The sequence below is a fragment of the Phyllostomus hastatus genome, unplaced genomic scaffold (genome assembly GCF_019186645.2).
Source record: "Phyllostomus hastatus isolate PE091 unplaced genomic scaffold, TTU_PhHast_1.1 phas_scaffold_46, whole genome shotgun sequence".
NCBI lineage: Eukaryota > Metazoa > Chordata > Mammalia > Chiroptera > Phyllostomidae > Phyllostomus > Phyllostomus hastatus.
The window spans coordinates 17,610,879-17,682,967 of record NW_025334032.1 but is presented as its reverse complement, the minus strand read 5'-3'; the positions used below and the strand labels follow the sequence as shown (position 1 = coordinate 17,682,967).

General features: G+C 43.6%; 1 protein-coding gene and 1 long non-coding RNA gene across 2 annotated transcripts; both read right to left on the bottom strand.

Annotated features, from left to right (window-relative positions):
• Nucleotides 1–7,897: 7,897 nt before the first annotated feature.
• On the bottom strand, nt 7,898–10,166 carry LOC123807549. Its single transcript, XR_006783664.1, has 3 exons — nt 9,939–10,166; nt 9,259–9,351; nt 7,898–9,073 (listed from the first exon to the last, which is right to left on the bottom strand). It is a non-coding gene; the product is annotated as an uncharacterized LOC123807549 (long non-coding RNA).
• Nucleotides 10,167–43,706: 33,540 nt separating this feature from the next.
• SOX1 (SRY-box transcription factor 1) lies at nt 43,707–46,621 on the bottom strand. Its single transcript, XM_045821491.1, has one exon. It carries the CDS (start codon nt 46,227–46,229, stop codon nt 45,069–45,071), a length of 1,161 nt encoding a protein of 386 aa, XP_045677447.1. The 5' UTR covers nt 46,230–46,621; the 3' UTR covers nt 43,707–45,068.
• Between the last annotated feature and the right edge of the window lie 25,468 nt (nt 46,622–72,089).

Here is a 72,089-nt window from a genome sequence, read left to right as displayed (position 1 = left end):
TTACAGTTTATTGCATGCCTGAGCCAGTATGTTTACATGACAAATGCAGTTCAAACCTGAAGATAAAGGCTGTCCTAGTTATTGCCCCTCAGAAATATTTTCTGCATCTAATAATTTTTAAATTACTAATTGCTGTCCTGGTCTCTGTCTGGTGTTTTTAAAGATTTTATTTACTTATTTTCAGAGAGAGGAGAAGGGAGGAAGAGAGAGAGGAAACATCCATGTAGGAGAGAAACATCGATCAGTTGCCTCATCTGTGCCTGATGAGGGACCCACAGCCTAGGCCTGTGCCCCGGCCAGAACGGAACTTTGCGGGATCACGCCCAACCAAGCCACACTGGTCAGGGTTCTGTCTATTTTTGAAATATGTCCTAACAGTCATTCTGTTAATTATATTAAATGGTCCGTGTATTAAATATTTTCTGTGTTAGTAAGTAGATCACAATAGTAATGAAAAAGCAATCCAGTGAACTTTGACCGGAAGGAGAGCGATGTTCAGGAGAATCAGACAAATGAAACATTCATGTGCTCAACTGTGAAATGGCCAGAGAGGCTAGCTGGTGAAAATAAACCGAGTTATTCTGCCGACTTCAGTAAATATATAAATGTCCTAAGAACCTTTTTTTTGAACCCCTGGTGTTTTGGTCCTGTTATAAGGAGTTTCAAAAGTATTAAGAGCAGTTTTCAGGAAGAAAGAAACAATCGTGAAGTTAGATATGAACAGTAACTGGATAAGCAGGAAGGTGTCCTCACACAATGATGTTCAAGCATCAGTCTGTTGGGTTTATCCATCCTAGAATGTGTTAAACGGTCCAGATAACGCACACGGAATCTGGTCCTATTTCAGCCATTCTGTGAAATGTATCTTGAAGAAAAGCACAAAGGCCTCCACCATCAGCGGATGGATATGTAAACTGTAGCAACTAGCTTAGATTTCTAGAATCTTTAGAAATGCCTGCTTTCCCACACAAGTTGCCTAACTTGCAAAAACATTTACAAATTTGCTTACGGCCATATTAAAATCTAGATAAGGTCTCTTATTTGCCAGAGGTCTTCTTTGCTTTCTTATCTGCTTTTGAGAAATCTTGTAATAAGACCTTTTTTTTTTTTTTTTTGGTCTACAGTGCTTTTTTCAATCAATGGAGCTGACACCAGATAATTTCACCACAAGAGACATATCACATTGGCCTTGTATGAACATTGAGCTAATTTAGTTGATCTTAGATTATTTATCCAGAATATCTTGTCTGTGAATATTTGAAAGTATGTGACTGTTACAGTCTTTCAGGAAAAAAAGAAAAACAGCCAGCGAGTGTCTCTCCAGTTTTACAAGATGATGAAGCTGATGGGGCCGTACACACCCATGAACAAATTGACTGGGACGTGTTCTAGCATGTACACTTTCCATATTGCTGGTCTGGGTGCCATGTGCCTGGGTTTCCTCTTCTCAATTCTGTCTTAACATTTTTTTGTTCTTTTACCCCTAGGTAATTCTAAAAAGGTGGAAGAGCAGAATTGATAGTAAGTGGCTTACTTCTTGTATTTTTCGCCTTTAGTCACCTCAATAAATTTAATGAGAGCAAATGTGAGTCACAACAATAAACAACCTTGTCATACTACTACATACACCATCCTGTGCACCCGAAGTGAGATTACTTGAGTTTCTACTGGGATATTGGTGTCTCTTCAGCAAGACACATGCTAAATTTTTACTTATTCCCTTGGAAACGCTTTAAAAAATAGGCAGTTTGATTACACTATAAAAATTTCTATTCTTTTTACTAATTAAACAGAAGCCTCAAATGACAATAGTGATATTTTCTAAGGAGTTAATACAAAGAATAAAACATTTCAGTTATCTTACTCACAAAATCTTGATCATTTCTCTTATTCTACAATATTTCATTTTCCCCTTAAATTTAATTTAGCTAAAAATTGAACATTAAGTGTACATACTAGCAATGAATAACAGGAGAGTTCCTTTTATGATAGAAATAAATGTTTTTATTAAAAGATTTTATTTATTTATTTTTATAGAGAGGGAAGGGAGGGAGAAAGAGAGAGAAACATCAATGTGTGGGTGCCTCTTGCACATACACCCCAACTGGGGACCTTGCCTGCAACCCAGGCATATGCCCTGACTGGGAATTGAACTGGCAACCCTTTGGCTCGCAGACCAGCACTCAATCCACTGAGCCACACCAGCCAGAGCTGATAGAAATAAATTTTAAATTTCATCAAAAGTTATGTATATTTCCAATTTATTGCTGAAATAGACTCACTTCATATTTTTGCTGATTTTTTCATTAATTAAATAACCCTCCATGTGAGCATATAAAAATACCAGGTGTGTATATCAAGTAAATATTCATGCAGAATTTTAGTGTTGCAGTTATACTAAATTTATTAAAAACAATATTCTTAGAGCAATCTCTCCTTTCTTGCTATCATCAAAAGGTGAAATATAATTTCTAAGTTTTGTAATTTTACTGCTAGAAATCTTACCTCTAAAATGTTAATTTAGACTATTTCAAAATATTTTTTAAAACACAAAAAGTTTACAAATATGTTTTATTGTAATTTTTTGATGAAGGTATGACTTCATAGATTTCTAAAATTATGAGTTGATTATAGGGGAAATATGGAAGAAATTCCATTCTTGCTTGGTAGAAAGCATTTTGACAGAATGTAAATTCTTCTTCAAGCTTTTGTTTTGTTTAGGGTTGCAGTAGTGGTGGGTGTGATGGTAATACCTTTCAGGAGAAAAAAATAAAGCAGAAAATTACCAAAATGCCAACCTGAAATTTGAAAATAACAGGAAAAGGGTTGCTTTAGCCCTGTGTAGACATTATACAATAACCTTTAGTAATTTACATCTTCTCATTATCCAACATTTGTAGCAAGATTCTTCAAAAGTTACTTGAGAGTTCATTTAAGATTGCTGACTGAGATCACAATACAGTAATTAGATGGAATTAAAGTTAAAATGGAAAGAAAATGAATCAAGCAATAAAGTACAATGTGTAATGCCACCCACCCCCCACCATGCATTCTCATGAAAGAAAAGAAGCTTTGATAATATACTATGTTACAAAAGCAACTTTAACATGGGGTGGGTCTGTATCCTTTCCTGCTAAACCACAAACTCAGCATTTTCCACCATTTTTGCTTTTCCTCTTCCATTTCCTGAGAGATCAGTAGGAAAGTCAGACAATGTAAGACACAAATAGTAGCCACACAGGTCAGTTTAAATTCCCAACAGCTACATTTTTAAAACACAAAAAGAAGGAAGTTAAATTCATTTCAGGAATGTATTTTATTTTTCCAATATATCAAAAATATAATCATTTCAATCTGAAATCAATATGTTTAAATGATTAGTCGGGTATTTTACATGCTTTCTTTCACACTACATCTTTGAAATCAGACATGGGTTGTGCACGCCCAGCACCTCTCCATTCAGACCTGCCAGATTCAAAGTGCTCAGTAGTCACACATGGGTTGTGGCTACCATATTGGATAACAGAAGTCTAAGCGGGCAGCCAACGAAAATGCACTGGGAGAAAGTATAAACCTAAAATCATGTTGCATTGGATACATGATAATTCAATCCATTGGCAAGCTCAACAGGAAGCTTTGAGAGCTAAGAAGGGTTGAGAAATAAATTGCCCTTGTCCTTCAACTACATCACTTTTTTGCTGTATTGAAATCCTACAAGGATTTGCGTATTCACCCCCAAGTATACCTAACAGAGTATTCTTCCCAGCCTTTTGATTTTTACTCCCATGAGGATCAGGTGCCCAGGCACAAGACAGCCCCAGTACTCAGCCAGCCTGCAACTTCTGGATCCCAGAGGAAGCGGGGAGGGCAGGGGGAAGGACACGTGCGAGGGGGAATTTGCATGGCTCTGTGTAGCATGTGTCTGTGCGTGGAGATTCTAGGAATTTGTGTGTGGTAGTGTATACTGTGTGTGTCTTGAGGGTGACTGAGTGCACAAGAGAGTGTGCGGCATGTGTGAGAGAAGAGAAGAGAGGTGAGAGGCAAAGGCAAGACCAGGCTCACCAGCTCCCAGGGCCCTAGCCTAATCTGAGGGTGCACGTGGAGCGCCTCTGAGAGGAAGAGCCCACCTTGGCCGTTGGAACTTTCCCACAGCCGTCAGCTCCATCCTCCGGAGGGTCTCTTCAGTGTTGCAGCACATTTTAAAAACCCACTATTAAGTAGGTGCTGTCTATATCCTACGGCACAGGTGCCAAACACAAGGCCTATGGGCAAATCCAGCCCTCCACCTTGTTTTACCCCACCTAGTGCCTTATTTCTAACAGCGGCAGCACTCAGCTCTCACTTAATTGTTAAGGAGTAATTACATTTATACAGTCCTAAAATTACATTTGGCCCTTTGAAGGCAACCAGGAGGCTGATGTGGCCCCCGGTGAAAATGAGTTTGACACCCCTGCCCTAGAGAGACATTGGTGATTCAATCTGGTAAAACTCCTTCAAGCCTCCCGGTAGTCAAGACCTCCAGAAAGCTCACCTCTGTCTTCTGACTGGCACCAGCCGTTGCTGGCTCTTCCCACACAAGGAGCACCTGGCCAGGCAAGGGCGCTGGAGAGGCTCTGCCGCCCGGGTCCAGCCTGGGGGGGTTGCACACACAGAGAGACTTGCAAGAGCAACCTCAAAGGAACTAGAACATTTCTGGGAGTGTTCTAGTTCAATTCCAAAGGTGTCCATGTTTAGGAGGAGTTTTTCCTGGATGGGCAGCCTGAGCGGCCTCCTTCTTCACCCTCCTCCAGAGACCAACAAGACAGCACTCAATGGGGCCTTTTATCCAATTATTTCTCTTTTCTCCTTGTTGTGTTTACAAAAGCATTATTTGGTGGCAGTCGTTTTCCAAATCCTACTCCACAGTTTGTTAAGGAACCAAGAGGCTGCAGGGCTCCATTGGGTGGCGGGGAGGAGGAGGGGGGGCAGTGGTCACAGGGGAGAACCTGGCCCTTCACTGCCTTCAACGTCTATGCTTATTTTTTCAGCTCTGGGCTAGAAATTGGCTTGGTGGCCTTCTCTGTGTTGACTGCCTTTTCCTGGAAAAAATTTCCAGACCATGGATGAGGTAGGGAGAGAATAGAGGACATGGGATCCTGTAAAGAAGCAGAGAAAGGACAGGTTAACAGATCGGTGGGCCTAGGGAGGACAGAAGCTTGATAAGAGAGGAAAACTGCCTTCTCCCGGAGCCCTGGAGTCTCCAGAAGTCTGGACAGCAAAGCCCCACTGGGCCTTGGCGTCCCTCGGACCTGACTGAGGCGTCTCTTGGACCTGACCACGGCCCGTGCGCCACAAGGGTCCAGCGCCCACCCGTGAGGGTCAGGAGGGACCCAATGCATTCCCTGCCCGCGCCCCAGCGCTCAGCACCGCCGTCACCTCCAGCACCAAGTGCATCCTTCCCGCCTTCCTGTTTGGGGGCTGAAAACCGGAGATCACACTCAAAGTTGGGGGTGGGGCGGGGAGAGGCGATGGAGAGGGGGAAGATTCATAATCTCAGTAATCCGGAGAACAATTACATAAATCACTAAAACTTGTGTCACGGTGGGCACTCTAAATTGGGAGCTGTTTGTAACAACGCCGCTGCCTCGTGTAAGTAACTCGTTTGCTTTGTGGCACACAATTGCTCTAACGTGTATTGTTTTGAGTTCAATCTAAAGAAAATAATTTCAAAATCTCTCTCTGGCGTTATTATGAAAGTAGAAGATGGTGTCTGTTAAATTCACCCCTTGTTACCTCTCAGCGAATTTAAACTTGCAAACAACACTTAAGAGAAAACTCAAAAACCTCCAAACTTCAGAGTTGCCTGGGTCAGAGGTCCGACCTCAGAAACCCCAAGGAAGGGTTTTAACGTTTTCGAACCTGTGAGAAAGAGAAAATTATGGATCATCAGCAGTTGTCACTTGCAAGCCGCCCCCCTTCCCTTTACCCTCCCAGCAGAAGGGGATCTGGAGTTTGAAACTTGTCATGGAGAAGAGAAACCTTTGCTCAGAGGCTGCTAATGAATTCGAATTGTATAGTTTTCAAAACCTGATGTTTTGCAATGATGACATTAGTGTGGCAACCGAGGGTCCGAGGCGACAAGTCTGCGCAGCTGCTCCGCGCTTTGAAATGCCCAAGACAATGGGCGCCAGTGTTCCCGGGCGCTTCGCCTCTCCACTGCATTTGCATAGTCTGTTCTGCCTGATTGACCAGCGGGCCTGTCGCGGGGATCGGCATTGTTCACAGATCACGTCAAGATGGCCGAGATGACAAGATTCAGGTGAGAGATGAAGTGGGATGATTCCAGAATGCCACGACAAAAAGCAGCCCTGGGAAAGGAGGCAAGGGCTGGGGCGAGCTGCCTTCCGAGGGTGGATTTACTTGTGTGCTTTTAAAGACCTCATCAAGTTGCTGGAGGGGAAAATTGAAGACAACGATTTTAACAGGAATTTACAATGTCCTATTTGGTGGGTAATTTGGAGTCCTTCTGTATCTAAAAATCCAGTAATTTCATGGCACTTCATTTCACTGTATTTTTTTCACTCTTATAAGTTCCAGTTATACCGCCAAAAGGGAAACAAGTAGCTCCATTCTATGGGGCCAAAAACTGCCACCAATTGAGACTGAATTTGCTATTTTGGGGAAACATCACTTTTGAGAAGTTGTGGTGGCGGTCCCTTGGCCGGCAAGTCTGAATTGGATAAGTAAATACAATCTAATAATTTGGTTGCAAGTGACCAGCCGCACGCAGTACTTGGTTTCAGCCGTCAACAGCTTCGGACTTCGTGGTGCACAACGGAGTCGCAGGAGCAGAGAACCTCAGCACCACCGCACGGGTTTTCCTCTGACACTCGTGTTTTGACTTCAGTCAGAAAGGCAAACTCTTCGCCATCCAAGTGTCTTTTCCCCAGAGGCCTCAGTTCCATCTGCCATAGTGTTGTACCCCTAATGCAGGAGCACCGCGGGGATTGCGGCACTGGGGCGTATTTCCACACCCAGGGTTTTCTTTCTTGGGGGTTTCAATCACCGGGAGAATAAATATTGCCAATGATTTGCAGAGATTGGAATCCTGGAGATGTGCATCTCGGGGGAGGGACCTAAGGCGGGAACGGGCGGGTGGGGCAGTTTGAAGGTGGAGGGACCCAGCCAGAGGAGGGGGAGCACCTTTACTGCAGAAAAAGGAGGAGGGGGGACATTCTTTCCCTCCGGTCAAAAAGGCTTGATTCTGACACAGACCTGCCTTGGCCGGGTGGACCACAGGCCGCATCACCGTGAGCTGAGGACCTGCTCAGGCTCAGCTAGACCCAGGCTGCGCTCCGCCCTCCTCTTCCTCTTGGCCCCCTCTTCTCCTACCTCCGCTCTCCTCCTCCCCCTCCTCTTCTTCCTGCTTCAGCCTCCTGAACCCCGCACCACCCACCCACCCAGGCAAAAGCCAGCTTTGGAAAAGGTGACCTGCAGCCCCGCCCGCAGGCACCAAACCCCGGGCACGTCTGGTCCGGGGCAATAACCTGGCTGACCCGAAACCCGCCCCGCAAGCGCGGGGTAGGCGTTTCCATGCCTCCACCCGCTTTGGCTGTGAATTGCAACGACGCTCATCTCGGGAATATAACGATTAATCCAGCCGCAGGTTTCCAGATAAGTGATTGTGATGGAGATTGTTGGCGAGAAAATAGACAATTATCCGCTGTTAGCTTTACATAAAGATCGCATTAACTCAAATTAGTTATCAGACAAAAGAGCGTCGGCGTGCGCGCCCGGCCCGCCCGCGCCCTGCCCGAGCCCTGCCCGCCGGGGACCCTGGGAGCAGCCGGGCCCAGCACGCAGCTGGCAGGGCAAGAGGCGAGGGGGCGCACACGAGCGAGACCCAGGGCCTGCCCCACGCAAGCCCTCGAGTGCTGCGCTTGCTTGGAGGCGGCGCGGGGCTCCCTCTGAGACTCCCGGAGCCCCAGGGGCGCCTGCGCGCCAGCTCCGCCCCCACCTCGCCTCTAGTCCCTTCTACACCCACGTTCCCTTCCAGGGCCCCGAGTCCGCGGTTTCCCGCGCGCTACCCGCTGCGCTGCCCCTCTCTTCCCGCCTCCCGCAGGCCCTGGTTTTCTGTCTTTGAGCCGGAGCAGGAACGTCATTCATTTTTTCGGAGTGGACTGGCCCTCCTGCCCCCGTTGGAATTACACACGCAGCGATGGAGTGGGACCTTGGCCACTCCGAGCGAGCTTCGACAGGGAGGCCCTGTGGCCGACTGCCCCCCGCTCCTTGCAGCCAATCACTGTAGCTCCCAAGCGCACCTCGTCTAGTTGCCCCCGCGGCCCCGCTGTCCGTGAGGATGAATGGGAAAGGCGGACTGGGGGAGAAAAGGCACAGTGTGACTCTCGGAGCTGAGTCCGTGGCCTGGGGGACCGATGGGGACCTGCGGCTCCAGGCTGGGGAGGGGGTAGGGCAGTGCCATCTGACTCGGGATGAACAAACGTTGCGCACTGTCCACGCCCATGTTGCCTCTTTCACGGCCTTTCCTCCTCTGTCCCTAGTGGTGTTGACACGGCCTGTCGGATCACGAATATCACGGATGCTGTAGGTCTAAACGCACACACCGCCGTTGGGCGCCCCAGCCTCGCCGCAGGGCTAGGCGAGGTCTCCACTCCCACAGGCGCGTACTGGCACTCCGGCGCAGGCCGGCCTCCGGGGCCCCTAGGGTCCCCGGGCCCCGCTGAATAGGGCGGATAATGACCCCCGGTTCCCAAGGCAGGCTTTCTGCTGCCTGGTGAGCTTGGATTTGTGTGGTCCAAGCCTTTCCCAGCTTGTCCCATTCTGTCACCGGGATAAGGGGCTCCCTCAGCTCGTTTGCACCTGCGTCGCTTTTGGCTCCTTCAGGAATGCGCTGAAGCTTGTAATCAGCTTTGTGAAGCCATTGAGTGCACGGCTGAGTGAAACTTCCAAAGCTCGAGGAAAACTGGCCTGCTGAATAGGAGCCAGCATGGGGCTGCTCTCCAAGCCTCCACGTTGCCAAATTCCAGCAGAGCCCCTCACAATCGCTCCGCGCGGGCTCCACCGCTTCCCCACACTGAGAAAAGTGAGAAAAGAAAAGCGAAAATACCAGTCACCGAGGTTAGCCGTTTGTTCCCAGATTAATGGCAAACGGTTCTCTCTCACCGTCGCCCCCCCGCCCAACGCCCAAACTTAGCTCACTAATTTAGGAAATATGACATAGGGAAGGGGACCACGATTATTAATAACTCCTCATCTTACTTTACATCTTCAGCTTGGAGGTCTTCTGTCTGCATTTCCAAGTCCCAGTCTCCTGGTGAGATTTCTTGCCTGGAGATTCCTTGTCCATCTCACCTTACATGTGTGGAGTCAGATGGAAGCAAACGTAAAAATCCTCCAAATTAGCACTAGGAAGCCCCCAAACACATTTCCTCTAGGAAACAGAACAATAAACCAGTCCTATCGCTTTGCTAGGTCACCCTCACCCCATTCAGCAGAACCTATGTCCCCAGTATCATGTGCCTTGGATTTCAGTGGCTTTGGAAGAGAAGAGGATGCATGGAAAGCAGAACTTCTAAAACATATAAGATGATTTTGTTTTTTTTCTGGACAGATGAGTTTAGAATTTGAGGTGCAAGAAGTGTTAGAGCCGTGGCTGTCCCCCACCTCCATCCCAGGGCTTGTGCTCCTGGCTGCAGTTCTGGGAAGACTGGTGTTCTCTGAGCTACTACTTGCCCATGTAGAATCTAGGACCCTCAGACAAGCACCTCCCAGGGCTTCCTTGCAGGTCCCATGGGTCCTCTCATTCTATCAAGGTAAACGGAGGGAAGGAAGTTCCAGGCTGGCTTTCTCTCCACACAAGGAAATCTCTGGCAGCCAATAGACCAGCCAGCTTGCAAAAGGCAAACTCATCATACTCATCAACATTAGTCAAGACATACCAGCATCCTGTAACTGTCAGCTCCTCTGGGGCGGGGCCATTTCTTCGTGTTGGTACACCCCACCATCTCAGAACAGTGCCTGGCACACAGCTGGCACTTAACACAGATTTGTTGAATGAAGATTCTCTAGTTTTCTTCCTCTGAACTCAGAGCCTGGAAGCAGGTCTGCAATATGGAATCCTTTCTTCAGATTGTGCACAAGGCTCACTCTCCTGTGAATCCTAATAAACATAACTTGTAGGGAAAAAAGCAAAGGCAACATCATGATCCATGCATAAAAACTCGTTACAATTGCTGTGAATTCTTTAGCTAATTAATTCTTCCCACCATGAATTGGAAGTCTTTTCTCTTCTGAGAGCACAAATCTATCATTTTTAAGATTTGATCTGGATTTCCATTCCTTGAGATGATGTTTAGGTGACTAAACATCATCTCATTTCTGCAGGGTTTTCTCCTGCCCCAGCACCTTACTTTTGTGGGTGCAACAAAGTGCCCGACTGCTGCTCTGTGCCAGGAATAGTCCCCTGGTTGGGTGTAAAGGCTTAACAGGCCTCTTTACATACCTGACTTATCATAAAGCCCTGGGGAGGATAACATTACCAGGCAGAAGAAGGAGAGGAGAGCTCCCCTTGTGGATGCCCTGTTACATACAGTGTCTATGAGACCAGGAGTAGGCAAGAATTCTGTTCATTCAAGGAGCTATAATATCTGAAACAGCCTATTTGAGTGAGGAAGAGACTGTATTCAAAGAGGTCAAGTGATATGCCCAGAAGTCATCATGACTGTTGTAAATAACAATAATAAAAAATAAGCGAATGGTTTTCCTGTTTTAAAACACATCATATAGTTCTGTTTAAGAACAAAGTAATTCTCCCATTCATACACTTCTGAACCCCCAAAAATGGCACAATAAGGGAATTTGGGGCTGAAAGAGAAGTTAAATATCACTCTATGCCAGGACTGTGTGCATTCATTCATAGATGCTAAAGTGCTTTAAAAATCCCAAAATCATACCACCCATTTTGACATTCAAAGTTTAATTTTTTATTGCAAAGTTCGATGTGTTGGTTCCGGCAGTGTTTCTCCTGCCAACTACTCTCAGTAACAAGTCAGGAGGATATGCAGCAATTCAGAAATTAGTGAAATTTTCTTCTTGGTGGGGGCATTGGATTAAGAGGCTGGGAGAGTGTGAAACAAATCAACGTGTAATTGTATGATAAGGCTCTCACGAGGAATTTATTGGCCAAGTTGCTATTTCTATTCCTTCCTAATCTCGTTTAGCACATTCATTCTCTGCAATCTGTCTCCATAATCTTCTGTGGCAGAATGGCAGCCAATAGAAGCATGCATGTTTGGAGAGAAGAGAAAATATGCAGAAGCGTGATAAACTGATGCTAATTATCCATATTTAGGACACCGAGTGCAGAAGATCAAGGTTTACAAATAACAAACCAGAGCCAATGATGATGGCTTCCTCGTGTGGAATATGTTGGAGGGGACCAGATAAGGGTTTCACGGGCAAGAGAGATTTACTGGTCAAAGGGTTCACCTTCCACTTTTCCACTTTTATATAGCAGTAAATTATTTAAGCTAAATTCACCAGAACATTACTCTTTTATTTGGCTATGTGCCATGACTTGCTCTTTCTTTGTGTCCTTTCAATGCAAATCCTTGTAGTGTAACATCAGTTGATAAGGGACAAATAATTGAAGTAATAGGTAATTCCTTCTAAATCGTACATATAGGACGGTGAGGTAATGCTACCAGGAGGAATGAGATGAGGTAAAGAGTAGAGGGCTGAAAGTGAAGCAATACCAACCTCAGCTGTTAAATGACTTCTTTGCCAGAAAATAAATGAATATAGATATCTGCTCCATGGATGTATGTGTGTGTCTCTGTGTATTCCACAAACCAGCAAGCTTGTGGTAAAAGGCAGGTATTTGTTTGAGAATTGAGCCAATATGTCCATCTCTTTCTCCTGTCTGGACTTCTTATCTTTAAAACAAATGTAAGTCTGAACATACTGTTTCTCTTCTCTGTACTGTCTCCACACCACCTCAAATCGACCTAATATTTAAAACTGGCTCCCAATCCTTTCCAAGACTTCTAGCTGTGGGAATAGACATAAAAAGAATTCAGGCTGAAATACCATGTGACATGGTTGAAGGGTCTGTGGTGGAGATTTTTCTGCATTACAATAATTGCCTTGAAGAGTTTCCAGGAAACAAGCACAAATGTAGCTCAGTGTTTTGTTGCACATTTGCATGCTCATCTTGAAGTTTAAAATATTGACTAAATCCCATTTAGTGGTACTAACTTTGATTTTGGTGGCGGGGGGGGGGGGCTGGAACTCATCATCAGCTTTGGTACCAGCTGGAAAACTACTCTCATTGCTTCATCCTTTGAGAGTCTTCCAGAGTTTTTATTTGTAACTTTTTCAGTTGGATGGACAAGACAAGAGGAACCCTTTGGAAAATACACATTGCAATAAACTGTGAACTACTTATTATAAATACTAGACTTTAGAATAAAAAGAGCCATGCTGAAGTTTGAAGATATAATTTATAATTCTTACATAAAGAAGTACTAATGAAGAACAGGTGATCCTTGGCACAAACAATTTTTCTTCACCCCAGACTATATGAACAAGAACTATATAGGTTACTACCACATACATTCACTTTTTCTTTTTAACAAGCCTAGGATGCCATTATCGTAGGATGTGTCTTTATTATTGGCACTATAAAAGGAAAAACTCTTCCAATTATAATTGTAAGTTGTCGTTAATGATAATGGTATATTTAGATTCCAGAAATGATAAAATTAAAAATGTGTGTCTTAGAACCAAGGTAATGCAGTATGCACAGTAATGTCATTGAATAATGAATTTGTAACATTTTTGCCAAAAATATTTTCAAAATTACCCATTACTCTATAGAAATCAACTTTGCTGAAAATTAATAGATATAAAATACAGTCACACACAGCAAGGTGATGTTTCAGTTGACAACAGAAGGCATATATGACTATGGTCCCATAAAATTATAATGGAGTTGAAAAATTCCTATTGCCTAGTGACTTTGTAGCTGTGTTAGCCAAAGAATACTCGCATGTTTGTGGTCATGCTCATGTGAACAAACCTACTACACTGCCAGTTGTACAAAAGTACAGCACATGCAGTTGCAATAGTAGACTAGACCATCTAGGTTTGTGTATGATGTTTGCACAATGACAGAATTACCAAACAACTCATCTCTCAGAATGTATCCTCGTCATTAAGAATCACATGACTGTAATATATAGTCAACACATAGAACACATACTCTACACTTATACATAGCTTAAAAGCATAGAATTGAGACAATTATCCATTCAATTCATTTAAAAAAGAAAAAAGACAAATTTTTTCATCAATAATCTAGCAATTGAGGCTAAAGATATAGGTTGCTGACATTTCTAGAAATTACCTAGGCTAGAGAAAGAACCCCAATTCTTCCCTTTATTCAATGCATGCAGATTCCAAAAAACCAATATGTAACATATGTACGTGTGTGTATATATATTTGGTGTCTGTCAAAGTGAAATGAATAACATAGGCTTGTTTCAGTATGGCTTGGTTTTCATACTCCAGACTAGAGATTGCTGATTTGAATAATTTGGTTCCCAGATTCAGTTTTTCTTTCTGAATTACAGGATTTTTACCTATGTGAATAGTGACTAAACTCTTTACCTATATATGCTCTCTTTTCAATTAATCCCTCTTCGCTCACTGACAACCACTGGCCAATCTATGAAAACTAGCCATCATTATGAAAATATGATTAAATTCAGAGAAAGATCAACAACTTCTTTTAAAGTAACCTGGTAAATGCAAAAAAAATAGTTATTGCTTTCCAGTTGAAGCTAATTTTTAAATTTAAACTTTTTTTTTAAATTAAATTCAGTGCTTTTTGCCCTGATTGGTATAGCTCAGTGGATTGAGCATGGGCTGCAAATCAAAGGGTTGCTGGTTCAATTCCCAGTTGGGGCATATGCCTGGGGTGCAGCCCACCCAGTGGGAGCCACGTAAGAGGCCACCACACACTGATGTTTCTCTCCCTCTCTTTCTCCCTCCGTTCCCCTCTCTCTAAAAATAAATAAATACAAATCTTTTTAAAAATAAATAAATTCAGTGCTTTCTTTGAAAATCAGTTTGAGTTCATGTATTTGGACAGAGGCAGATTTTCACCCCATTAGAATTGTGCCTTCACAGAATGTGGAAAAGCAAACAGGTAGGAAAAGTTACCCAACCAACAGATGTAGGGATTCTACATGTGGCTGCTGTCATAGCCATGCACTTTAGGCTGTGCTGTGCTGTGTGTGTGCCTATATGCATGTGTGAATGTACATGTGTGTCCAAACATATGCCCACACTCATGGGTGGTGTCCATATTGTAGCAAGTCAAAGCAGCATGGCACTGCTTTTTTTCTGCAGAGCTCAGTGCTAAGTTGCGTTGAGCAGAAAACATGGATGTGTAGAGATGCGAGGGAGAAGATTAAAGGAAGCTGGATATAGGGCAACTCTGAGTTAGGGTCTTTCTGGAGACCAACTTTGACCTCTCTTGTAGTTCATGATGCCCACATCATGTAAATATGAGTTTTATACTCAATTCCCGCTCTTGGGGCTTTCTCTCTCTATGAAGTGAGTGGTTAGTTTAGTGTGTGGCTATGATCTCTGCTCTTATTCCTCTTTAGAACCTCCCCTCACCACTCCATACAAATTAACATCAAATATTTATTCAGTGCATGCAAACTGAAATACCTAGTAAATACCTACTTTCCACTGAATCTTCAAATAATGCAGAAGGTGGCTTTGTGTACTCATTTTCCTGAGTTTGCACTCCTGGAATACTTTCATGGAGGTGTTTCATTCAGACTCTTTAAAAATGCCTCTGAGCTGCAGTTCTTATCAGTGGGCATATATATTGAGGCATCTGAAATAAACATAGAACTCCAATTATTGTTTGCCTGTGAACTGGTTAGCAAGATGATTACAAGATACAGTAAATATGCTTGGCATGCTGAAATGTACTTTCAGCTCCAATGACTTCAAATAGCTTCTAAGTAAAACAAATAAACAGAATAATAGTGGGATTTATTTGGAATTATTCATTATGAGACTATCCAAGGTATGACATTTCCAATCACATCTTAATTTTCTTTTTAGGAGCAGGAAGGGTTTTCATATCTTGACATATTCATCACTCTGGGCCTGAAGCAGTTATCTCTTTGCTAATTCTATGGCTCTGAGAGCTGATGATATGCTGTGGGGTCTTTTGTGGATCATGCATGGTTTGCCCTGGCTCCTGCATATTCAAAGTGAAATAAATACCGAGGCTGACTGTCCTAGATTATGATCTATGAGTTGATTTGTTAAATGAACCCACTGCTTTAAAAGTTATAAATGACAAGATTTTTACCATTACAAGTAATTTATAGCTATTTCCTATTTGACGTGAGAGATCCTCGTGAGAAGTCCAAATTTGTCTGCTTGACATACATTTATTTTAGCACGTCCCTCTTCTCCAAATTCTAGCATGTATTATTAACTACTGTTTTTCTAGGTGTCAATTTGCACCTGTGGGGTTTACCTCTTGAGGCTTCATTGAGGTCCTTGGCCTCTACTCCAGATGGCTGCTTGCATTTCAGCAGCTAATGTAGGTGATTACTGGCATATTTACTGTAATTTATAAAAATCACAGGAAATGACATTTTTATTAGTCACTGACTCTACCATCACTAACTGCAATGGATGTTATGCATACAAATCCATTTTAAAAAATTGTTCTTCTGAAATCAGAAGCTTTTTCCAGTCTCTAATTCTGTAAAATGATCATGTTTCACTTTTGCATACAATGAATAAGATCACAAAGGAGCTCAGATCTGAGTTGATTTCTTAAGGCCTGGGAATTTTCTTGTGGGGACTAGAATAAGGGTCAGGGGAATGCCTTCCAAGGTGAGAAAAGAATCCACAAATATCTAGACATTAGTTCGAGGGGCAGTGCAGAGGGCTGTTAAGAGCATGAGCTCTGGACCCAGGCTGCAACCCACAGAATCACTTCCGGCCCATAGTGAGGGTTACATACATTTTGGCTGTCGTTATCACAGTAGTGTGTGCCAGTATTTGTGCATCTGTTCCAGTGACAGACTCTGGAATGGTTAGCCAGAGCTGACTTGGTGCAGAAAAGAGAAGAAAGAGGAGGAGGGAAGGGAAAAGAGGAGAGAGAAAGAAATAGGTGGGAGAGAGAAAAGGAAAGAGAGAGAGAGTGTTGAGGAGGGTGGGCCTGTGTTCTGACTTAGGATCCTAAATCATGGGTGTCTCATAATACAATGTTGTCTTTTTACACTACTATTACCAGTACCAAAGATCTAATCAACAAGTCCTCTGCTTTGGGGGAACCATTCCATTTAATGAATATTTATTGAGGACCAATAATGTCTCAAGCTTTCAAGAATGTTTCCCTCTTAGTTCTTAAAATAATTCTTCAAGTTAAGTATCATTTTTCCTATGAAGAAACTGATGCTCCAAGAAATAAAGAATTTGCTTTGGCTTACACAACTAAAAAGTATCATAGTCAACGTTTGAATAAGACTTCAAAGTAGTGCTCTTTCTGTACCAAAGATAGTACTACAGGATTTATATACATGTATCTTTCACAGTAGAATGTAAGGTAGAATTTCACCAAACACAAAAATGCATCAGAGGAAGATTAAGTGCTATGGGAGATGAGAAAATTGGCACTTGCTGTGGTTGGAATGACTCTGGAGAAGTGCTCAAATTAACCTCTCTATCTTCTGGAACAATCTAAAGTAGGAGTTCCTAACTGTTTTGTGACATCAACCCATTTGACAATCTGTTGAAGCCCATGAACCCCTTCTCAGGATAATGTATGAAATAAAACACATAAAAGGAACAAACTCATTATGTGGAAAATTGGTAAATTTAGGGAAAGAACTAAACATGTTTGTTCTGACTTTCTACACTAATTTTTACCACTGAGTAAGCACATAGTTAATGAGGCATATTTTTTCCTTGTAGAAATAATACAGATGATAGATTATAAGAAATGATAATATTAAAAAAACATATTGTAACCCTTGGTTAACTAATGGGTCTAAACACTGAAAATCAGTGGCTGCTCACCATTGACAACCAGAATTAATCTCACCCTCTCTTCTGCCCTCCAAAATCTGATGGCATTAGCCCTCTAGATCCCACTTGCAGCTTCCAGGAGACACAGAGGAAAGACAAACTACACCACAGGGATGCAGTATAGTTTCCTAGACTGTAGGAAACTCTACATGATTTTTTTTTTGTTTCAAAAGATAAATTGCAAGAAGAGAGAGGGAAGAGATGAGGGAAGAATCTATAAATTAAGAGACTATAAGACATAGCAACAATTGAAGGTGCGAGTCTATTTGAATTATTATTTTTAAAAAACTTTAAAAATTATAACACTTATGGGTACTTGAGAATTTGAACACTGTTGGGATATTTGATGATATTTAAGAAATTGTTGATTTTTTCAAGTGTGAGAATGGTATTATGTTTGTACTTCAAGAAAAAGAACTTTTTTACATTTTAGAGCTACACACTGAAATTCTTGAAGATGAAATTATATAATGTCTACTACAAGATAATGCAGCAATGAAAAGAGTGTGGGGGTATAGTTGGGTAATGTACATGTGAAGCTCTATATATCATTGAGTCTATTTTATGTGTGTTCCAAGTTCTCCACAATGACAAATTAAATTTAATATTTCAGATTACCAAGGAAACAACACATTGAAATGAAAATATCAGAATATTTTAAAATATTTTGTGATATAGTAATAATCCCTCCATAATGCACTAAGTAACAAGATCTGTGGCAGATCTAAAATCTAATGCAATTTCAATGTGGTTGTGAGTATAAGTGATATTTTGAAATATTTTCAGCAACTGTGCTATGATGTGAAAATACTGATTATTCAATTGGAGACAAAGATCCAAGAAATGCTAATAGTTGTGTGGTTTGTTAATTATATTCATAGCTGGAGAAAATCCTAAATTTTAGCTGAAGGTTAATAAATATAAAGATGAATATTTTATGTCCAAGTTCAATGGACATTCTGAATTCTGTGGATGGAGTCCTTCCATCCCAGGTTTTCTCAGTGGACCCCAGGTTAACAGCTCCTCTTCTGAAAGTGTAGGAGAGTTCTTAAGTGAATACAGTGTTTTTATTTTATGCTACAGCTATCCATGTTGATATGGGTATTTGAACTGATTTAAAAATCAGTGTTCTTATCTGTTTGAAACACCCATGAATCTGTTTCTGGTTCCCTCTTATCCCTTTGGGGCCCTAGGGACTCTTGCTTCAGAGACAAGTTGGGTTCCTAGCACTTCTTCTCTCTCTGATATCAGAAATGACACAACATACCACATTTATTATATTAAGAACCACTTGTAGTGGTATAGAACCACATATTCTTAAAACATTAGAATACAAAAATATCTTAGAGACAAGTTAATGCAACTCCTGCAATTTGCAGATGGGAAGAGTGATGTTCAGACTAAGTAACTCTCTAATGCAAAAGTCCGTAAACTTTCTCAGTTCATGGCACCCTTATCGTCTCAATAATTTTTCACAGGAACCTCACCAAAAACAAACAAACAACTAGCTCTGTTATAAACTGGCTAGATTCAACTTAAAAATATTCTTAAGTACTAATAACCCTGTAGCCATTTGAAAAAAAATAATACATGTAAACTGAAGGGGAAAGTGACATTTTAACTGCATTCTTAAATAATCATAATTTCTTACTAATGTCATTTGTGTCTGCTATCATAATCAGATTTGGCTACCACCATTTTCATTTCACGTTTTCCATTGATTTATGTGCGGTATTACCTTTTACTTCAGCAAATGCCCAAAACCCAGCTTCACAAAGATAATGATGTTGTTGTAAGAAATGTGCCACAATCTAGTGGAAACTTGTGAACTGCATCAGGCTGGTAATTTAGGCAGTGACCACCATATAACAAGTACCACTGTGTCTCCCTTGAAATTGAAAATATTCTGTGGCACCTCTGTGTGTAATGATGTCTCAGGTTACCTTGACACACAGGTAGAGAACCAAGTTTATACAAGCAGGTGCCATGGATCCAGAAGAACCAAAGTCTCTTGTTTCCTACTCCAACCCAGAACTTGATGAAATCACATGACCAATTACTGGTCTGTTAAATCCTGAAAATTCTCTCAATCCAAGTTATATAACTTATCTGGACTTTGTTCCTCAGGTAAATTTATGTGATTAGTGGAAAGTCCACTGTTTAAATTTTTAAAAAAAGTTCTGACAGTTCTTTCATCTGCATTGACAGTTAATTTTAATTTTCACTGCTACTTTGGGTCATGATGGAAAATTAGGTCTAGGATTGATACTAGACCTTCTACTGTTTAAGAAACTATAAAAGTGGATGAAATATATGACACATCTGTTCTTAACTGTTATACAAAGAGCAATGTAGAACTGTGATACCTAAAAAAATGGAAACAAATGAAGTGAACCCCATGATCTACAGCTTTCTGCCTGGAGGCATTCTCAAAACCACAATGCAAGGATGGGGTGCCAATGTAGATTAAGGCAGTTCTGCTGAGTTGAGGAGTCAGAGATTGGAGAGTAGAACCAAAGAGAGAGCTAGAGGGAAGATATAAGAAATGCACAGAGCTGTGGCTGGTGTGGCTCAGTGGACCGAGTGCCAGCCTGTGAACCAAAAGGCCATCAGTTTGATTTCTAGTCAGGGCACATGCCTGGGTTGCTGGCCAGGTCCCCAGTTGGGGGTATTCAAGAGGCAACCTATTTTAGTTTCGATGTCTCTCTCCCTCTCCTTCTCCTTCCTTTTTCCTCTCTCTAAAAATAAATAAATAAAATCTTTTTTAAAAAAAGGAAGAAAAGAAACACACAGAGAAGGCGTTCCAGATATTTGCATAGGTATCCCCTTGACTGAATAGTTGGCTTTCTATACTAAAGGCAAGGTTCTGACATAGCAGGCAAAGATCAACTACCAAGGAAAAGTGAAAATCAGGAGAAGTGGAAATCCCAGAACTTAATGGGGCTGAGAAACAATGATGTACCAATCAACCAAGCACTCCACTGACATCTCAGAAGGGACATGTCTTAAGAGTACAGCTACTCTAGCCCTGGAGTAAAGATGACTCCAGATGTGTTCTAACAAAGCTTAAAAACAAGCCTTAAAAGATCAAGTTGATCTGGAAGTAAAATAATATTTAGACATTCAGCAATGTGGCATCCACTGTGCCCAGAGTACAGTAAATCACAAAATGTATAAAGATGCAAGCAACTGTGAGAAAAATATGAGTAGAAAAGTATGATATTTCAACTGAAATATCAGTTGAAAGAAATAGATCAATAACAGAAACAATGCACTTTAATACAACCATTACAAATATGTTGAAAGATTTAAATGAAAATACAAACACATTGTGGGAATGAATAGGAAGCATCAATAGAGAAGTAAAAATGATTGAAAAAGAACACATGGATATTCTAGAACTGAAACATACAATCTAAAAGGAAATATTTCCATTCATCTATAAACTTTCCCATCACAATTCATCTTATCTATAAATATAATACAATATATAAAATATATTCTCTCCATAAATAAAATACATGATAAGACTAGTAATACTTTGTTTTACTTTAGCAGCTCTCCTGCAAGGAGGCCAAAGAACTTCATTAACATATCCAGTTACTCTTAAAACCAATCGAGGACCACTGGATCCAATTTATTTACTCTTGAGAACAGTTTAATTGAACTTTCTATGATTATGAAAATGGTCAACATCTGCATTATCCAGCATGGTAGCCACTAGCCACATGCAGCTATTTAAGTTTATTTTAATTCAAAGCATAAGTTCCTTGGTCATAGTAGTCAAAGCCCAAGTGATCATAGCAGTTTTAATGACTTAAGAGGGTATTATTTATGGCCTTAAAGTCAATTTTGTTAAAATCTATTTTTATCTTGAATGAATTGATTCAACTTCTAAAAGTTAAAATAACTCAATGACTCTATAAGGAGTAGTTTTTGCCCTAAAAAATTCAAGTGGAATATTTTTCTCTCACACACATTTTATCATTCAACATGTTCCCAAAGAAGTGGAAGCCTTGTCTAAAAACAATGGTCCTCAGCGTTTCATGGGCAAAAAAGTTAGCTGGAGAGTTTGATAGAAATGAAGATTTCAAAGACACACCCACCCCCAGGCTAAGATGTATCTAATCTGGGTATCTATTCCTTGGTGGGATTTAGGAATATAATTCTAGGAGGTATCCCAAGTAATTGTGGTATATGATTACTCCTTAATAAATGCTAGAAAAATATACTAGTATCCAAACCAAATATTAATATTCATTCAGTATAATTACACATGCATGATGTGGACACAATTGATTTTCTCTTTGTAACTTCCATTAGTACCCATCATCTATGCTCTACTTAAATGTAGACAAATACTATTTTTCCACTTTATTTTACTGAAAGCAAACTACATCTTTTTTATTAAGTATATTTTATTGATTATGCTATTACAGTTGCCCCATTTTTCCCCTTTGCTCCCTTTTGGTACCCCCATTCCCTTCAGCAATCCCCCCTTAGTTCATGTCCATGGGTCATATCTATAAGTTCTTTGGCTTCTGCATTCCCTATAATATTCTTAACCTCTCCTGTGTATTTTGTACCTACCAATTCTGCTTATTTCCTGTACCTTTCCTCCATTCTCCCCCTTCCACCTCCCCACTGATAATCCTCCATGTGATCTCCATTTCTGTGATTCTGTTCCTGTTCTAGTTATTTGCTTTGTTTGTTTGTTTTTTAGATTCAGTTATTGATAGTTGTGAGTTTGTCATCATTTTACTGTTCATGGTTTTGACCTTCTTATTTTTCTTAGGTAAGTCCCTTTAACATTTCATATGATAAGGTCTTGGTGATGATAAACTCCTTTAAATTTACCTTGTCTGGAAGCACTTTATAATCCCTTCCATTCTAAATGATAGCTTTTCTAGATAATCTTGGATATAGGTCCTTCCTTTTCATGACTTTGAATACTTCTTTCCAGCCCCTTATTGCCTGTAAGGTTTCTTCTGAGAAATCAGCTGATTGTCTTCTGGGAACTCCTTTGTAGGTAACTATGTTCTTTTCTCTTTCTGCTTTTAAGATATTCTCTTTATCTTCAACTTTTGACATTCTAATTATGATGTGTCTTGGTATGGACATCTTTGGGTCCAATTTGTTTGGGTCTCTCTGAGCTTCCTGGATTTGTATGTCTATTTCCTTTGCCAAATTTGAGAAGTTTTCTATCATTATTTATTCAAGTAAGTTTTCAATTTCTTGCTTCTTCTCTTGTCTTTCTGGTACCTCTATGATTTGGATGTTAGTATACTTAAAGCTGTCCCAGAGGTTCCTAAGCATCTCCTCATTTTTTTGAATTCTTGTTTTTTAAAAATTTTAAATATACTTTATTGATTATGCTATTACAGTTGTCCCAGTTTTTCCCCTTTATTACCCTCCACCCTCCACCCCTCCTCCCACCCACATTCCTTCCCGCTTAGTTTATGTACATGGGTCATATATGTAAGTTCTTTGGTTTCTCCATATCCTATACTATTCTTAACCCCTTTTCTCTATTTTGTAACTATTATTTATGTTTCTTATTCCCTGTACCGTTTCCCCAATTCTCCTCCCCTCCTCTCCTTGCTGATAACCCTCCATATGATTTCCATTTCTGTGATTCTGTTCCTGTTCTAGTTGTTTGCTTAGTTTTTGTTGTTGTTGTTGTTGTTATTTGTGGGGTTTTTTTGGTTCGGTTGTTGATAGTTGTGAGTTATCATTTTACTGTTCATATTCTTCATCATCTTTGATCATATTGATCATCATCTTTTTCTTGGATAAGTCCCTTTACCATTTCATATAATAAGTCTTGGTGACAATGAACTCCTTTAACTTGGCCTTATTTGGGAAGCACTTTATCTGCCCTTCCATTCTAAATGAAAGCTTTGCTGGATAGAGTAATCTTGGTTGTAGCTCCTTGCTTCTCATGACTTCGGATACTTCTTACCAGTCCCTTCTCCCTGAAAAGTTTCTTTTGAGAAATCAGCTGATATGGGAACTCCTTTGTAGGTAACTCTCTGTCTTTCTCTTGTTGCTTTTAAGATTCTCTCCTTATCTTTCATCTTGGATAATGTAATTAAGATGTGCCTTGGTGTATGCGTCCTTGGGTCCAACTTCTTTGGGACTCTCTGAGTTTTCTGGACTTCCTGGAGATCTATTTCCTTTATCAGATTGGGGAAGTTCTCTTTCATTACTTTTTCAAATAAGTTTTCAATTTCTTACCATTCCTCTTCTCCTTCTGGCACCCCTATGATTTGAATGTTGGAACATTTAAATGTTCCTCCAGTTGTCCTGGAGGTTCCTAAGCCTCTCTTCATTTTTTTTTTTTGTATTCTTTTTTCTTCATTCTATTCTGGTTGAATGTTCATTTCTTCCTTCTGGTCCAAATCATTGATCTGAGTCCTGGTTTCCTTCTTGTCACTGTTGGTTCCCTGTACATTTTTCTTTATTTCACTTTGCATATCTTTCACTTTTTCCTCTATTTTGCAACCATACTCAACCATTTCTGTAAGCATCCTGATTACCAGTGTTTTGAACTCTGCATTTGATAGGTTGGCTATCTCTTCATTGCTTGCTTGTATTTCTTTTCTGGAGCTTTGATATGTTCTTTCATTTGGGCCATTTTTTTTGGTCTTGGTATGCCTATTACATAGTAAGGGGTAGAGCCTAAGGTATGGGCCAGGGCAGGGGCATCCCACGCTGCTGCATTGTGGTGCTTTATGTGGGGGAGGGTCTGAGAGGGAAGAATGACACTTGCTTGGCTCTCGTCCCATTTCCAGTCACTTCTCCCACTTTCCAAAAGCAACTGGCATCGTTCTGGCTGCTGCTCTAGTGCTGATTCCAGAGTTTGTGTACATTCTAGGACGCTGTGGGCCCTTTAAATGGACTGTCCTGAGAGGCCAGCAGTTTCTTCCAATGCCCCAATCCCCACTGGTTTTTACAGCTAGAGGTTATGAGGCTTTATTTTCCTGTCACTGGAACCCTGAGCTGCATGGTCTGGCGAGGGGCTGGGATGGCTTACTCCCCAGTTGTCCCTCCCAGTTTTTATCCACTACATGTGAATGTGAGACTACCCATTCTGCCATCTACTATGCTCCCCTTCTATCTGCCTGGATGAATGTTTCTTCTTTAAATCCTTGGTTGTTGGACTTCCATACAGTTCAGTTTTCTTGCAGTTCTGGTTGTTTTCTTTTTAAGATTGGTTGTTATCCTTCTTATGGTTGTGTGAGGAGGCAAAGCATGTCTACCTATGTCTTCATCTTGCCCAGAAGACCTTGCAAACTACATCTTTTTGATGATTCAAAATGGCATGTTTTTGTATGTTAGAACCTTGCCTGTACTAGGTGCTATTTGTTTAGTGACCAAATCTAGATGATAAGTGTGTTATGGATGCCATCTCTGAAAATACTCACTCCACAAACACTAATAAATTAATGATGTAAAAACAAAGATACTCGATCCCAGCTGAGTATTTTCCTCTTTTTTTTATTGGCAGAATGCATCTCACAAGTAAACTTGTTATTAGAGTTCTGGATCAGTAGTCCTATTTTCCCTTATAAATAATTTATAATAAGAATTGTATTCAAAGGCTCTAAAACATGCATTCTCCTTTGGAGATTATTGAAATTCTCTCAGATAATAATATAGGATAAATACATATTAGCTTACAGAGTTCATTTTATGAAAATTAGATTTGGAGGCATTTAAGAAGGAAACCAAAGAGAAGTGTTTGATGTCAGAAACTTTGTTTAATCTACCTCCTCAGCACTGAATTAGAAAACTAACTCTTAATTGTGAGGAATCTAATTTTTTTTGGATAGCCATTTGCTCATTTAGTTTAAAGTACTACATTTTTTGTACTTCAAACTAAAAGTCTCTGCTCATGTGTGTGAAGAGTCTTTTCATCTCTATGGAAGTTATACTCACTTTCTTTTCCCTGCATCATATGGATAAAATCTTTTCCATTGAAAAAGGAAATGGTGCACTGACTGGTGTGGCTCAGTTGGTTGGGCATTGTCTGGCAAAGTGAAAAGTCACAGGTTTGACTCCTGGGCACATGCCTGGGTTGCAGTTTCAGTCCCTGGTTAGGGCACATGCAATCAACATTTCTCTCCCTTTCTTTCTCCCCCACTCCCTGCTCTCTAAAAATATATAAATAAAATTTAAAAAGGAAGAAAAGGGAAATGGTGAGGTCATAGGTAACTTTAAACCATAATAGCAAATTAAAACCAACCACTACTGGCATTGGGACATTTCATCATTTGAAATAAAAACTTCACCAATCAGAAACTTTCCCATGAGCATTCACTGATATCTGAAACTGTGAATTCAGGGGTAGAGATGAGAAAAAGCAGGGAATCAGTAGATCTAAACCCCTGTTCCATGCCTAAATATCCAACCTCTAACGTACATCTTAGTTAAGCTCAGGAAAATTGATTTCACCTCATGTATTTTGAATTTGCAGAATTCTACTTTTACTTACTATCTCTCCTTATATGTGTTCATTTAACTGTGCTCAAAGTTTAGTGTTCTGCAAAATAGTGCCACTTGATGCTGGCACAAGAAAGGCTGAGAACTAAAGCTAGCTCTGTTTTCGTATAAGGAATAAATATGGGAAGCAAAGCAAAAAGTATTGTTGTGAGACAAAGCAGCAAATATTCAAGACCCCTCAAAAGAGAAAAACTCCAGTATGATTGCAATGAAAAACCTTAAAATGGATTATAAACCAAAGAAAGATATCCACTGAGATATTCTCTAGAGTTCCATATGGGATCCTTATTAGAAGTTATATTGTTGTCTTATTAATCAGAAGTCTTTTGGTATAATAGTATGAGCATAGGGGATTTCTGATTAAACTTGGTGATTTTAACAAATGTATTTTTCCTTCTTGTAGCCCTACTGATATGAGAATTAAGTAATAAGACAGGAGAAGAGATAGCAGTAGCCTGTGAACAACATTAAACTTTTGGAGAAGGGAAATGAAAAGGAGGTGTGAATGGACTTGAGAAGCCAAAAACCAGTGCTTAAAGTGAGTGGTGTCCTAAGAAACAAGCTAATAAGTCTTCCTATAGAATCATCAAATGGCTCATTAACTAAAATTCCAGGTTTTTGTAAAGTTTGGTGACATAATGGGGCTAAAATAGATTGTTTGATGTCCATGTAGAGAGCTGTTGGACTAGGAAGCCCTCTCCCCTATTGCATCACACCCAGTTACTATATCTCCTCCACCATACAGATGTATTTGCAGAAAGATGAACCAAAGAAACACCAGATTGTGGGACACCAAGCATAGAGTACAGGGGAGAAGAGTCATATTGAAAATAGAACAATTAAATGAAAGTTTATACCCTGAATAGTGAATCCCTCAGTCCCCTTCTCCTGTTCCAAGAATGCTTGTAGGCAATTGCAAAATTTGCCTCTAGAGAAACAAAAGGATTCCAGAGAGGAGGACAACTGTAGATAACTGACATTTGGATATTCCCACAATGAAATATTCAAGTTGCAGGAAATAATAAAACCTGATGGGTATCACACAGCCCAATCCAAAAACTTCCAATCAGCTTTTAGATGCCTCTTTTAAATGTTAACAGATAAAAAGGGTTACTAGATATTTGTAGGACCTCCAAAAAGAAAGACACAGTCCAAAACTAACAGATAAGGGGGATTCAGAAAGAACAGAAGCAATCCAAGGTAAGAAGAAAGCATTTTAAAAACTTGGCAAGAAAATGTTAAATCCATGAAATAAAATCAGCACTGTATTTTTTTAAAAAATAAAACAAAACAAATACTCATACAAAGAGAGAAGAATAAGTCATGGAATAAAAAAATGTTAATGTTGAAAAATAATCAGTAAAATAACTGAAAGATACATGAGAAAAACTCTCCAAGAAAGGAGAACCAAAAGACAGAAAGTAAGGGGAAAGATAGAAGTGAAAAGGTATAAAAATCAGAGGGTGAAAGAAATTATGTGGCCTCTAACTAATAAGAACTCCAGAAAATGAGAACAGAAAAAAAATACAGAAAAGGAAACTATAAAGAAATAATTTATGAAATTTTATAGACTTGAAGGATATGACTTACAAGATTGAAAAAGTACACCAGCTTCCTGGTACAATGAACGAAAAATGATTCATGTCAATACACATCACCACTCAATTTCAAAAATCAGGAATAGAGAGAGAAGACAAAAGCAAACAGAAGACAAAATAACTCACATAGAAAGACTATAGAACAAGCTTTTTAAAAAAGAGACAAACAAAAATAGGTCAAATATAAAAGATCAGAAATCAAAGAGCGTGGACTGTCTATAGCTAACATCATACTTAATGAGGAAATGCTGAAAGATTTCCCCTAAGATCCATAATAGGACAAGAATGCCTACTCTCACTGCATCTCTTTACCACTGTACTGGGAGCTCTAGCTAGTACAGTAAAATAAGAAAAAAAAATCCAGATTAAAAAGGAAGAAGTTAAAATGTCCTTATTTGCTGATGATAGGATGGTCTTTGTCAAACATCTTATAGAAGTTACCAAATCAAAAACACTTATCTCAAACTACATACAAAAGTTAATTTGAAATGTATCCCAGACCTAAACATGAGAGCTACAAGTAGAATGTAAGAGCATTATTTAATAGAAATTTCTGTGATGATGGAAATATTCTTTGTACTGCCCAAGATAATACCCACCAGACACATGTGCCAAATGAACGCTTGAAATGTGCTCAGTGTGGTTGAGAAACTCTAAATTTTAATTTGATGTGAATTAATGTTAAATTTAAACAGCCATATGTAGCTAGCACCTATTACATGGGCATCACACTTCTAGAAGGAATCCCAGGAGAAAATCTTAGCAACCTTGAATTTTAGAAAAATTGCAAAAATTTCTTAAATTCAATACAAAGTGCATGAGCTATAGCAGAAAAATGATACCAATAAATCAGACCTTATCAAAATTAAAACTTTTAAAAAGACAGTGTTAAGAAGATGAAAAGGCAAGCCACAGATTGAAAATATTTGCCAAACAACTGACTTGTATATCCAGTATATATCAATAACTCTAAAAACACAATATTACAAAAAATAATAAATATGAACAGACATTTCTCTAAAGAAGATATACAGGTGTATAGCTAATAAGCACATGAAAAGATGCTCGATGTTATTCGTCATTAGGGAAAAGCAAATTAAAACTACAATGAGATACTATTGCACACTCAATAGTATAGCTAGCTAAAATTATAAAGCAAATGTTGGTGTGGATGTGTAGTAACTGGAACTCTCATACACTGCTGGTGGGAATGTAATATAGTATACACACTTTGAAAAACAGTTCTGCAATTTCTGAAATATTTAAACATATACCTACCATATGATATGGCCACTGCACTCCTAGGTATTTAGCCTAGAGAAATGAAAACATATGTGCATACAAGGGCTTGTACATAAAACAATGATAGCCAAAAACTGGAAACAAATGCCAATCAAGAGGTGAATAAACAAATTATAGTATATTCATACAGTGTAACACTACTTAGCAATAAAAGGAGAAACCTACTGATACATGCTATAACATAGATGAATCTTGAAACAATATGCTGAGTGGAAAAAGCTAGATAAAAGATTATATGTTATACATTTCCATTTATATAAAATTATAGAAAATGCAAACAAAACTATAGTGACAAAAAGCAGATTAGTAGTTACCTATGGGCAGAGAGGGCAAGAGAGAGGGTTTGCAAAGAGGATAAGAAAACTTTTGGGGGTGATGGATATGCTTATTATCAGAATCATGGTTATATACATTTGTCAAAGGAATTGAATTGTATACTTTATATATGTATAGTTTGTTGCATATAAAGTATCCCTCAGTAAACTATTTTTTTATAAAAATGTAGTATAGACCACTCAAAAGCAACATAGTGTGTTAGAAGACAAAAATCTCAAAGGTAGGATATTTTTTACCTAGAATCCTATACCTAGCTAAACTACCACTTCAGTGTTGTACAGCCTACTTATCAAAACAAGGGAGTAAAGCAAGCAAGAGGGAAAATACAAGATCCAGAAAATGGGAGAATTGCATGGAATAGAAAGTGAAGAGAGACGATGACTACGTGTAAATCTTCAGAGAAACCCATCCAGTTTGGAGCATGTGGATAGAGGGCTCTAGTAGGAATGGCTCCAGGAAGATACTGAATTCACAAACTACTGATGTGTTCAATATTTCAGCAAATAATATCAGTATTTATAACACTGATATAGACTATGGAAGTATTTGTTATGGGAGCAGGAAAACCTAAGACAGCAAACCACAGTGCTCACTAAACAAGACCATTAATGCCCTCACTGGTGTGGCTCAGTTGGTTGGGTGTCATCCTGCAAACCAAAAGATCACAGCTTCAATTCCCCGTCCAAGGTACATGCCTGGACTGTGGTTTCGGTTCTCTGGAGAGGGTGCATATGAGAGGCAACTGATCAATGTTTCTCTCCCTCTCTTTCTCCCTCCCCTCCTCTCTCTCTAAAAATAAATAAATAAAATCTTTTCAAAAACAAGACTATTAATAACTTCAGGGAAAACAAAGGTTTGCAAAAAGTGATATATACTCATTCATAGGTACCACTAGGCTCAGCCACGAACAGTACTGCCATGTTCAGACTAAGGTGTACACTGAATGTTGATTTAACAAAGAACAGTGATATACCTACTTTGGGAAAGAGGGGAGTCAGGAAGAATGTAAAAGAACATAAAAGCTTTATAGTCCCTGATGAGTAAGGCCTAAACATCTAAAATTAATAAATCAGGAATGAGAAATATGCAATTTTCATTCAGAAATGTGGAAATGAATAGAGAGGAAAATAGACAAAAGGTCATAACAAGTTACTGCTGGGGAATGGGACTGACAGATGAGGATGGATGAAATGAGGGGGGAGGGCACATTTTCCTTATAAACCTTAAATACTGTTTCCTGAAGCAAATATCCAGCAAAACTGTAGAAAGTGTATACAGATCAGTGATTTCCTAGGGGCTAGGAGGGAAGGGAGGATGAATAGGTGGGACACATGGTATATTTAGGGCAATGAAACGACTCTGTGTGATACTATAATAGTGGACACAGGGTATTATGCATTTGTCCAAACTCACAGAACGTATAACACCAAGAGTGAACCCTGATGTAAAGTGTGGATTCTGGGTGAAAATAATGTGTCCGTGCAGGTTCATCGATTGTTATGAATGTTCCACTCTGGAGGGGATGTTCATAGTGAGGGAGTTTGGAGGGATGGATAAGGGCATGAAAGTATAAGGAAATCTCTGTACTTCCTACTCAGTAGTGCTGTGAACTATTGAGTTCACAAAACTGCTCTAAAAATAAAGCTCATTAAAATATTCATATATATTACATTAATTATAAACATTAGAATCTGTCAGTTCTAGATTTTAATCCTGAAGTTTTCACTCATTAATGATATGCCTCTTGGTATATTCCTTAACCTCTCAGTTTCTATAAAAAGGAGGAATCATTATACTTATACTTTGGATGTGCAGTAAAGGTTAAATGAGATCATATATATAAACTATGATCGTGCTCAATCTCTTTATATGCCCTAGTCTTCTCAAAGAGATAAAGATGAATTGCAAAGATGCATTTAATATAGCAAAATAAATTGAATTAAAAATAAGTAAGAAAAATAAAGCCAAGTCTGGCACCCAGGAGTGTTCAGTTTTCCTTTTGCAGTTAATACAAGAAGTTCAGGACAAATTTCATGAGTCATGTGCTCACTGTGTGTTTCCTTAGTGTGGCTGCAATGAGTCTTCTCTGTTTTCCTGCAGCTTCTGTCTGCTGTGCTGTTATACAGATGGTTGGATCAAGGTAGACTCCAAGCCAGTCTGAGGGTCCCGACTAGTTTTATTAAAAAGCCCTATTCACACATTGGTTTAGGGCATAATTGCACATAGAATATTCAAAAGACCACAAGGAACTAAACTATTAATTTTCTAGTAGGGCCCTCAGAATGGGCAGTGTTTATTACTAGGCAAGAGTCTTTATTAGTGTCATACTTTACAAAGCGAATGTTTTGGCTTGAATGCTGTCCCCCAAGAAGATGTTGAAGTCCTAACCCCATTATGCAATTTTTTTTTTTGAAATGGGATCTTTGAAGATGATCAAGTTAAGATGAGGGCAGTAGAGTAGACCCTAATGCAGTATGACTGGTGTCCATATAAAAAGGGTAAATTTGGACATAAACATACACAGGGAAAACACTACATGAAGATGATGGCAGAGACTGGGTGATGCTTCTACAAGCCAAGGACTGTCTACTGCTTGCAAACACCCAAAACCTGGGCAGAGCCTGGAATAGATTTTCCCTCACAGCCTCAGGGGAAACCAGCCCGACGACACCTTGATCTCAGACTTCTGGGATCCAGAACTGTGAGAAAATAAACTTCTCTTGTTTTAAGTCATCCAGTCTGTAGCATTTTGTTATGGAATCTACCAGGAAACTACTACAACAAGGGACTACTTAATATACACAGGCAGGATAAAAAGTCTCCTTAAAAGAATTCTGCACAGACATAGGTAGAAGATGTGATTCTTAATGTTTGTTTCCAGTCTTCGAGCCAGATCTTCACTTTGCAACAATACATAACACACGATACCTCTCTGAAGAAGGGTGGCTTCTCTGCCAAATTCCTTGGCATATAAGTTTACATGTCAGTATTTTCCCAGCTCTAATTCTTTCTGAGTTGCATGCATTCGTATTTCATTATGTCAGTCTGAGTAAGTTATTAATGTAAAAACTTCCTTCTTATTTAAAGATCAGGCATTTATATTAGTCTTGCAAAATGAGAATACTACCAAAAGTGTATTCTCAGTTTTTTAAAAATGTGAAATTTGGGTAACAAGCTAAATTATCAAATTACTAAGGGAAATTATGTTAAACTCTTAAAATAATCAAACACTTACTTTATCATCCAAAAGAAATACATCACCTGTAGTAACTATTTGCAGAAAAATGGGATTATATTTAAAGTCACAGCTTAAATTTAATAATGCTATTGTACTGACATAATATAAACAAAACAGATAATTTTTAAATCAATCTGTAAGCTACAAGTTCAATATCAATTTTAATTATATACATATTACCATACCCTTAGTGTCCCAGTAAACTTTTTACAGTGCTCCAGGTCAAAAGAAATATCTAATAGTTCTGTTTCTTAAGTAGCTATGTCTAAACAACTATATAAATGGGGCAACCCCTCCAATCAGGAATTGTATTCTGGAGAGCAGGCCCCTTTTAATGCAGGCTTCCCCCACTAAGTTGTTCTAGGAACACATCTGTATCCATGTACCAGATGGCATTGTTGTGAGAGGCTGTGTTTGGCTTCAGTGAATTTTTTTGAAGCCTCTTTCAATGTGTTTGCCCATTTCACTATGGGTGGTTTACAAGCACACCTGCCCACACCATACTGAGTGTTCAGCAGTTTTTGACCAAAAATGACAGCACCCCTGTGTCACCTCCCTATTCACCGGATCTTGCCCTGAGTGGCTTTTTTTGGTTTTCCCAGGTGAAAAAAAAAATCCTCAAAAGGGAAATGTTTTGCCAATGTGAAGAGGTGAAATAAAAAACAGCAGAAACACTAAAAGGCATCAAAACTGACAAGTTCAAAAACTGTTTTGAGCAGTGGAAAAAATGTCTCGATAGGTATATTGCATGAAGTGGAGAGCACATTGAAGGTGACTGAGGTTTAAACATGTAAGAATAAACACACAATTGTTTTATAAATAAGTTCCAAATTTGGAATATATATGTCCTAGTAAATGAGCATAATTTAGAAATATAATAGAAATTGAATGGAAAAAGAATTCCTTCACTCCATTCTCAGACCAGCCCACATGCCCAGTCGATGGCTTGTGTGCAGTGTTGAGCACCGCACAGCTTCTGCAGCCATGCACCAAGACTGGACCCCAGCGTCTCAGTTCCTAGTCCACATCACTCCTCCCACAGGAACTGACTTTGACACAGCAACTGCCAAAAAACCAGTTTCACGAAGATACGATGGCATTGAGAGGGACTTAGCTACAAGTGAATGTTGAGATCTCGAACTATGTGTCTTGAAGTACAGCTCACATGGTATCTGAACAAATGTCTATCATTGTGTTTCCCTCAAAATTTCAAAATATCCTAAGCTATCCTTCTGGGTTTTGAGGGGCCCTGGGGTACCTCATCTCACAGTTTTGGAAACTATAGGAACAGGTGACAAAGTTGAAACAGTTCACTTGGCACTGCCCTGTCACCCAAAGTGTCCATTTGCTGTACTTTGCACAGTTCTGACACCCGTCATTCTAATGATAAGAAATAAATTTCCAGTTTTGTACTTTTAAACATATAAGCAAGTTACACAATCTAATTCATGAACAACAAGGAGTATTCCAAAGAAGGATAATAAAGGAGGCATCTGAAGACACCCATAGCTGGGACTAGTTGTCAACCTAGTTCCACATCAAGGTCACTGCCTTAAGATTTATCTCCCATAAGTTCCCTCCTAGACTTCTTGATAGTTCTATGATTACGGTCGGAAGAGGTAAATTCCCACCCTGCAGCTCCTCATACACCCCCCACCCCACGGTTCTAATTTTGTGTCTAAGAGAGTGGCTGCCTTTTCCCTGCCTGGCTTCCTCTTTTCTATGAGGCTTGAACCAGATGTCATTTCCCTTACAGTTTTGAGAGGAAACCTTTTCTTGAAATAAGTGAAACCTCACCGCATGATACAATATGATACAATACACTATGATATGATACAATATAACACAACACAATAGAATAATTGTAGCACTTCACTTGATAAACAAATAAGCATTTCTTGCACCTCACTAACGTGCCAAATTGCGTAGTAGGTCTTGGAGACCTCAGAGTGGAAAAACAAGGCCCCTGGCCTCAACAGTCACTCAGAGTGGAAAAACAAGGCCCCTGGCCTCAACAGTCACTCAGTCTGATGTTTATGTAATACAAACATTGTTCACCCTTACAGAACCTCTGGTATCCAAGTGCCAAGCCGCAAGAGAAACGAGTCCAGTGACCCGCTCCTCAGGACTGGATTTTGCTTTCTGTATCTCCTTAATAACCACAAAAACTACAGCCATGAGAACATTACTGCTCCCACTGTTTTGTGCTGTGCCATGGATTGTACTAAGGCCCTGAGATGTTTTCTCTTCTTGGCACCATTAGGTGAGGTTAACCCAGAAGAGGGGGCGGGGCTACCCTGCACCTAGGAGTGTGGGCGGGGCTTCCAGGGGTGAAGCAATCATCAGCCCTGTCTACCGGTTCCTTGATCTTCAGCCCCTTACCAGTAGGCTAAGGTCCTTGCCTCTGCCCTGCTGTACCGGTTGAATTAGTAAATATTTGGCAGGTGCCTGGAACTGTGTTGATGTTTGATAACGAAATTTTTAAAAAATAAAATCGAGCCAGAGTTTCTGTTCTCCAGGAGGCTTGGGTAAGTGTGTGGAGTTCACATGTGCTGTCTGCCCAGAGGCACATCTACTCCTTTAGAATACTATTTTAGCAAGGGAAAGCTTTCACCTATGTGAAGCTGAGAACAGTCAAGGTTCCCAGCAGGCACTGCAAGAGGAGGCATGACGGCTAACCCTTTGGTGGTTGTTAAGTTTAAAAAAAAATCCTAAAGTGAAGACTTCACCTTAAAATGTTCTTGTAAATCTTCTATTTTCCTCAAACCTAATTTAATAGAATCAAAACTGCTTCAAATTCGGTTAACACTTAAACTGTTCAAATTAGATTGAACTTGTAGCTTATAGGTTGATTTAAAATGACCTATTTTTAATGCAAATGCATGATTAAATTTGAGCTGTGACTTTAAATACAATTTTAGTTTTCTGCAAATAGGTACTACAGGTTATAAATTCATTTTGGGTAATAAAGTATGGTTTAATTATTTTAAGCTTTTTATGTAATTTCCCTTAGTAAGTACATAATTTAGTTTGTTATCCAAATTTTATAGTATTTTAAAATTGAGGATATATTTCTAGCAGTATTCTCAGTTTGAAAGACTAATATAAATGATTTATTTGTATATCTTTAAATAAACAAGAAAGGTTTTACATTAACATCTTACTGAGATTAACATAATCAGATTTAAATCCATGCAACTCAGAGAGAATTGCAGACCGTGAAATACTAACATGCACACTGATATGCCAAGGAACTGCTAAAATGTGTTCATTACCTTTTTGTCTCTCTTGGTTGTAAAGGTTGCCAGCACCAGGATTTCTACCACCTTTCTAAAAAGATGCTTTGCCTATTGGTTTTGACCATGAGTGAGGCAGCTTCAGGACTCACCTTGAATTTTCTGTCTGCATTTCATTTCATTAACACTACTGTAAACAGTTCTGTCCCAATGCATTCTTTCTTTGTTTCTGAGTGCAAGATTTTCTTTTCTCTGTGTAAATCATATAGTGACAAACGCCTATAGTTCTGGATGTTGTGGGCAATATACGAGGGACATGCATGTGATAAATAACAGCAGCAATGGGATTTACAATATATTATAATAATCAAAACAAGAATTTAAGAAACTCTGCCTTTATCACTATTCATGGTACCTGATTATTTGGATTGACATTCTTATCCATTAAAATTATGAATTATTTAGTCGATGTAGACAATGTCATTTTTTTTCCAGAAAGCTTTAGTTAAAATGCATAGATTATCAAATTTCTTGAATGATGCCTTGTGTCCTGAAACTAACTAAAAGCCATATTAGAATTATATTATCAGCTGAATTTGATTCTTTATATAGAACATTTTCTTTCATATCCTATTTAAAACTTATCTTCTCACATGCTACTCAAATAGATACTGCCTTCTTCCATGACCACACCTTAATCTAGATTTGTATCTATAAATATAATGAATGTTGTTTCTATTATGATTGGCAGTAAAAGTAACATCCATAATGTGGAATTGTGTGCTTTCTAGATAGAATATTGCTGGTACATATTAGCTTATTCTTTTTTAAAAGATTTTATTTATTTATTTTTTAGAGAGATGGGAAGGGAGGGAGAAAGAGAGGAAGAGAAACAATGATGTATGATAGATACATCAATCAGCCAGCAACCCAGGCATGTGCCCTGACTGGGAATTGAACCAGTGACCTTCCAGTTTGCAGGCTGGCACTCAATCCACTGAGCCACACCAGGCAGGGCAAAATTAGTTTATTCTGTTTAAAATGGTAGCCACCTGTATTTGCACAACCTCTTCCTCTTAAAGACATTTAAAGTACTTAGAACATCGAGAGTTTTTTTACGAGATACTCCCATTTTACAGATTACAATATTAAGAAACTTGACAGTAAATAATATAGCATTATGATTATAATTATAATCTAGTTGAGTAAACCAATTTACTCCATCTCATGTGCACTATTAAATGCCCTTCTACTTTTCCAGTGCAATTAAAATAACTCTCAACTAATTGATGTGAATGTTTTGGCCCATATTGCATTCACAAGGGCTGTACAGACTTAGTATACATAAATACAAATTAGTTTGATAAAATTAGAAATTGATAAGGTGCAACATGAGACTTTGTTTAGTCCCTGTAATTGTCCACTCTTTACAGCAAAGACGTGTGTGTGGCCTATGTTCCTTGTGTTTCACCTTGACTGCACTTCAGGAGAGGCAAGATGCATTTACAGGTAGCTAGAACAACCAGTCAAAAAATGGAAAATGAAGCCAGTAAATCAGTCAGTCCTTGCTGTTTATGAGATTCTAATAACCCAGCTTCATTTCCTTTCTTCTGAAACTAATTTAATTTTTTCAAAAATCATCTATTGAACAATTAGAGAGCACTTTATACATACTAAATTGTTCAAATTTAAATGATCTAGACACAGTCTTAGCAGCAATTGGGCCCATCTCCTAACGTGAATTTTCCAAGGGTCAAGCATCTTTGGGAAAACTCTGCCTAAGAAAGTGCAAATTTTTGAGTCCCACTGGAACACCAGAGTCAGCATGTCAGGGCACTGGGTCTGAGAAGTGGGTTGGTAACAGGCTTCCCTGGCGTTCTATGTACCTTGAAGGTGAGAAACCACTGTCCCGGTGAATCTCTAAGTCTGTGACAACTCAAAGCCAAACTGGCATAGTTATTCATCAAAAACAAAGCAGTTATGATATGCACTCTGTTCAAATTTATATTATAGTCTTCACTGATGCATAAAAATAGAGTATGCATGCCCCATGAGAAGATTCACCATAGTGTTAGAGCAGTCCTAGGATGTCTCAGCTTCCAGACTAGCTTTCACTTTCTCTGAGAAGCCTTCTCTGACTTCCCCGCATGGAGTGCAAATGATCAGTTAGCACCTGGCATGCATTTCTGTCCCACAACTGTCAACCTCAATATCACACCAATGTGACAGTAAGTTTCACCTACTGGGCAATGAGCCCCATCAGGTTGACCTTTGCATTCTCAGTGTCTGGTAACAGGCCACACACATAACACATGCACATATAATAATGTAAACATACAATGTACTAATAATAAATGCTTGTTGAACAGATGAATGAATGTGATGATGGTCAGGTAACTCTAAAGAGAAATTGTTATTAGTATGGATAAATGGGGATATTGGTTTGTACGATTACCATTATTTCCCATGTAGGTCAAATTTGGCACTTAATGCCATAATTCTCCTTTTTACCCCTGCCTGAGCTGACATAGCCAAATGACCATTTGTTGAGGGCCTACTATTTGCTAGGCACAGCAATCCTGAGATCATTAATCCTGACTATATTCTTATAAAGTTAGTTTTGTTTCTGTTTTGCACATGAAAAAAAATGAACTCTGAGTTGAAAGGACATTTGACCAAGGGCATGGAATCGATCTATGACAAGCCATGATTTTACTGCAGTTCTGTTTTACTCCAGTTCTTATATTCTTCCGCATGTTGCTGTACTACCATTCAACAAAGATTAGAAATAAATACAATATTGACTAACTCTTCACATTGATTCTTCCTTTTCTTTGAGCACAGGTACGTCATTTCTCTGTGAGGTAAAAATGCAAATAAAGCATTTCTTTCAAGAATAAACTTCACTCTTCAGTTCAATTTCTAACACAAAGCACAAAGCTTCTGCTTCTCCATCTACGTGGATGTTCATATTAAATTTACTGTTAAAGTTTGGGCTTTTTTCATTACTGAATGTTCCCCCCAATGGCTTGGATTATTTAAAAGTGTGAGGTTTCTAAATCCTTTCCCAGGTTGAAATATGCTCACCTGGATTTTCATCTATTCTGTTACTTAGAAATAAAAAATAGAATTAAGTTGGCATCTGCTGGAATTTCTTCAGGCGGATCTTGACAATGCTACTAGACTGCTTATAGGTGTTACATACCTGTAAGGCACTTTGCCCTATACATTCCGGTATGCATCATGTGAAATCCTGGGTCAATCCTTTAGATGTCTAAGACTCTTGTTTCCATATCTCATAAGTGTGTAGGACAAACACAGAGTGCTATTGCTGCCACTAGATAGCATCTCTAGTGAGCATTTCGGGGGTGCTCAGAGAGAAAACAATGTCTGGGTGATAACTCTTGTCAGTTTCCCCATTGTCAAACCCAATCTTACATTCCTCCACACTCTCACAATATTTCCCCACTGGGAACATGCCTGACATTGCAATTTCTCAAAACTGCAGCTCTGCAGTGAATGCCTAATTCCTGAAACTGCAAAATCTAACAAAAGCTGATTTTTTCCACTGATTTGACTGGCTGACTATTTCCAGGCTTTGCATGTGATGACCTGCTGTTCTTCACAAACAACATCCTTAATGTACCCACATAGTTGTTCTGAAGTGGCTGGGGCAATTAAATCCTTGGGAGCTGCCTGCGGGGCATTCAGAATTACTCACAATGTCCAGAGTTTCTGCCACAGACAAATTTTCCTCATAGGCTACTTTTAGCAACTTACGGAGTAGCAATCTGTTACTTGCTTTGGAACCCAGAACGCATTTACCACCACAGAGGGCCGGTGTTACCGGGGCAGGCTGTGCGGATGTGTCCGTTCACTTGGAGCTGTTTGTTTTGTGTTTAAAACATTTCTCTCTCTTTCTCTCCCACCCCCATGTTGGTTGGTTTTATATATAAAAAGCCAATTTAGAGGAAAATGTGGCAATCTTGTCTTTTTATTATTAAAATAAATTATCTTTTTCTATCTTTGGATATATCAATTGTTTGGGTTCTTTATCTGTTTTTCATATTTGTTAAAACCCTCGATGGCATTATTTCAGCACAAATTCCCAACCTGACTACTAAGGGAAGACACAGGTATCTGCTTTCCCTCCCTCTTCCCTGACCACTCCCCACAGCCTTCACCACAAACTCCAGTTTCTATCACTTTTCAGATGAGCCCCTGATGAACCACGCCATGCTTTAAAAACCAGGCTAGTGCTCCATCCCTCGCCCCCGACAGAGACTGAAGTCTGGAGACAGCCTTAGTGTGTGTATTTCACGCCCACCCCGCACTGTCCCACACAGGACCCAGTCTGCAGAAACCCAAGTAAGGCAAGGGTTCCCGGAGAGCCCAGTGAAAACGCAAATCGCAGAGCGACCAGGGACCTAGTCCTTTAGTTTTGGCTTCTCAGGGAAATAAGATTGCTTTGGACAAGACAGCATCACTGCAGAAAGCCCACAGTCTCCCCAGGCTCCCTCGGAGGAGCCGCCGGAAGACGGCCCAGGAAACGGGAGACGGAGGCACTCGAGTAAAAGGAATTCTGATGGACAACTCTTCCCGCCCTGTACAGCTCCGAGGCCGCTCCGCGCGGATTCTCACCGCCGCGCCCCCACCCCCCCGCCCCCGCGCTGGCCCCTAGAGTGCAGGCAGGCTTGGCCGGGGCCCCGGCTCTGTCCCTCTCCTCGCCGCCCCCCACTTGCTTAGCCCCGGGGCGCGGGTCTTCCCATCTCTCCCTCGCCCTCGCTCTTCCCAGCCCTGGGGTGCCCTCTCCACCATCCCCGCGCCCCTCCATCCGCTCTGCAGCCTGGACAGCCCAGCCTCCCCGCCCCCTCCTCTCTCCCACTTGTTGCAGCCCGACCAGGAGACTGGCTTGTTCCGCTGGCTGATTGTGAAAGGGTTTGACTCGCAGCTGACCCCGGGTCAGGACTTTCTCTCTACTAATCCTGCCCTCTTTAAACACAAAAACACTTCGCCCTCTTCCCTCGCATCAGTCATCTTAATCCCCCCGAGGCTGACACCCCGCCCGGCCTCTGCGTCCAGGCTGCACCCAAGCGAGTTGGGGGTGGACGCCTGGGCCGCAGGCTCCAAAAAGGTGCCCGGGGAACCCCAGGTCCCTCCCGCGCGGAGCTCCTGGGGACGCAGCCGAGGGAAGGTTGGTGACCGACAGCTCCCTGGTACCTGCGGACCCTGACCCGAAACTCAGAGGGAGTGCCCCTAGGGCTTCCGCGGGGACCACCAGGGGCCGGGTCTCAGACGTTGGGGGAGACTGGAGGCGGCGAGTAGGGACAAAGGGAAGACTGGAACCGCAGAGAAGGGGAAAGAAAGATGCGGGAGTCACTGACGGGAGGAAGGGAGAGGAGAAGGAAATAAAGGAGAGGTGACTGGATAACACGACTGGAAGGGGAAGCCAGGAACGTGGAAAGTAAAATAACTGAGCGGGATGAGAAGCGAAGGGCAGGAAATCGCCCACTGTTCCGGGATTAACTGTGAACAGTGCCAGAGAAGGGCGCAGTTGAGAAGCCGGGAGTGGGTGGGGCTGGGGGGAAGGAGGATGGCGGCTGCCCCCGCTGGGACGAGACCCAGGACGGATCTTGGGCGCAGGACGCCTCCCGCCTTCAAGTCTGTTGGGTTCCCGGGGGCGGACGAAGCGGGGGCCAGGCGGGTGCGCAGCTGGAGAAGAAGGGCCGGGAGGATGGAGGGAGAGAGGGAGGAGAAGGAGGAGCAGGAAGGGAGGCAAGGTCGGGCTGGGGAACAGGGGCCGAGGGCCCGGAGCTGAGGGCGAAGATAAAGGTCCCTGCTCGCCGGCTTGCGGAGCCCGGCTCCCTGCGCGTGCACCCGCCCGCCCTCGCGGGGCCTTCTCGCCCTCTGACCCTTCAGGACTTGGGGGGCGGCGGGAACCAGGGCCCACCTCCTTGGGCTCCTCGCCCCAGGGATCCCGCCCCTCCCTTTCTGGCCAGGCCTTTCAATCCCGCCAAATAGTCACGCAGGAGAAAGCGCTGCGCCAAGGCCAAGTCTGCGTTTCACTTGAAGTTTCCAAGGAATCGAACCTATTATTACATTCTGCTACCGATGTATCTGGAGCCTCTGCCCAGCCAGCCAGGCTGCAGGAGCGGGGGTGGGAGCGCTAGGGTCCACGGGAGACTGCGGCCGGTGCAGGGGCCCAGGCCGTCCTGGAGCGCGCCTTCCAAGGCCGCTGCCGGAGATGGGCTTCTGGAATTAACCAGAATTTTCCAGAGGCAGAAATCTGCGTTGCCCAGTCTTTGTCGGGAAAATGAAATGCGTGAATATGCGTGCTATTCTTCTCCCACATGCATGATTTTAATAGACCTATCAGTCACGCTACCGACACGCATCTGCAGAGCAGGCACGCAGTACCTGCTGCTGGTGTTAAAATTAATTCATTTCACCTAACCACTGGTGGGTGTCTTTGGTAGGGGGTAGTGGGTGGGGGGTGGTTCAAACTCAACAGCAACAGTAACGACAGAGGCCAAAGAGTTTTTTGTTTTTTTTGTTTTTAAGGCGAGGTTGGCGGTGGGTAGAGACACAGGAGAAAAAACCCTCAAGCAAAATCCTGCTACCCACAGCCGAGAGAAGTGAGCTGCGCGCGCAGTTCCCGCAGTCGTTCCCGCAGGAAGTTATGCAAACTTTGCACAAGGCCCCCAAATAGCCCTGGGTGCATTCTCCACACGTTTTCAGACAAAATCTAAACAAGCCACAGAAATGCCACCCCGTGGTTTGGGAAGTGACAGAAGCCATCATATAATAATTAGCATCATATAATATTTCACTTCGTGAATACGATGTGGAGGGACTTGGCAATAACTGAATTCACAGCTCAGTTCTCTGGTGGAATAAATCCACGAATTTAAATTGGAGAAACACTGGTGGAGTGATAGGATCTCATCCCCCTAGAGAGTAATCCTAGCTAATCTCACCTCCCCCCACCCCATATTGTTTTAAAATGGAGTCATTAAAGAATTTGTTTTTATCCTTGTCCATCTAACCAACAAAACAAATTCGCTGGATTTCAGGAATTATTATTTTAAGACCTCCCTGGGTTTTTAGTAAAGTAACTTGGGGCACCTGCATTGACTATTTCAGCTGACTATGTATGAGGCACTTACGGAAAAATGCCAAACTCTAAGTCCTTCTGGGAAATCAGTGGGCAGCTCTGCCTGGCGACCCTAGCATACTCCTAAACTTTTTCTCTCTAAAACATTTCAAGTGTGGCCCACATTACTCATATGTGTGATAAGGTAGACTTAGATGCCAATACTCAAGAATGCATACAAACTTGGGCTTACACTTACTGTGAGATGGACACATATCTGCCTGCCACTGTAGTTAAGTGCAGGGAGAGGTTGAAGCTGGGAGTTAGAAAAAGGCTAGAGATGGTCCATTTAACTCTGCATATTTCAGAGTAAATGTGGTCTGACCCTTCAAAAGGCTGGTGAGTTAACAGAGCATTACAGGAACTCCCAAAGCATCTCTCCCACAGGGGACTGTGTGTGACATTTATTCCCAAACTATCTCGTGGCTGTTCCGCTTTAGCAACCCATATACATCCAAACAGTTTCAGGAAACACTGTTTCACAAAGGATCAGATTGCTAAAGCAGAAAGCGGGGAGCAGGGGGCTTTATTATCTTGTTTGGAAGAAACAGTCAACATCTTCGTTGAAAAATTTGCAATCACTTTAAGGAAATATGTGGTTTAAGCAAAAATATCAGAATGACTCCAAAAACTTACACATGCCAATTGTTAGGTTAGCATTTTACTTAAAACGATGCTTGAACGCAGGCTCCGTTTGGTTCTCATTAACCCACCACCATGGGCCTATTTTTGAATGGATAGTCTACACTCATTCCAGAGCAAGAAAAGATGTTGAGATAATGAGGGGGTTGATGAAATCAACATATTTTGATCTAGGCTAAAGGTTTCTCTTTTCACTTTTATGTTGTGACTAATTTCAAAATGTATTTGCTACAGTATAACTTTTAAATGCAATATTTAATGCTGTCAGATTACTTGAAGACAAAGTTTTACAGAAAACTTTAAATTCCAGAAAAAACCCTGCAATGTACCAATAAACACCTAGAAAAAATATAATTAAAAAATTTAAAGCATCAAACAACCTCAGATCTCATCAGGAATAATAAACACATCATTTTGTGTTCACACAGGTTAGCAACTTGCATCCCAGTTCAAGGCGAGGTTGGGGGAGTTGGCCAATTGTGTGTGTGTGTGTGTGTGTGTGTGTGTGTGAGAGAGAGAGAGAGAGAGAGAGAAAATCCAACAAAATTATTTTGCTGTTTCCCAAGAAGAAATAAGCCAGAGGAAGGGGCTAAAGAGGGACTGAGGGGGCTCAGTTGCCGTACAGTTTGGTTCAGAGATTGTGTTTCCTAGAGCCAAATCTAAATTTCACCTGTAATCTTTTTAGTTGCAGGGGAATAGGGGTCACTGGTGCCCCTGCCATGGTCTTTTGTCATCCAACCTTGGCCTGGTCCCGCCATTGGGGTCTTCTCTCCTGGCAACACAGACAGGGGCCAGCGAGAGGATGCAAAGCCCACAGCAAGGAATCAAAACACTCGCCGGGCCAGCCAGAAATAAAAACACACCAAAGGGCCAGAATATAAAATGGGGTTTTTGGTAATTATTTCCTATTCTGTTTTAATACTGTGAACTCTACAAAATAATCTATTGATTTTAACTTCCTTATCTCCCAATGAATGAAGCCCCGTGAAAATGGTACTCTCCCCCCTGGGGTCCCCTCATTTTTAGTGCATGCTGATAATTTCTCCTTCGTCAGATTTACTAATTGTATTTTGAGCTCATAAAACATGCATATAAAATTAGCACGTTTCAAATTTATGGGGAAAACGAGTTTTTTCTCTCTTGAATTTATTAAGTCAAAACTCGATGCAGTTTGAAAGGGGGGCATCTTTTCCGTGTTTCTACATGAAAAAGACAGACTTTTTAGGAAACTATATACATAATCTTAATACGCTTCCCCACGCCGAAACGCCTAAAATAAAAATTTCACAAAGCATTTACAAGAAATAATTACAAAACAAGAAAAATGGAAAAGCTCAGATACAGAAAAGTTTTACAAAACCCAGAATATAACGCTGCCGTCAGAAAGGGATGGGGGCATTCTTTGTATAAATTAACAACCCCCCCACCCTGCAAACGGTAACAACTACAAAAAAACTTGTGTTTGGATCTGCCTTACTACATCGATAACAAATGAGAACAGCTTCCGGCACTGGGTCCCCGGCAACTAAACGCCATCAGGAAGCGATGCGGGATGAGAGTGAGCGCGCCGTGGAATAGGAAAGTTGGAGTCGCCTCTTGCTTGGTCTTTGTGTCCTCTCGAGCAAAGAAAGGCTTTCTGTCTCTGTGGGTGATAAATACTGTACAAAAAGTCTCAAGAAAACGTCGAAGTTCAGTCTAAAACGCACGACTGTGTCCACTTCTAGAGGTCGCCAGAAACTCCCAGGAAAGCGAATCGGGGGCAGGGGGTATGTGTCACCTAGTGTTCGTCACCAGTGTTTTCCTTTTTACAAGAGTGTGGAAACGTCTATACAAAAGCAAGGCCGTGCTGGGCGAGGCCGGGTGCCCCGGGCGGGCCACCTGCTCCAGTTCTTTCGGCGCCGGCGCGGGCCGCCTTTCCCCCAGAGTCCCTAGATGTGCGTCAGGGGAACCGTGCCGTTGACGCCCGCGCCCGCGCCCTGGTAGTGCTGTGGCAGCGAGTGCAGTCGGCTCTGCGCCGCGGCGGCTGCTGCAGCCGCCGGGTCGCCGCCCTCACCGGCCGGCAAGTACATGCTGATCATCTCGCGCAGGTCCCCGGGACACGGTGCCCGCGAATGCGCTGGGGCTGGCGGGCTGCCGCTAGGCTCCGACTTGACAAGAGAGCCGAGCGCGCCCAGGGCGCCCGACGATGCGGCCGCCGCGGCCGCCGCAGCCGCCACGGCCGAGTTCTGGTGCGCGCCGCCCGCTGCGGCTGCAGCGGCCGCGGCGCCGTAGGGGAGGCCGCCGTAGCCCGAGGGCGAGGCGCTCATGTAGCCCTGTGAGTTGGAGATGGGGCTGTACTGCAGCGCGCCCATGTCGTAGCGGTGCATGGGCTGCGGGTTGTGCGGATGCGCGTGCGGGTGGTGCGGGTGAGGATGCGCTGGATGCGCGTGCGGGTGCGCGCTGCCCGCGCCCGGGTGCTGCCCGTAGGCCAGCTGCGCCTCCTGCATCATGGCTGCGGCCGCGGCTGCGGCTGCCACCGAGCCGGGGTAGGCGCCGTTGGCCCAGCCGTTGACGTGCGCGTAGCCGCCTCCCGCCGCACCTCCGGGACTCTCGAGGCGCTGGCCCACGGCCGCAGCGCCCACGCCCACGCCCATGGCCACGGCCGCGCCGCCAGCGCCAGCGCCGGCTGCCAGCAGTCCACCGGCCAGCGAGTACTTGTCCTTCTTGAGTAGTGTCTTAGTCTTGCGGCGTGGCCGGTACTTGTAATCCGGGTGCTCTTTCATGTGTAGCGCGCGCAGCCGCTTGGCCTCGTCGATGAACGGCCGCTTCTCGGCCTCGGACATGACCTTCCACTCGGCGCCCAGGCGCTTGCTTATCTCCGAGTTGTGCATCTTGGGGTTCTCCTGGGCCATCTTGCGCCGCTGCCCGCGGGACCACACCATGAAGGCGTTCATGGGCCGCTTGACCCGGTCCTGGTTGGCCTTAGCGCCGCCACCGCCGCCGCCGCCGCCACCCCCACCGCCGCCCACCCCGGCCGGGCCTGACAAGTTCGTGGGGGCCTGGGCGCCGCCAGGCGAGTGCAGGTCGGTCTCCATCATCATGCTGTACATTAGGGCGGCTCACGGGTTCACCGGCACCGCGCAGAGAGGGCCTGGAACATAGACGGCCGGGGAGAGGGAGGCAGGGAGATGGAGAGGGACTCAAAACAGAGCTAAACTTTGGGGTGGGTGTGTAAGGAGAGGTCTTAGCAGAGAAAAGAAGGCGGGGGGTGGAGGCAAAAACAACAAAAAGGAGGCAAAATACACGCACTCAGCGCCGGTCCGGCTCACAGGTGGAAAGTTTCTTTTCGTGCGCGAGCCACTTGCCAAAGAGAGTGATGGCTGGGGTCGCGGTCCTCGCCGCCGCCCCAACTGGGTTGCCCTCGGAAGAGCGGTGCAAACAGGTGCAGTCGTGGCCAAATTGCAGCTCCACTTTTCGGGACCGGAGCGATGCGCAGGGCCCGCTCCGGGACTCTGTGCCTCCTCCTTGCCGGCCGCCGCCGCCACCGCCGCCGCCGCCGCCGCCGCCGCCGCCGCGCGCTGCCTCCTTTCTCCTCCACTTGGTCCTCAGAGGCCTCCAACTCCGGGGCTGCAACTTCTAGCAGGGTGGCGCACCGCGTGCGCTGGGCATGTGCGGGTCCCAGGTGCCTAGGGGGGAGCAAGGCGACGAGGGGGGAGGAGAGGGGGACCGGGGGGATTACGGGGCAGCTGGGGAGGGGGCCGGAGGCCTCCGAGGGAGCGCAGGCGCGCAAAGAGGGCCGGAAAACTGGGGCCCCCAAGCCGGAGATGCCCGCTGCCTGCCCGGGGCGGTGCGCTGCAAACGGAGGCGCACACGGGGCCGGCGGCGCGCGGGGCCCAGCAGCCATACGCCGGCCCGGGCTGCCATTAAATGAGCGTGCCGCGGCCAATGGGAGCTGGCGGCGGCGGTGATTTGCATGGCGCGCTGGCGAGTGACGTGGGGAGGGAGTAGATACTCTGGGCGCGGGCGGCGGAATGGGGAGGAGGGGAGAAAGGAGGGGGAACAGGGGCAGGAAGGAGGGGGGGAAAGGAGGCCAGGGAGGGGGGTCACAGCCAAGCTGCTTCCTGAGCGCGCGCGGTGGCGGCGAACTCTGAGCTTACCCTCGCTCCTCCCCGCCCGCGCGCTCCGCACGGTAAACGATTGGATTTAAAAGCAAGACGAAGATAGAGTCATTCAGGGAGGGGGTGGGGGTGAGGATTACAACCCCCAGCCACTTTTAACTGAGCGCATCCTTGACTCAGCTCCTCCTCTGCCCACCCCTTCCCGACAACTCTGCCCCAGCCCGGAAAGGGAAAGTTGCGGACTGAGGCAGGACAGCGGCAGGAGCCCCGCCCTCTGCTCGGCCCCTGGGCTGGAAAGGAGGGGCGCGACCTTGGGAGCTGGAAAGACCGTCCAAGGTACACAACTCGGAAGCACTCCCCCCACCACACACACACACACGGGAGATCTTGCGAGGCGTGGGAAACGCGGTTACTTGCCCTCGCCCTCCCATGGATGCGTGTTTCACCACCGCGTGTACTGAAGTTCTCCAGTGCCCCCTCTCGTAGGGAAGGCCTTCACAGTCCAGGCCCCAGTAATTCCCATAACGGGGGAGCATTTGTGTCGAGCTTGGCCCCATAGCATTTTTTAGCATCAGCCCTGAACTTTTTTTTTTATTTGAGGGGCGTCTTTAAAGAATCTGGCTATTACAGTTACAGACTCTTCTCAATTTGGCTTCCTCCTAAAAAGGAATTTCTAGGAAGGTTGAAAACAAAATCTATCTGGACTCCAGTCACTTCACACCAGTTTAAAAAGTTTAAAGTCGCACAAGACAGAGGCAGCCCGCGCTCTTCTGTAGAACATCTTCCACAAGCTGTTTGCCTAAGAACTTGGAAAACTGCGTGAATCGAGTGAGGCCCCCCTGAAAGCGAGTGGGCAAAGTGGGGCCTGGGGACCAAGGGCAGATGCTCTTTCCCTGCGTTTTGCAAACGGAAGGCCTGGTTCCTGGAGTGACTGAGGCGTCCCCCTGCGGTTATAATTCATAAACCTTCAAGTGTCTTCGATAACACCATTGCCCATTCGGTTCCCATCCGAATGATACGAAAGTGGCCCGAAGACTTCTGGCAGAAAATCCATGGAGACCACCACGCACGCCTCCTGCGTCCTGACGGAGCAACGGGGCAACTTCCCCGAGCTCCGGAGAGGAAAGCGCTCAGGAGATGGCTGCTGGGTGAAGTGGAGCCTAGCCAAAGGCGATGGCTGACCTTCTTGTAACAGAAATGAACATATGATAACGACTGTAAGGGTCCTAATAAGGATGTTTAACTATGTTGGTCAGCGAACACGTGACGCCTCTTCTTACCCCCTCCATTATTTAAAAGAAATTCTGAGGTGGTGGATTTCCTGACCCTACTGCTTGCCCAAGGTACAGGGATAGTGCTTTCTCTCCTGCCAACTACTATGATTATTACAGTAGCTTTTTTATTGCAAGGTTGCTACAGTATGCAATGCAACAGCAAATTGGTCTCTGCAGAGATTAAGCTGCTTTCATTTTGGGCTATTCAGCATTTAATAGTGAACTCATTGAATAATATATAATTATATTAGAAAAGAAATGTCATTTTATATTTATTTTTCACTAAATATCTAGGCTATAAACTTGGTTTTCAAACTACCTTCTTATTTCAGCAATCGAGTTTGTTAAATCTTTTGATTTGTTCTTGTACTACCTCCAAATATCAGTTACATTGTGAATGAACAACAACAACAACACAAAGAACAAGAATATAGTTTAAGAATGCTATAGATCCATTTTTCCTTTGATTATTTAGGAGGCGATGGGTGTGCAGTGAGATGCAGTGTGTCATGGAAAGTCAGCAAGACTGAAATAAAGGAAATGGTTTACAAATTATAAACTATATTATCTACTTAGCAACTGAAAAATTTCTTCCCTCTGCTTTTCAATTTAGATTTCAAACCAAATAGCCCAAGACCCCCTGAAAATACTTTGTATGAACCAAGGTTGACACATTATTTTCCATATCAATGGAGCAATTTATTTTATAAACACCCTGCACTCCAGTGTGCATTGCAGGAATGCTTTATGTTTTGGGGAACTTGGATAGCTGACTTTGAAATGTTTTAGTTTCTTTCTACATAGTCCTGAAAATTGTTTCCAAATTCGACTACATTACCCTTGTTTTCTAGAGCACCTAAGTAGGAAGTAAATGGTTTAGCTTTTTATGAGATCACACGAGTGCTTAGCGTTTGGGGCACTCTCTGTAAGTCCCTTTCAGTAAGGAGATGCTCCCTGGGCCCAAGCAGGCACACACGATGGGTGCCCACGTGCCTAAGCATTAACACGGAGCTGCAGGTGTAACTTGTTGCCAAGGGGTAGATGATTGGCAGCTGCCGCCTGTGCCAATTAGGCAATGGCAGGGCACTGCGTGCCAGACCTCTTGGTGCCTTCCAGCCTGGCACAGAGATTGAAGCGTGTCATATCAACTCCTGCCGCTAATGGCTTTTGGGAGCCTCATTTTTTTTTTTGCTTCTTCTGACCCCTCTCCCCAGTTACTCTTTAAAAATAAAGAACAGTCCAAAGCTAGTTTGAAAAACACCTCTTCTCCCTCTTCTCTTTCTCCCTTCCACCCCCCACCAGGCTGGCAGGGGCCTCCTTCAAACTGAGGACATTCTCAAAGGCCAAGCACTGGAGGATTTGAAGACAGAGTACACTAGTTCCAAGAAATGCCAGAGCCTAGACCCCTAGGGAAAGATTGCTTCACTGTTGATTGACAAAATTTGCTCTCTTGCCAACTCAGAAACTTCATTGTGCCTCTATACTCAAAATGCCAAAGGGAAGATCCACTTTAGACATGTAGGTAAGTAAAGATGCTTTCTCTTCTTTTATTTCACTTGTGGGCATGATCCTTAAAGAAAATTCAGATCCAAGCCATCATTAGAAGAGAGTAAGTACACACACGTGCATGTATACACACATGTGTATACACAATATTTTCATACATATGTACACATGTACCCATAGAATACAGAATATATGCATACCTATACACACCTGTGTATATACAGAATACACACACAACTATATACACAAGATGTGTGTATAGATACACATGCATGTGTACACACAATACATATGTGTACATATGTATGCAATGTATTTAGGAAATACACGAGCTCTTGACTTTCAAATACATTGAGTATTGGACTTCAAATAAAATACCATTAGCTTAAACTTCCTATATAGAGGAACTAAAACTTGTGGGTTTTGCTTCCCGCACCCCTGCTGGGTTCAGGAGAAACCTGGGAAATAGGTCACTGGACAGAGCCCTCTCCCTCCCCACTAGCTGTCTTTAACTGGAAGCTACCTTTCAGGCACCTAGAAGCGAGTTTCAATACCAGTATCAGCCTCAAACTCCCGGCAAGCAAAGAGGTGGACAGGTTGGGAACTCTGGGGAGACAAAGGTCAGGGTAGGAAAACGAAAACTCAAAACTCTTCCTGTCTTCTTCCGCCTTGGCACAGACCGCCAGTCCTGGTGACACTCTCCCGGGAGAGGTGTCCACCTGTGCCCGCTGCCCTCGCACAGTTCAGTTCCAGGGGCTTCTGAAGACCCGAAGTACTCAGGACACGTGTAGACGCCTCCGTGGACAGCCCAGGGCACAGCCTTGCAGGCTCTGGTGTCGCCCCAAAGGGCTGAAACCAGAGTTCTAGGGAGCCAAATTATTAGGGAGCCGCCAATTCCTAGGCAGGACTTTGGGAGAGAAAAGAGTGATCTGAACGAAGAAGAGGAGAAGGCGGCAACGAAAGCGTAGGGCAGAGAAAAAGAAGTGAAGACGGTTCAATAGGAAGAGGCTTTCGAGGTCACCTCGGCCAACAAGAGGACCTCCTAAAGGAGGCGCAGAACAGGAAGAAGCCGAGGAAACGCCAGCGTGGGAAGGGACCTCGGCTCCCGCCGGGGTACCGGCTGGAGGGGGAAGCTGCGGGGCGGAGGCTGGGTCCCCCTTCTCACCCTCGCCCCACGCCCAGAGCCCCCGCCCAAGCTCAACTGCACCAAGTAGCGGGAGGCGCGGCGTGAGTCTGCCTGATTGCGGAGCCTCGGCCCAGGCCCCGAGCGCGCCTGCCCTGATGCTGCCTAGCGGGCCGCGATCGCCGTCTACTGGCCGCCACAGCCCTCGCCGGCCTTGCGGAGCTGCGCGGCCTGAGGACCTCGCTTTCCGCCGCCGCGCTCCTGTGCATCTCCTGCAGCTCACAGCGCGCGTTGTGGGGTTTGAGCCCCAGGGAGCGCGGGCGACGGGCCTGGGAGTCGTGGGGGGTGCTCGTCTCTCCCGGTCCCCCGGCTCGCTTGACACCCGCCCCCCCCCCCCGCCTTAGTCCGGAAGAAGGAGTCAAAGCGCAAAAGTTTTTGTTGGTGGTGGTTTTTGTTTTAAAAGAAAATAATAGTCATGGAAAAGGGGGGAGAGGGGGAGGGGAAGGTATAGAGAATCGCTTGCCAGTATGGAACTTCGAGAGACATCTGTGGCATTAGGGACAGCAACAGAGCAGATCTGTGTAGCTTCCCTGAGTGTGCAAGTCCACCGTCCTCTCTCGACTGGAAGCGTCCCGGTTTAGAGGGCTTTGGCGGAACGTCTGCAGGAAAGCGGGAATAAAGCCCTTCCCTTCGAAAGCAAGGCTTTCTTTTTACAGCGATCAGTGTGGATTCGTAAATTCACAGCGAAGAGCAAACAACCGTATGTGTGCGTGCGTTTGTGTTTTTTGTGCCTCCTAGCTCTCTGGGTGAAAGCATTTGGAGAATCTCTGGGAGCTTTCGAGTAGGGGCTCACCCTGTGAGCAGTACTCACACATATAATTCAAATTTCACAGCTGACCTGCTCTGAAAACCTCAATCAGCTTCTAATTGAAGGGAAAACAAAATATTGCTTCCCTACAGCAGAGCTAACGATTTAATCATTATATCAGACATTATAGCTTTTAATTAGGCTAATGCTGATACTGTATGGAAAGAGATAATTCAACACAGTTCTTGATGAATTCTGTAATTGGGTTAACGGCGGAGCAGTTGGGGGAGAGACGTCAATATTCAAGCTGCGTCTGTAGCCACCAGGTTTATGAATGAAAGAAAAAAGACAAGGGGAGGAAAACACTGGGACCCGAGGGGAGCATCGCGCCCTCCGCACGGTGCGGAATTGCCAGCGCTCGGTAGGGAGGGCGGCGGGACCCCAGCGAAGCTGGGTTCCAGGCCGCCCGCCGAGGCCTCACAGCCAGCTCCAGCTCCTCCGGCCGCTCAGTCGACTGGCCTTCTTTTGCGAGCTTCTTTCCTAGGAGACTCTCAGCCAGGCTACCTGCCCTTAAACCTGAGCCCTGGCGTCTCTCCGAGGGTGCCCACCCAGCCCAAACCATTGGGGCGGAGGACTGGGTTGAGCGCAGCTCTACGCGCGGTTTTGTCGAGTGGTCTTTAAAGTCACAAGCCCTCCCTGGGCTCCCCGCCCCCGGCCCCCCGGCCCTAGAGCTAGCCCGGAGGTCACAGCGCCTCCCCACCCCAGTCAACAGCCACCCTCGCAGTTCCTGACTCTGGGGTGCAGTGGGCGCGTAGAGCGAGAGTCGCCCGTGGACACGGGAGGACGTCTACATTCCCGTGTCCACACCCCGATTACTCAGGGTTTGGGAGGAAAGTGGCTCCAGTGGGGACCCTGGCTACTTCCCAGGAACCTGGCCTAGCTAGCTGCCCAACCTAGCAGAGGCAAAGATTGGCAGACGAAGAAGGGCCTTCGTAGACCAGTAACTACAGTCCTGCGAAGAAGCTGGTAAGGAAAAAGCCATCAAATTCACCTGCAAAGTGAATTTCGCAAGGAGGCTTCGGTGGTGGACACACTCTACCTACTCCCCACCCAGCCTTGCCAACTATGACCTGGCCCGGCCTGGAAGCGGTTTTGGGGTCCCTCTCTGCGGGCTGCAATGGACAAGCCCCTCCTCCCCCGGGGCGCATGGCGGGCTGGAGGAGAGTTCCCCACCCTCTTGTGCCTCCCAGATTTGTAGGACCCGCAAAAATTGTCTTCAAGTCGGGGAATCCGAGCACCTGAGACCTGACCCTACCAAAGGAGCACCTTCGAGAGCCTTAAATTTTAAAGAGAAAACGCCGGTGCTTCCAAAATTTCGATGGGCTTTTAAGAAAGCCCCCTGAGCTGCATTCTCTTTGGGTTTAACCCGAATGGTTTTAGTGTGATTTTTATGTACATTTTATATTTCTGCAGCCCCCCATTTTTTTCACTCTTTGGCTTAACTACAGATGTACAACATGCTCCTTCAAGACATAAATATACTGTATTGTGATTCATCCTCGTCTTATTTTGTCAGTAATTACCACAAAATTAAATGGGTCACTGCTAAAGTTTCATTTACACAAACCCCCGTAATTAACAGTTTGAATACACCTTTTTACGTTGTATAAAAGTTGTAATTTTCTAACGCGTGTAGTTTTTTTAGTGGTGAAGAATGCTTGTGTTCAATGTGATAATAAGAATACAAAGCACCTCATCTGAACGGGAGATGTATTTGGTTTCTTCCTAAGACAGTGTAAACACTCAGCACAGATCAAACTTTCTGGAATGGGGGGGGGTTCCTAATCATTCAATGCAAATTTACAGAATATTAAGGCCTGAGAATATGGGGCATCTGATTATGCTGACTTCTAAAGCCAAGATTCTTGGGAGAAATTGAACCAGATGCTGCAGTTGAACACATAAGCCGGGCAGGCAGGCCGGTCACCCCAGTGCAAGCAGAAGGTGGGGTTTGATTCAGGAGGCTGCAGGGATGTTCATCCCAAGAAATCAAAACCCGTGTTTCAGGCGCAGGCAGGCTCCTAACCCAGTGCAGGTGAGCTGGCCACCAGCGAGTGTGTGCTGGGGAGAGCTCTGGTAACAAGTAAACAGTGCCCGTTTCTCATATTCTCTCTCATTAGCCCCCAAATAGAAAAGGCATCACTCACACGAGGAGACAAGTCATGAGGAATCTCTGTATGAAAAGAAATAAAGTGAAATCAGAGATGCTTTTTCTTACAGGCCATCCCTGTTATTGCAAATTAGATTAGCTACACAGGCTTCAATATAAACATGACATGAGGTTCACACAAGTGAAAGGACCATCCACTCCAATCTCTCCTTTCATCGAAGCATCTCACATAAATTACATCTTGTCCTTTAATACACTTTTCAATGAGATTAAAACATCATTCTGACACAATTTCAAGTCTTTTCAGTTACTTGTGTTGCTTACTTCAGAAAACAGCAAACAGGGAAGTGGGTCAGTTGAAATCTTCAGGCAATAGGATTGGACGGCTGCCCTGTGCTCTAAGCTATGAGAGGGCCCCTCTGCTCCGTGGTGATGCCACATATCTCACCTGGCAGAGGCCGGAGCCCTCTGTCCTGCCAGGGGAAATCAGATCACTCGCCCATATTTGAGGTGGCCATCTCTGGATGGCAGGGCAACCTGCAGCCCACCACAAAGAATTCTCATCAACTCCCCACCCATTAACCATCTTGAGGGAGCCAGCACCATGAATATGAGATGGACGGAGGTGTGGCAGATCAGAAAAAGATAGCCTTTGAAATTTAACTCAGGGGCAGTGAGGAAAAGTGGGTGAACAGTGGTGTTTTCTACAAAACTGGCTAAAGGGGGATTTCCACCTCTGTATCTGGCTGCTGGGTGCCACCTCTGCCTTCCTCGACTGACTACACCAGGACTGGCACCCGTGACTCTGGGGAGTGGCCCCAAAAGGACAAAAGACCCTTTTAGGCAGCAGGGGAGGGGTATTTGGGTCTCAGAGTAGAAACTATGCATTTTCTTTATGTTTTAGCTATCTAAAACGGTGTCCAACCCTCAGAACACACAGGTGAATTTGCTCCTGGAGGAGAGACTGGTTACCACCCTTCTTTACAGGTGGTTGTACTCTCTTTGCACAGGTAAGCCAACCACCTGGAGCACAGCCCCGCGGAGGGGTCCCAGTGACCTCCTCCTACTTGAGCGCAGAAAGACCCGGTGCTGCCAGTCCAGCGCGCAAGGTTCCCGCAGGTTCCTGGGAGGGATGACCCTTCCTTTCCTTTCCAATCCTGTGCAGCCGCAACAAGCAGCTGCTGACACCCACGCCGGGCTCCATCCTTCCCAGTGGTAACCAGGACCAAATACGGACCACCTGGAGGTTTGCTGTCACCCTCAGGGAGCACACATGGCCTCCTTTAGGCGCATGGTTCTCAGGCTGAGCCGCAGAGTCTGCTTGGCTTCCTCAGGGAGAGAAGTTTCTGGGGGAAGGAAACCTGGGGGCACTGAGGCAAGGTGGGATAGGGGCAGGATTCCTTCCCGCGTGGATCCTGGCCTTAACCGATCCTCTATGTCCACGGTTCTGCCGCCTGCACCACGGCCCGCCGGGCCCGAGCTGGGGAGATGAGGAAGAGGCTTGGGGTAGCAATATCGTGGTCCTACGGGAGAACAGAGCAGGAGCCCTCCCTCCCCGGTTCCAGCGCAGACAAAGCTCCCCGCCTGGCTGCCTGGGCAGCCTTGCTGTGGTGACCGGCGCTTCTCAGGGATCCGCTGGGCCAACCGGGGAGACATCAGTGCAGGCCTCCGTTCCCCCGCCCGTCACAAAGGAGCTTCCAGAATCCCGGCCCCACGGCGCTCCTGGAAATCGATGCCGTAAAGCAGTTTTAATGGGTTAATTGACTGGCTGCCGCTATCGTGTTCAAACACCTGTTTCTTGCAAGGAGGCAGCCAGCCCCGTTCAGTTCGTGGTCGATGTCGGCCGACCCACCTGGCCCGGCTCGGCCTGGCTGGGCCCGGCCGGTCGACTTCGGCACCTGCCACCACCAAAAATCCATTTCACCTTTGAAACTTCGTGACCTTTCCTCTCCGCCGGCGGCTCAGACCCGGGAACTAGGGGGCGGAGGCGAGCGACCTGCTGGTTTGGGTGGGTACGGTGATGCCCCGCGGATGCCAAGCGGGTGCGATTTCGCAGGAGGAGGGACGAAGCGCTGGGGGGAACCGCTGGATGTCCGTGTGGGGGTCACCCTGTTTAGGAGGCCCTCTCGGCAGGCAGGGATTTGAGGCCCCCGAACTCCACCTTGCAGCGCCCTGCCCTAGCCGGCGGGATTGAGGCGTTGGCCGCGGCGGGGTTCCCGGCCAAGCGTCCGGTCCAGAGTCACCAGCTGCAAATCAAGGGCTCGCTGCTCGTGGATTGATTGTGTGTGTGTGTGTGTGTGTGTGTGTGTGGCAGCACTAATACAGTCAAGACCGTCGGTCAGTCAGTCATAGTTAAATTGATTCTTCGCCTAAAACACCTCTCATTAACTGGCACACGCTCAACATGTTAATTTTTAAAACGTAATTTCAAACCGCGGATTTAGTTCTCAGCGTGCCCGGTGTGCACTGCTGATCTCTGGAGCCGCCTCGGCCAAGGGTGTGGGCGCGGAGCAGGAGCCCCGGCCCTAACCGGGGCGGGGAGGGGGCGCGGCGGCCGCAGGAAAAACCGGAGATGCCGCGGACCTAAACCTCTGCCCCAGATCGACTGGCCTGACCTCCCTCTCCCTCCCCCAAAAGGACGACCCAGAGAGAAGCCGAGTCTTGGTCCACTGGGCGGGGGCCAATCTAAAAAGCCGAAGAGGAGGGGAGGAGTGGACCTACAGATAAGAAAATGACAAATGGACGCCGCACGCGAGTACGCCTGCAGCGGTCTCCACAGCTACCCACCTGTTCTCTACCGAGGACGAAAGCTGCGGGGAGACCTTACCCTCCTTCACGGAAAGTCGCCTTAGACACCCGACCCCCTCCCACAGCCTTTCCGGCCCCCCTCCCCAGCTCCCGGCGCGCCGAAGCCCCCGCGCAAGTTTGAGACACACTTACAGTTAGTTCCTCCTCCAGCTCCAGCGGGTCCCCAGAGCCGGTCCGGCGCGGCTGCGCCCCCAGTGCCATGCCCGCGGGCACCTCCCCAGCCCCCGCTCCTCGGGACTGGGGGGGCGCCGCCTGCTCTACACGCCGAGCGCGCCGCTGCCCTGGGACCCCAGCCCGGTCGGCTCCCGGAGGCGCCTGCACCGCAGACGCGGGCGCCCGCGCCACGCGCACGCACACTCACACGCGCACACTCACACGCGCACCCCCGTTCGCACACTCACTGCACACGCACATGCTTCTCTCTTGCGCCTCGCGCACACCCTCCCAGACACACACGCTGTAGGCGAGAGAGACAAGAAAATGAAATTTATTATTGATAGAAAAGACTTTAAAGACAATTTCAAGTTATTGTTTCTCTCAGGAAAAAGGGGGATCCCTCCACATAATGAAACGCCTTTTGTGTGGCGCCGAACAATACCAAACAAGTATTCTAATAAATAGCCACTTTTTTGTTCCTACTCGACAGTGAATAGAATTGAGCAGTTGGTTCTCGAGCAGCTGCGACGCCGTTTTGAGCTGGGAGGTGGAGCCGCGTCTCCCGCGCCGCCCGCGCCGCGCCCCAGCCCGCCGCCCCTCCCCCGCGCTCCCCGCCCGCCGCCGCCGCCAGCCGCCCCGCCGCGGCCCGCGCGCTTCCCACTTGTCCTCTCTTTCGGGGCCCGGTTCCTCGTCTCCCGCACTCCCGCGCCCGTCCCGGCCTGGCCTCGGAGACTCAGTAAAATTGCAGGGACCTGAAAATCCCCCCTTCTCTCCTGCACCGCCTCCCTGCGTGGTTCGGACACCTTCGCCCCACTCCCCATAAAATAGTTGTCACTCCTGTCACCACACAGGCCACCGACTTTCGTCTCGAACTGCTATTCCGGTCCTTTTCCAGCCTCTCTGTGGGAGAACGTCAGTCTCCCCACCTGCTGTCGGGAGTGACCTCGGTCCCTGGGTCGCGTCCTGGGGTGATCAGCCGCCCCTCCCCCGCCCCAACCCCTCCGCCCGCCACGTCCCGGCTTCAAGCTCACTCCTCTCCAGAATGCGGCTTTGGCTTTGTTCTTCCGCCCTGGGGACACCTTGGCCTAGTTCCTCCCCACCCCTCTTTGCTGTGCGCTGTTAAACAGCCCCCCCCCCACCCCCCCCCCACCCCCCGCCCCGCCGCGCCTTCCTGGGCCTTTGAGACTAAAGGCAGCTGCTGAAGGAAGGACTGTTTAATTTAGGATTAGTGTTGTGGACACAAAACTACAGGTAAAAAGTCGCCCGGGCCAGGCAGTCTCAAGTCACCAGCGCGCGAGGGTGGCGGGGAGCCCGGCAGTGCTGTGCCGCCACCCCGTCTCCGGGCGCGGAGCCTCGCTGCGCCCGGACTCCCTCTGCAGGCGGAGTCCCTGGCCACCCTTTGGAGGACAGCGCTGCCCTCCTGGCCTCCCCGCCGGCCAGCGGGGTGGAAGAGGAGAGAAGGCGGCTGGAGATAGATCGCTCTCCCACTCCTCTGTCTGTCTGTCTGTCTCTCCTTACCTTCCTCCATCTGTTCCTTCCTCTGTCTGTCTCTCTTCAACTGTGTGAAGTTGTCAGCACTTCCTACTTAACCCTAGTACCCTCTGGTCCTCTCTGAAAATGTATCAAAAGCAACTAACTGCCTTTCTGAGAATGATGGCCCCACGTTTTGCCTAAAGGACTTATGTCCCCCTCCTACCAGAAGGGAAGATATTTACCAACATTAAGAAAATTGAAGTGCAAGTACAGTCCATTTGAACACCTTAAGTGCTTATCAGCCCCTTGGTGTTTCAGGGTGTAAGGTGTGTACTTACATATGTTGAACAAATGTATGATTTTGATTTTTACTTATTTATTAATTTTTTCCTTTTTGCTGACAGCTGCAGTTTTCAGGAGATCCTTGTCTGTCTGACTCCAGTTGTGCAGACAAAAAACTCACATGACTTTTACTCCATGGACCTTAATCTAGAGAAACGCTATGTCATTTGCAGATTATTTCTCAATTGGACTAAGTGTTTAGGAGTGCAGGGAGAGGAGGTAGTGTCTTGGAAACCACCAGAGAACTCGGATATTAACTCGGATACGCTTCCTAGATGTTCACTCTTCCCAAACGACAAGTTGATGTAACTGTCAAATGACACATAAAGCAGGTGTGTTGCTTTACTTGTGAATTATTTCTTTTTGAAATCTACTTTTAAGAACCTGTATTCCCATGGAGTTTTTGGTAATTTAGTTCTGTCATCTGAGATTTTGGTAACAACAGGAAGAGAGACTGATTTCTTGATGTTTTTAAAAAGCCGGGTTTGTGCAGGAGTTTTGTGGTGGGAAACAAGGAAGCACGTTGGAATTGGACCAATTCCAGCAGGCACCCTGAAAGCTTTTCCCTTTTGTATGGAAAATGGAAACATTTTGGAATCCAGATTTAAAACTTTGACTTACATTTTACATGTTAAATCACTGAAAGATTGGGTACAACACTGCCTAAAGCTTCAAAACCTGCAAATATTTGAATAGTTTTTGTAAGCGGAGCAGCTGCCAGTCAGCTGGCTTTGACAGGCTGCCACAATTTTGTCACTTAATAGTGGGTGTTAGGCTAAGTGCAAAACACTCTGGCAAACAGATGTCAAACTCGTATCTCGTATCAACGGGGGTTGTGAAGTGGAGTTTTAACCCACATCTAGGTCTGGCGCACAGAAGCCCAGGTGTACACGCGTGCACAGTAGATCAGCCCTGGATGCTGCAAACAGGACCTTGAAATTATGTTGAGCCCAGGATGCGCCTCTCTCCCGCCCATGCAGAGAAGCCGCGGGGCTAATGCGTGGTGCAGGGTGTGTGTGTGCCGGGAGGGGGGGGGTGGAGGACAGGTGCAAGAGTTCTCCGCTCCACCACCGCCCTCCTCCCTCCTACACCTTTCTCTCCTTGGATTGTAGTGGCTTTGCAAATCCTGGCGCTCAGAGGCCCTGAGAGAGCAGAGCCCCATCTTCCTTCCTCTGGTTTCGCTTTGGGCGCTCTTCCAGGGGCTCAGGCCTCTGCCCAGTGAATTCGGCCCTTGGCGGCAAGCCTTTCTCCTGGCCTCTGTAGTGACATTGGTGGTGGCAACCGATGTAAAGACTCGCTATCCGCAGCGGAGCCGGCCGCCCGGCCAAGGTCAGCCCAGAAGTCGGCAGCCACGCAGTGAGACCCAGAGACACCAGCAGAGCACTGAGAGCATCAGCTGCTTTATTCCCACAGCGCCGATTTAGGGCGTCTGGACCCGAACTGGCTTTTCCTCTTTGTTGGTGCAGAGGGATCGCGCCAAAAGCCGCTCCAGGTATGGGAGCACGGAAGTTCTCAAAAGAACATCTTTGTTCAGGTGCTCCAGAGTTTGGCCTGGGACTCCCCTCTCTCCCCCAAGCGGCTCTCTTCCCCAGGGGTCTGAATTGCCCCTTCAGTACTAGGGACCCTGGCTCCTAAAGAAATGCGCCCCCTTTCGGGCAGCTCAAAAGAACACTTGGTATTTCTGGTCCGGAGCACTATGAATACTTGGCGTGGCTATGGGCACCGTGTCCTGTGCATTCTTTTCTCCCCGCAAATCCGCAAGAATAGTTTCCTCTACTCACTCAGAGCCTCCTCGAAACATCTCCCCAGATTTCGACCTCTTGGTAATGCCTACTTGACTCATACACAAAATGAAGATACTGACAGGATCACATCTATAACAATGCTATAAGGTAATGCCCATGTCAGGACAGATTGTTAATTGTTATATCTTTGTAATATGAACTGCATTTGACTTCCTGCTTCATCCACGTTTCTCCTTTTCTTAGTATAACCATACTGGCAACTCTATTTTTAGAACTTATTCTTGAAGCTAGCAGGTCAAAATAGCAACTTATTTTTAAAAACAATATATTAAATAAGTGTCTTTATTTTTTAAAGATTTTATTTATTTACTTTTAGAGAGAGGGGAAGGGAGGGAGAAAGAGAGGGAAACATTGGTGCATGAGTCATCAGAGGCATGGATGCGTTGCCTCTCCCACACTCCCACCTGGGCGCCTGACGGCCAAGCCCGGCATGTGCCCTGTCTGTGAGTCGAACCCCTGTGACCTTTCAGCTGCAGGGCAGCGCTCAGTCCACTGAGCCACACCAGCCAGGGCCAGAAGAGAAACTGACGATTATACTACAAAATGTGATGAAAGACAAATGTGGCAGTATGAAGATGAAAATAAAGTTCTCAGGTCTTCCCCTTGAAGAAAGAATGGCATGTCACTCTGTTTTGCATATTTCCTCATGATAGAAATTTAAAAAATGACTAAGAATCTCAAGGCTCCTACCTAATTCATATTAAATTGAGATCAAAACACTAATTTTAATTTGCTTTCCTACATGATCAGCCTGAGACCAATTCTTATTTTCCATGAAGGCGTACACATGCATAAGTGCCTGAAATAAGACCTTAAGTTGTTTCTCATATTCTCATTGATGAAATCGAATCAAAGCACAGTTTAGTACCCCTGTCCCCAAACTCTCTTAAAATACACAGAGCAAATATTCTAGTGAGATGGAACTTTTAGGATAAACAAAACTTCTCTGTGTCCATCGACTTAAGCTATATTTTAATGTAAAACTAAGTGTGCTAACTTTTTAAAATTAGTTTCCACAGGACTATTGGGTTAATCCTAAATGTGCAAAAATGTACACATGAGCATTTTCATGTTCTTTTTTTCTTTTTTATAAAGGATTTTAAAAAGATATTTTATTTATTCATTTTTAGAGAGGGAAAGGGAGGGAGAAAGAGAGGGAGGGAAACATCCACGGGTTGCCCCCCAGCATCCCCCCGCAAACCAGGCAGGTGTCCTGACAGGAATCTAACTGGCGACCCTTCACTTTGCAAGGCGATGCTCAACCAACTGAGCCATGCCGGTCAGGGTTATTTTTAATTTCTGACTAGAGTTCACTCTTTTTACATGCATAAGTATCTGGTCTCCCTGGGAAGATAATGCTAATTATGGATATAGCTCACACTGGAACCACCTGAAGCCTTTTACAACATTGCAATGTCCAGGACCCATCCCAGACCAGTGGACTCAAACCCCTGAATAGAGGGCCCAAAGTGAGTAAGATTGGAATCTAGAGTTGAAAATCCCTGGTTTAAAATAGTATTTTAAAGAAATTATTCAAAAATCCTGAAGAAACCACATTGTCTTATAATTATAATAAATTGGTTTCCAATTTTATGAGAGAATTACAATGTAAAAACATTTACTATTGCTCCTGTGAACAGGACTGCATAATTCCAACATGCTGACATGGAATATCTATGCCTACATGTTCCCATTTATATCTGATATGCCATCATCGAGCATCTCACAATTATTCGACAGAATCCTGGTTGGTCCTCTGAGGTGCTCATGCTTGCTGGAAAGATGGGTGTGGCGGGGGAGGTTAAAGTGGACAAGTGTCACCTGCAGCAGACAATCTTGCCTCAGCACACTGGATATCTGGTAGATATCCAGTTTCTATCAAGTAGAACTGGGCAACAAGCAGGTCCTTATTAAGAAGACTTATTAAGATAGAAGGGGCTGGCATCTTTTGAGGGAAGGGCAAATTACAGTTGCTAGATGTAAGAGACATGCAATAAGCATGTGGTGAAAGAACCACACAGCGTCAGTTTTAAATTGTGTGGTGCAGCTGGTACCCATCAGGAGTAGTTCAGATTGGAAAAGGTCCGATGAGAGTCAGAACATTGAGGGGCACGGCTTGAAGGATGGTGATGATTGAGGTGGAAGGTTGGGGAAAGGAGGTGTTCATTCAGAAGAATGACAGCATCATGACAGGTGGATTTCCAAGAGGAGAGACAACTTTCTAAAATCATAGTGAGCAGTGGTTTTGACATTGTTAGAAATCACCCCCTGAAAAAATCCTTTAAATTTAAGTTTCCCTTACCTATTTTTAGTTAAAGATAGTAATTTCATTCTCATGGTAGTATCTTCTATGTCATTTATCCAGGGGTTTAAACTGAACTAACTGGTAAACCATAGTATAACAAATTTTGCTGATTTGTTGAATTTCTGAGTTTATGTTTAATAAGACATAAGCTTCCCCTGTTCCATTTTTTCCAATAGTCAACTCTAACAGCTAACCAGATGCAGTTAGCACTGAATCCGCAAGTTGTTGAATAGGAAGACAACATGAAATATTAATAAAAATATTGCCCTGGCTGGTGTAGCTCAGTGGATTGAGCTTGGGCTGCAAACCAAATGGTCACTGGTTCAATTCCCAGTCAGGGCCCATGACTGGGTTGCAGGCCAGGTCCCCAGTGGAGGCCACGTAGAGGCCCCTTTTGGTGTTTCTCTCCCTCTCTTTCTCCCTCCTTTCCCCTCTCTCTAAAATAAACAAATAAAACCTTTAAAAATATTTTCTGAATCAGAGCTGAAAAGGGCCTATATTTTATTTTATTCCAGTCCTCTAAGATAGAAGCTGAGCTGTAATTAATGGAACACCTCATCAAAGGATTAAATATTATGAGCAAAAAACTTGAATAATTATCATTAAAAGGAGGAAGGAGGAGTATGCTGATACACACACATGTACACATATGTATACACATACACACATATGAATACAGAGCTATCTCTCTATGAATAAATATGTATATATATGAGTAAAGGAACTTCTCAGTAATTACTTAATTCACAATCAAAACAAATGTCATTTGTAGTCAAAATAACTGTAAAGTTTCTAACACTTAAGATCCATGCCTGCTTCATAGGTGATGTGCCCATGTGCAGCCTTTGTGTAGTGTTCTTCAGAGACGGAGATAAGGTCACAGCTCGGCGGAGGGCAGCTCTCAGGAAGAGTGGTGGGTGCATAGTAGAGGTGGAGATGTTCATTTAGGAATGAAGTGATTGTACCCTGGTTGGTGTGGCTCAGTGGATTGTGGACTAGGCCTGTGAACCAAAAGTTCACTGGTTCGATACCCAGTCATGGCCCATGCCTGGGTAGCAGACCAGGTCCTCAGTTGTGGGGTGGGAGAGAGGCAACCTGGTGGGTGTATCACTCATACATTAATGTTTCTCTCCCTCTCTTTCTCCCCCCGCCTTTCCATCTCTCTAAAAAGAAATAAGTAAAAATCTAAAAAAAAAAAAAAAGAAGTGATTTTGACATGGGCAGTAGCTCAAGACTGCCTATGCTGGATGGAGCTTGGCTTTGCTCTGCTCTTTTATGCTAGGCCACCTCGAACAAGTTACTTAACATCTCCAATCCTGTTTTCTAATCTGTAGAGTGGAGATATTAATTCCTACATCATAGGATTATTGTGACAACTAAACAATGTAATCAGTGTAAAAGTGCCTGAGACCTAGCACTAAAAAAAAATCATACTGTTTAACGTCCTCTCGTTTGGTCTTCTCCACAGACCCACTCACACTGATTTCCCTGGCAAGGGGGAGTGGTGCATAGAGTGAAATCTGGCCAGGTGACATCTTATTTCTTAGGGAAAACTGCACCAGGCTGACCATAGGCCCACTCTAGGCAAGGTGCTGTCCCTTGTCTTCTAGACAGAGGTGTTTGTGTTCAGGAACCTGGTACTCTGTCTACCTTGATATTTCAGTGTATTTATTTGAAAAGGTGAACTCTCTATTTTCAGAATGTTTTTAACACCTGCAGCCTGTTAAAACAATTTGGTACTGTGTCATGTGCTGTCTTGTAATCAAATTGGCTTTTTTTCATGGGGTAGGGAAACAGTGAACAAATCTTCAAATTTTATTACTTCCACTGAGAAAGGCTTATTTATTGACTTGAGTTAATACATAGTTGGCATACTCAGGGAGACACCTACTCCATAAAGCATAGGCTTTGGAGATCTTACTCCTTTGTTTGAGGAGGTTTTTTTTGTTTCCAGACTTCATTTTTCATTTCACAAATATTTACTTACCTCCTACTATGTCAGGCACTGTGTTGGCCCTGCAGATGTGAGGGTGAACTAAAGCAGGCTGGGTCTGTGCCTCATGGAGTGTGCAGCCCTCCTGCAGAGAGCAGGTTTGCAGTAGCATTGGGGGAGACTCAGGTCATTCTTCTGGAAGAGTCTCTCTCAGTCTTTCTGTGAGGTTCCCCCCTTTCATCTGGTATACATTTCTTAAAGCTTTTCTTTTTGCTCTTGTTTTAGTTTTTGTTTTTGGTGATGTGTCTCTTTTCCTCTTTCCCTTTGGATTCCTTGGAAGAAAAAGTTGGTAGGACTTTTCTCTGGTTTAGCATCTACATGATGCCAAATCCTCTGAACAATTCAGTATAAATTTTAGTTAAGTTGCTCCTTGTGAGCTTGATGCAGTTAGATGACTGACTGTGATGTGGGGCAATTACTTACTTCACAGGGACCTTAATTCTCCAGGCTTAAAAGGAAGACAGCAGGAGTCAGTAGTGTTTGAATTTTTTTCTAGAGCTAATGTTTTATGATTCTAGAATTAAATAATGGAATATTTTGTCATGGTTTAGACCTCTAGGGCTTCATTTCTTGATCTGAGAAGTGGGTACAAAAGTGTACTAGCCCCATAGGACCATTAGAGTTCAAAGAGGAATTCAAAAGCTTTTAAAGATATCAACTGCTTATTATTGTAGAGATTTCCATTCCTACTCCACACTGGTGGGGCAGTACAGTGGGCAGATGAGGAGGGATCAGTGATAGCCCTCTTGAGATAAGTGCTTCCTGCTGTTTGAATCTTGCAGCTCTGGCAGGGTACTGAGTATTAGGAACTCAAAGAGTGATTTCATAAAGAAAAAAGTGTAGTTTATACCAAAATGGAATAAACCCCCTTTTGAGTAACAACAATCTGCATAAATGCTTTAAGAAAGCCTATAATTATGATAAAAATGTTGCTCAAAGTTAAAATTATGAAGCAATCAAGATTTATAAACAGTCTCTCATCGACTTTTAATCATTCTTTCTTTTTTATATACAAACTGTACACAATATATGGTTGCAATGTATCATACTATACATTTTATTTTCAGTAATTTAGCTGAGTAAAACATATGTGAGGTGACACTGAGAAACTTGGTTATATATGCACATGATTATGGGCAGGCACATAGCTGCCTACAGTGTACACATGTGCACGCACATGCACACACTGAGACAGTTCTGCATCTTTTCAGCTAGTATCTTATGTAGATAAGAGGCATGCTTTACTGTATCAGATTAACTTTAAAATTTTAATCAACAGAGCTCCTTTTGCACTTGTTTGAAAAAGTATGGCATGCATATGAGTACTCATTCCTTTTTGTTGAAAGGAAAACATTTTAATCTCCAGATGGTTGAAGCAAAAATTGACCAGATTGACCAGTATTTGTCTTATACTGGGCAAAAAATGCCAAATGTGAGTGGACAGAAATAACAACCAATTTGGTGACCATGTGAAGGGCTGATTTAAAATATGATTTTATGTGTTTGAAACTTTGTTTTTAATGAGTTAAAAATGTTTAAGTTTAAATTGAGGAGTGAACCATAAAGATAATCTTGATAGCAGAGACATTTATTCATCACTCATCCAAGGGTCATTCTCCTCCAAACTAAATTAAGATGTTCTGTTATATTTTAAACACATAACACCTTTGTTTATGATCCAAAGAAGACTCTGGAAATATTTTCAGTAATTGTATATGAGTGATTTTTCTATTGGCCATCCTTATCTCCTTGGACTATTCTAATCCTTAATATCTACTTCATCTTTGTCCTAACAGTTACCTGCCTGGAGTAGTAGCCCGATGCACTCATTTCTACTTTTTTCACTCAGTTGGTCCTAGCTACATCAAATTAAACCTGTTAGAGTGCAAGAAACTAATACATAAAGTCTAAAAGGACTTTTTAAAGGCAGGATCTCATCATCTGAATGTTAAAAAGGGAAGGATTAACCATTGAAAGTTTAACATCTCAATAAATACAGACCTACAGCACCTTGCTTCTTCTAAAGTAAACATTCTCAGATGGTCTTTGTGTTCTCTGAAAGGTGTATTCTTGCTCTCCTGGAAGACTCAGCCACAACAGATGTAATATCACCAATTAGGATTTTGTTACCTATACTTAACATTTCTGGACTTGATTCTGCTCAAACATTTCAGTGGTGCTTCATTGCTCTGAAGGCATAATCTCATATAGTCAACAAGGCCCCTGTCTACCTTTTCAGTGTCATCTTGGATTGTTGTCCTCAGACACCAGTGTCCAGCCCCAGGAAACCTCTGTTCCTGCCATGGAGGCCTCCTCTCACAATCTTTTCTTGGTTCTCATATGCATTTTAATCTCCTATACATCTTCCCTCAGTCTTTTGTCTGGCCCACTCATCACTGAAGTCACTTATTTAAAGAGTCTTTCTCCCCAATCTAAATTAAGATACTCTGTTATATTTTAAACACATGACACCTATCACAATTTTAATTAAAGATGTATTTCTATGGTTATTTATTTAATATCCATTTTTCCTACAGATGATAAACTTTATGAGGGCAAGATTCATATTATTTGCTCAACACTGTAATTCTAATGCCTACCACATTATAGACAGTCAATAAATCTTTACTGGATAGGTAAATATAAATATGCATATAATGGACAAAGTGGTATGAGATCGCCCTCCGGCAGACAAATAGCTGTAAAAATCTGACAAAATATATGAACAAGAGTTTTTTTTCAGTAGACAACAGGCATAACAACATCATGATCTTTAATAACAGGAAACAGATTAAGTGAGCCCTATACCCCATCTGCCTGGGGGCAATTCCTTGGCCCTGATGAAGAGGACTGGAACCCGAGGAGAACATGGTGGTCCTTCTTATAAGAGAAAGCAGAAAGCAGAGTTCTGGGTACCCCAAGCAGCTGGAATTTGTGGGGTGGAACTTCAGACAGATGAGAGCCATGCAAGGAGAGGGCCCCAGAAGTCTTTGTGGGGGGTATCCATCAGTTTGTGGCTGGAGGTCAGGCTGTCCATGCACAAGGCAAATCTAACAAAGATTTAACATATAGAAGCTGGTAAGAGATTAAGAGTGCAACAAAAAAGTAGAGGATGAGCAGTGCAGACATGCCAGCGTTCCACCCTGCCAGGTATGAGAGATCTTGTTAACACCACTTTAACTCATGAGGCGTCCAGATGAGACACCAGAAAGTCTGCCTTAGAAGTTAGGACCACATGGTTGTACAAGATTTGGTCTAGTCCAGCCAAAGCAAAATCTAATTCCAAGTCCTGTAAAGATCCACAAGGGAAATAAAATGAGGTTCAAGTTTCAGTCTGTCCAAGTTAGAGGGTTGGGCAAGCACTTTGGACTTCCACAGATGTGCACTAACAAAGCATGAAACCAAGTTCACAATGATCATTCAGTCATTGAACTGCCTGATATCATAAGAGTCAATACTGAAAAAAGGAAACTAACAGAATCCAGTCTGTACAATATATTATCCACAATTGATATACATGCACAGTCTATATCTGTGACTATTTAGCCATGAACAACTACCACTGAAGTTCTTGTCCTGTGGATGGGTGGGGACTGCAAGGTGGCTATGTGCAGACCATTAGTGTTCAACTCCAGCAATCCTTCAAGTCATAGGGCTGTCTTCTCTGACCCAATTTATATTCTAATCAATCATAATTACTCCCTTGAAAACACTCTCAACATCTTGGCTCCATTTTAGCTTCACTACCATTACAATGGCCAAACCACAACCCTTAGTTCACTTAAAAAATATTTATTTATTTTTACAGAGAGAGGAAAGGAGGGAGAGAGACATTGATGTGTGAGAGAAACATCAATCAGTTGTTTCTTGCATGCTCCCAGCCAGGAACCTGGTCTGCAACCCAGGCATGTGGCCTAATTGGAAATCAATCTCACTGGCAAACTTTATGTCTGCAAGTCAGCGCCCAATCCACTGAGCAACATCAGCCAGGGCAGCACAACCTTAGTTAAAATATACTCTCCCCACTCTATACCTCCAACTGAATAGCTGAATATGCCTGGAGAAGAAAAATAAAAACAATGAAAAAATTATTAGACATATTGGAAAACAGAAAAATGACAGCTACTGTCAAGAGAAAAAGTAATCAATACAAACCAATTCTGAGATGGCCTAGATGTTTCATTTAGCAAAGATTTTAAAGGTATTTTAATAAACATGTTCAAAAAATTAAGAAAAATATAATATTGATAAGTGCACAAATTGGAAATTTCAACAAAGAATTAGAAACTATAAAGAAGGCCCAAATGGAAGTTATAAAACTTATAAGTATGGTAACTGCAATGAAAAATTCACTAGATAGTCTTGACAGAAGGTAGGAAATGTCAGAATAAAGAGTAATTAATTTGAAGACATCCACAAAAATAGTTCCATCTAAGGAACAGAGAGAAAAAATTGAAGATAAATAAACAGAGTCTCAAGGGACCAGTGGACAATATCAATGGTCTAACATACATGTGATTGGAGGCCAGAAGCAGAAGCAAGTGATATTGAAGTATAATGTTTGAGGAAACAATGGCCAGATATTTCCCCAATTTGATGAAAACATGATTTACAGATCCCAGAAGCTCATCAAACTCCAAGCTAGATCAATATAAAAACAACTATACCAAGGCACTTTATAGTTAAACTGCTGAAAAACAATAATAAAAGGAGAATCTTTTATTTTTTAAATTTATTTTTAGAGAGAGGGGAAGGGAAGGAGAAAGAGAGGAAGAGAAACATCATGTGTGGTTGCCTTTCAGATGTCCCCACTAGGGACCTGGCCTGCAACCCAGGCATGTGCCCTAACTGGGAATCGAACTGGTGACCCTTTGGTTCCCAGTCCATGCTCAATCCACTGAGCTATACCAGCCAGGGCTAAAAGGAAAATCTTGAAATTATCTGGAGGAAAAAAGACAATACAGAAATACAAGCTGAGTCCTAATGAAATACAATGAGATTAGAAAACAAAAGAAGGATATCTTTAAAATGATGAAAAAATCCACAAAACTCAACTGTGCTTCAATTTCTTATGAAGCAAAAATATCCTTCAAAGAAAGTGAAAAAGAAACATTTTCATATCAGTGAAAGCTGATTGTATTTATAGCCAACAGACCTACCCTACAAACAAATATTCAAAGATGCCCATCAGGATGAAAGGACATGGCACCAGGTAGAAACTGGCATCTACATGAAAACATGAAGGACAACATACATGTAAAGTAAGATTGTATTTTCTTTTTCTCACAATTTACTTAAAAGATAGCCAAATGTTTACAAAGTAAGTCTGAAACTTCAGAATTAGTATAGAGTTAATAAATCTTCATGGAGTTTGAACCCATATCCTTGCCCCACTAATCCCAACAATTCAACTTTTATTTACACACAAAACAAAAATGAAAAAGAGAAAACAAAATAATACAATGCTGAGAATAATAGTTGATCACACAGTGAACTTGAAGCATTGGGGGTTAGTGAATTTTCAGACTGTTTTGTCAACGGTAAGTTTGGAACCCAATCTTATTAAGTTTCTTGAAGATGAAATATGTATTATCCTCCAGTCAGAAATGAGGCTATGTTGAGAAATTTTGATGTTATTTTTTATTCCATTGCCATTGTATTATTAGCTTGTTTGGCTACATGTTTCTTGGTATCCTCAAGAGTCCTTGTTTTATTAAAGACAAGGGACAAAAATGTTGAGTGAGAAATCTGGCCCATTTTTACAAGCTGAGATTTAGTTGCAACATAAACTGAGTACTATCTTTCATGTTGTTGACCAAGGGCGTTTGGGATCATTTCTCCTCAACAGAGTTTTATGGAGAGACATTAGAACTGAATGGTTACTTAACTCTGGATCTCTATGTGTAATAATAAAAAAATTAAGATGCATCATTTTTTGGGGGGATGATAAAAATAGTAATAGCTAAACATCCACTATAAGACTTATTATTTTGTCTTTCCTCTTTCTTACCCCCATCTCTCCTCTTGCCATGCATTGTCATAGTGGCCATGCATTTTTTTTTGTAATAGTAGTAGATGACTTTCTATATTTGAAATGAGTCCTCTATTTCAAATGAATTACAATCTAGAATAAAGAAAGCATGTTGTCTTCTTTAAACTTAGTGTGTAGAAAGAAGAAATACTTCCATTCCATAGCATAAATATAGTATTGCCTGTGAAGCCATCTAGTTTATTTTTATTTATTTTTAAAGATTTTATTTATTTCTTACTTACTTACTTAGAGGGAAGGGAAGGAGAAGGAGAGAGAGAGAAACATCTGTCAGTTGGCCCTCACACACACCCCACCTGGGGACTGGGCTGCTACCCAGGCATGTGTCCTGACCAGGAGTCAAACCAGTTACCATTCGCTTTTTGGGATGATGCTCAACCGACTGAGTCATGCTGGTAAGGGCAAGACATCTAGTTTATATTTTTTTCTCTGCAACTTGGTGTGAAAACATTTTCATAAGTGTGGAGGTACAACACACACAGTGCTCTCACCCTCTCCTGAAGGCATACATACTTCCTAGGGCCTTTTCTTTGAGGCTACCCCTCTTCTAGCCCTCGATGGGCTGCTACCTCAAAAACTGCTGAAGTTCTAGATATCAATAAGAAAATCTACAAAATGCGTTCCACACACCAGCTTGATATTCATTTGCATGGTAGAAGGTAATATTAAAAGAGCAGTGCTAGCTTAGCTGGCGTAGCTCAGTGGATTGAGCGCGGGCTGTGAACCAAAGTGTCGCAGGTTCAATTCCCAGCCAGGGCACTTGCCTGGGTTGCAGGCCACGGCCCCCAGCAACCACACATTGATGTCTCTCTCTCTCTCTCTTTCTCCCTCCCTTCCCTCTCTAAAAATAAATAAATAAAATCTTAAAAAAAAAAGAGCAGTGCTAAGTGAAAAGTCTTATCTAACTTATTTGGACAAATTGACTTATGTTTAAACGTAATCACAATATGATTAAACATATTTTATGGGTACAATTACTGGATTTTTCTTACATCTCCTGCATAGTATTCAAGGATTATCTTTCTCAGTTTTGCATCTTG

What these genes read in the sequence shown, in the direction of transcription:
- SOX1 (XM_045821491.1), bottom strand. Translation starts at nt 46,229, where the DNA reads ATGTACAGCATGATGATGGAGACCGACCTGCACTCGCCTGGCGGCGCC.